The 72,089-nt window shown below is 34.3% G+C and overlaps 6 protein-coding genes, 1 long non-coding RNA gene and 1 pseudogene across 7 annotated transcripts; 3 read left to right on the plus strand and 5 right to left on the minus strand.

Moving 5' to 3' along the window:
* Window positions 1–12,508: 12,508 nt before the first annotated feature.
* Window positions 12,509–13,940, minus strand: LOC130954594 (uncharacterized). The gene is made up of 4 exons (XR_009076359.1): window positions 13,731–13,940; window positions 13,112–13,239; window positions 12,919–12,971; window positions 12,509–12,667 (listed from the first exon to the last, which is right to left on the minus strand). It is a non-coding gene; the product is annotated as an uncharacterized LOC130954594 (long non-coding RNA).
* A 141-nt stretch (window positions 13,941–14,081) lies between these two features.
* Window positions 14,082–14,595, minus strand: LOC130954592 (coatomer subunit beta'-2-like). Its single transcript, XM_057881351.1, has 2 exons — window positions 14,533–14,595; window positions 14,082–14,374 (listed from the first exon to the last, which is right to left on the minus strand). Exons 1-2 carry the CDS (start codon window positions 14,584–14,586, stop codon window positions 14,204–14,206), a joined length of 225 nt encoding a protein of 74 aa, XP_057737334.1. The 5' UTR covers window positions 14,587–14,595; the 3' UTR covers window positions 14,082–14,203.
* A 14-nt stretch (window positions 14,596–14,609) lies between these two features.
* Window positions 14,610–20,789, minus strand: LOC130957255 (TOM1-like protein 1; annotated as a pseudogene).
* Window positions 20,790–36,768: 15,979 nt separating this feature from the next.
* On the plus strand, window positions 36,769–39,367 carry LOC130954068 (protein NETWORKED 4B-like). The gene is made up of 2 exons (XM_057880805.1): window positions 36,769–36,994; window positions 37,599–39,367. The coding sequence occupies exon 2, from the start codon at window positions 37,633–37,635 to the stop codon at window positions 39,190–39,192; it is 1,560 nt and encodes a 519-aa protein (XP_057736788.1). The 5' UTR covers window positions 36,769–36,994; window positions 37,599–37,632; the 3' UTR covers window positions 39,193–39,367.
* A 4,952-nt stretch (window positions 39,368–44,319) lies between these two features.
* Window positions 44,320–46,052, plus strand: LOC130957256 (uncharacterized). Its single transcript, XM_057884124.1, has 4 exons — window positions 44,320–44,495; window positions 44,595–44,765; window positions 44,957–45,330; window positions 45,388–46,052. The coding sequence occupies exons 1-4, from the start codon at window positions 44,320–44,322 to the stop codon at window positions 46,050–46,052; spliced, it is 1,386 nt and encodes a 461-aa protein (XP_057740107.1).
* A 1,472-nt stretch (window positions 46,053–47,524) lies between these two features.
* On the minus strand, window positions 47,525–49,956 carry LOC130957257 (protein MAIN-LIKE 1-like). Its single transcript, XM_057884125.1, has 6 exons — window positions 49,869–49,956; window positions 48,566–48,573; window positions 48,152–48,450; window positions 47,858–48,043; window positions 47,693–47,783; window positions 47,525–47,605 (listed from the first exon to the last, which is right to left on the minus strand). The coding sequence occupies exons 1-6, from the start codon at window positions 49,954–49,956 to the stop codon at window positions 47,525–47,527; spliced, it is 753 nt and encodes a 250-aa protein (XP_057740108.1).
* A 549-nt stretch (window positions 49,957–50,505) lies between these two features.
* On the plus strand, window positions 50,506–51,061 carry LOC130956333 (uncharacterized). The gene has a single exon (XM_057883370.1). It carries the CDS (start codon window positions 50,593–50,595, stop codon window positions 51,040–51,042), a length of 450 nt encoding a protein of 149 aa, XP_057739353.1. The 5' UTR covers window positions 50,506–50,592; the 3' UTR covers window positions 51,043–51,061.
* Window positions 51,062–52,246: 1,185 nt separating this feature from the next.
* LOC130955639 (transcription elongation factor TFIIS) lies at window positions 52,247–55,022 on the minus strand. Its single transcript, XM_057882555.1, has 3 exons — window positions 54,812–55,022; window positions 54,482–54,689; window positions 52,247–53,467 (listed from the first exon to the last, which is right to left on the minus strand). Exons 2-3 carry the CDS (start codon window positions 54,638–54,640, stop codon window positions 52,553–52,555), a joined length of 1,074 nt encoding a protein of 357 aa, XP_057738538.1. The 5' UTR covers window positions 54,641–54,689; window positions 54,812–55,022; the 3' UTR covers window positions 52,247–52,552.
* Between the last annotated feature and the right edge of the window lie 17,067 nt (window positions 55,023–72,089).

Consider the following 72,089-nt stretch of genomic DNA (forward strand, 5'->3'; position numbering starts at 1 on the left):
ACCCCAAAAGGGTAGTGCTTTGGGCGTTAAACGCCAGAATGTGCACCATTCTGGGCGTTTAACGCCAGGATGGCACAAGAGGGAAGATTTTGTTTTCAATTCAAATTTTTTTCAAGTTTTCAAAATTTTTCAAAATCAAATCTTTTTCAAATCATATCTTTTCAATCAAATCTTTTTCAAAATCAATTTCTTTCCTTTTTCAAAAATACTTGCTATCAATTAATGATTTGATTCAACATTTCAAGTATGTTGCCTTTTCTGTTGAGAAAGGTTTAATGTTTGAATCATATCTTTCCTTATTAGCCAAGTCATTAATTTTTAAAATCAAATCTTTTTAAATTGTTTTTCAAATCATATCTTCTCAATCATATCTTTTTAAAACCATAACTTTTCAATCATATCTTCTTAATCATATCTTTTTCAAAATAGTTTTCAATCATATCTTTTTGATTTCTAATTTCAAAATCTTTTTCAAAAATCACTTGATTTTTTTTTCAATCTTAGTTTTCGAAAATCAATTACTATTTTTCAAAATGTTTTTAAAATCTTTTACTTAATTTTCGAAAATTTCTTCCCCTCTTCTCACATCCTTCTATTTATGGACTAACACTATTCCTCAAGGAACAATTCGAACTCCATCTCTTTTGATAAGTTTGAATTCTTCTACCTCTTCCTTCTATTTTTCTTTTCCTCTGACACTTCAAGGAATCTCTATACTGTGACATAGAGGATTCCATATTTTCTTGTTCTCTTCTCTTTCATATGAGCAGGAGCAAAGACAAAAGCATTCTTGTTGAGGCTGACCCTGAACCTGAAAGGACCTTGAAGCGAAAGCTAAGAGAAGCTAACGCACAACTCTCTGTAGAGGACCTAACAGAGATCTTCAAAGAAGAAGAACCCATGGCAGCCAAAAACAACAACAATGCTAACAATGCAAGGAAGGTGCTGGGTGACTTTACTGCACCTACTCCCGACTTCTATGGGAGAAGCATCTCTATCCCTGCCATTGGAGCAAACAACTTTAAGCTTAAACCTCAATTAGTTTCTCTAATGCAACATAATTGCAAGTTCCATGGACTTCCATTGGAAGATACTCATCAGTTTTTAGCTGAATTCTTGCAAATCTGTGACACTGTCAAGACTAATGGGGTTGACCCTGAGGTCTACAGACTTATGTTATTCCCTTTTGCTGTAAGAGACAGAGCTAGAATATGGTTGGACTCACAACCTAAAGAAAGCCTGAACTCTTGGGAAAAGCTAGTCAATGCCTTCTTGGCAAAGTTCTTTCCACCTCAAAAATTGAGTAAGCTTAGAGTGGAAGTCCAAACCTTCAGACAAAAGGAAGGAGAATCCCTCTATGAAGCTTGGGAAAGATACAAACAATTAATCAGAAAGTGTCCCTCTGATATGCTTTCTGAATGGAGTATCATAGGTATTTTCTATGATGGTCTGTCTGAACTGTCCAAGATGTCTTTGGATAGCTCTGCTGGAGGATCTCTTCATCTGAAGAAGACGCCTATAGAAGCTCAAGAACTCATTGAAATGGTTGCAAATAACCAATTCATGTACACTTCTGAAAGGAATCCTGTGAACAATGGGACAAATCAGAAGAAAGGAGTTCTTGAGATTGATACTCTGAATGCCATATTGGCTCAGAATAAAATATTGACTCAGCTAGTCAATTTGATTTCTCAAAGTCTGTCTGGAATGCAAGCTGCACCAGGCAGTACTAAGGATGCTTCATCTGAAGAAGAAGCTTATGATCCTGAGAACCCTTCAATGGAAGAGGTGAATTACATGGGAGAACCCTATGGAAACACCTATAATCCTTCATGGAGAAATCATCCAAATCTCTCATGGAAGGATCAACAGAAACCTCAACAAAGTTCCAATAACAATAATGGTGGAAGAAACAGGTTTGGCAATGGCAAGCCTTTTCCATCATCTTCTCAGCAACAGACAGAGAATTCTAAGCAAAGCCACTCTGACTTAGCAACCATGGTCTCTGATCTAATCAAAACCACTCAAAGTTTCATGACTAAAACAAGGTCCTCCATTAGAAACTTGGAGGCACAAGTGGGACAGCTGAGCAAGAAAATTACTGAACTCCCTCCTAGTACTCTTCCAAGCAATACAGAAGAAAATCCAAAAGGAGAGTGCAAGGCCATCAACATGGCCGAATTTGGAGAGGAGGGAGAGGCAGTGAACGCCACTGAGGAAGACCTCAATGGACGTCCACTGGCCTCCACTGAGTTCCCTAATGAGGAATTATGGGAATCTGAGGCTCAAAATGAGACCATAGAGATTCCATTGGACTTACTTCTGCCATTCATGAGCTCTGATGAGTATTCTTCCTCTGAAGAGGATGAATATGTCACTGAAGAGCAAGTTGCTAAATACCTTGGAGCAATCATGAAGTTAAATGACAAGTTATTTGGTAATGAGACTTGGGAGGATGAACCCCCTTTGCTCACCAAAGAACTAGATGACTTGTCTAGGCAGAAATTACCTCAAAAGAGACAAGATCCTGGGAAGTTCTCAATACCTTGCGCCATAGGCACCATGACCTTCAAGAAGGCCTTGTGTGACCTAGGGTCAAGCATAAACCTCATGCCTCTCTCTGTAATGGAGAAGCTAGGGATCTTTGAGGTACAAGCTGCAAGAATCTCACTAGAGATGGCGACAATTCAAGAAAATAAGCTTATGGACTTGTAGAGGATGTTTTGGTGAAGATTGAAGACCATTACATCCCTGCTGATTTCATAGTCCTAGAGACTGGGAAGTGCATGGATGAATCCATCATCCTTGGCAGACCCTTCCTAGCTACAGCAAAGGCTGTGATTGATGTGGACAGAGGAGAATTGATCATTCAAGTGAATGAAGAATCCTTTGTGTTTAAGGCTCAAGGATATCCCTCTGTCACCATGGAGAGGAAGCATGAAGAGCTTCTCTCAAAACAGAGCCAAACAGAGCCCCCACAGTCAAACTCTAAGTTTGGTGTTGGGAGGCCACAACCAACTTCTAAGTTTGGTGTTGAACCCCCACATTCAAACTCTAAGTTTGGTGTTGGGAGGTTCCAACATTGCTCTGAGTATCTGTGAGGCTCCATGAGAGCCCTCTGTCAAGCTACTGACATTAAAGAAGCGCTTGTTGGGAGGCAACCCAATGTTATATTTATCTATTTTCCTTTGTTATTTTATGTTTTCTGTAGGTTGATGATCATGGGAAGTCACAAAATCAATTGAAAAAGTAAAAACAAAATGAAAAACAGAAAGAAAAATAGCACACCCTGGAGGAGAACTTGCTGGCGTTTAAACGCCAGTAAAGCTAGCAAATGGGCGTTTAACGCCCAGTCTGGCACCATTCTGGGCGTTTAACGCCAGAAAGGGGCACCAGACTGGCGTTAAACGCCTGGAAAGGGCAAGAAGTTGGCGTTAAACGCCAAAAATGGGCACCAGCCCGGCGTTTAACGCCAGAATTGGCACATAGAGCAATTTAGCTCGCCACTTGGTGGAAGGATGACTTTTCCTTGACACCTCAGGATCTGTGGACCCCACAGGATCCCCACCACCCTCTCTCTTCTTCTTCACCCATTCACCAATCACCTCAACCACTCTTCCCCAAAAAACCCTTCACCTATCAAATCCCATCTTTCTCTTCACCACTCACATCCATCCTTCATAAAACACCACCTATCTCACCATTCAAATTCAAACCACTTTCCTCCCAAACCCACCCTTTCATAACCGAACCCTATCCCTCCCTCCACCCCTATATAAACCCATCTTCACTACTTCATTTTCACACAACCCAAACACTACTTCTCTCCCTTTGGCCGAACCACAAAGCCATCTCCATCTCCTCTATTTCTTCTTCTTCTACTCTCTTCTTTCTTCTTTTGCTCGAGGACGAGCAAACCTTTTAAGTTTGGTGTGGTAAAAGCATTGCTTTTTATTTTTCCATAACCATTTATGGCATCCAAGGCCGGAGAAATCTCTAGAAAGCGGAAAGGGAAGGCAAAAGCTTCCACCTCCGAGTCATGGGAGATGGAGAGATTCATCTCAAGGGTGCATCAAGACCACTTCTATGAAGTTGTGGCCTTGAAAAAGGTGATCCCCGAGGTCCCTTTCAAACTCAAAAAGAGTGAATATCCGGAGATCCGACATGAGATCCGAAGAAGAGGTTGGGAAGTTCTTACCAACCCCATTCAACAAGTCGGAATCTTAATGGTTCAAGAGTTCTATGCCAATGCATGGATCACCAAGAACCATGATCAAAGTGTGAACCCGGACCCAAAGAATTGGCTAACAATGGTTCGGGGGAAATACTTAGATTTTAGTCTGAAAAATGTAAGGTTGGCATTCAACTTGCCCATGATGCAAGGAGATGAACACCCTTACACTAGAAGGGTCAACTTTGATCAAAGGTTGGACCAAGTACTCATAGACATCTGTGAAGAGGGCGCCCAATGGAAGAGAGATTCAAGAGGGAAGCCGGTTCAATTGAGAAGGCATGACCTCAAGCCCGTGGCTAGGGGATGGTTGGAGTTTATCCAACGCTCAATTATTTCCACTAGCAACCGGTCCGAAGTTACTCTAGACCGGGCCATCATGATTCATAGCATCATGATTGGAGAAGAAGTAGAAGTTCATGAGGTTATAGCCCAAGAACTTTATAAGGTGGCGGACAAGTCCTCTACCTTGGCAAGGTTAGCCTTTCCTCATCTCATTTGTCACCTCTGTTATTCAGTTGGAATTGACATAAAGGAAGACATCCCCATTGATGAGGACAAGCCCATCACTAAGAAAAGGATGGAGCAAACAAGAGATCCCACTCATCATGAAATCCCTGAGATACCTCAAGGGATGCACTTTCCTCCACAAAACTATTGGGAGCAAATCAACACCTCCCTAGGAGAATTGAGTTCCAACATGGGACAACTAAGGGTGGAGCATCAAGAACATTCCATCCTCCTCCATGAAATTAGAAAAAATCAAAGAATCATGAGAGAGGAGCAACAAAGGCAAGGAAGAGACATTGAGGAGCTCAAGCACTCCATAAGACCTTCAAGAGGAAGAACAAGTCGCCATCACTAAGGTGGACCCGTTCTTTAATCTCCTTGTTCTTTGTTTTTCTGTTTTTTTTTTTTCGAAAAATCATGCTTATGTTTATCTATGTTTGTGTCTTGTGATCATTAGTGTCTTAGTGTCTATGCCTTAAAGTTATGAATGTCCTATGAATCCATCACCTTTCTTGAATAAAAAAATGTTCTTAATTGAAAAAGAGAAGAATTGCATGAATTTTAAATTTTATAACAGATTAATTATTTTGATGTGGTGGCAATACTTTTGTTTTCCGAATGTATGCTTAAACAGTGCATATGACTTTTGAATTTGTGGTTCATGAATGATTGGCTCTTGAAAGAATGATGAAATAGGAGACATGTTACTGAGGATCTGAAAAATCATAAAAATGATTCTTGAAGCAAGAAAAAGCAGTGAATACAAAAAAAAAGGAAAAAAAGAAAAAAAAGAGAGAAAAACAAAAAAAAAGAGAACAAGAAAGAAAAAGAAAGAAATAAAGTTGTGATCCAAGGCAAAAAGAGTGTGCTTAAGAACCCTGGACACCTCTAATTTGGGACTCTAGCAAAGCTGAGTCACAATCTGAAAAGGTTCACCCAATTATGTGTCTGTGGCATGTATGTATCCGGTGGTAATACTGGAAGACAAAGTGCTTTGGGCCACGGCCAAGACTCATAAAGTAGCTGTGTTCAAGAATCATCATACTTAACTAGGAGAATCAATAACACTATCTGGATTCTGAGTTCCTATAGAAGCCAATCATTCTGAATTTCAAAGGATAGAGTGAGATGCCAAAACTATTCAGAGGCAAAAAGCTAAAAGCCCCGCTCATCTAATTAATACTGATCTTCCTAGATATTTTTGAAATTCATTGCATATTCTTTTCTCTTTATCTTATTTGATTTTCAGTTGCTTGAGGACAAGCAACAATTTAAGTTTGGTGTTGTGATGAGCGGATAATTTATACGCTTTTGGCATTGTTTTTAGTATGTTTTTAGTATGGTTTAGTTAGTTTTTCTTATATTTTTATTAGTTTTTAGTTAAAATTCACTTTTCTGGACTTTACTATGAGTTTGTGTGTTTTTCTGTGATTTCAGGTATTTTCTGGCTGAAATTGAGGGACCTGAGCAAAAATCTGATTCAGAGACTGGAAAGGACTGCAGATGCTGTTGGATTCTGACCTCCCTGCACTCGAAGTGGATTTTCTGGAGCTACAGAAGCCCAATTGGCGCTCTCTCAACGGCGTTGGAAAATAGACATCATGGGCTTTCCAGCAATGTATAATAGTTCATACTTTGCCCGAGATTTGATGGCCTAAACTGGCGTTCCAAATCAGCTCAAGAATGCCCGGCGTTAAACGCCGGAACTGGCACAAGAATGGGAGTTAAACGCCCAAACTGGCACAAAAGCTGGCGTTTAACTCCAAGAAGAGTCTCTACACGAAAATGCTTCAATGCTCAGCCCAAGCACACACCAAGTGGGCCCGGAAGTGGATTTTTCTGTCATTTACTCATTTCTGTAAACCCTAGGCTACTAGTTCTTTATAAATAAGACCTTTTGCTATTGTATTTTCATCGGGGGATCTTAGATCATCTTTAGATCTTTGAGTCTTTTGATCATGTATTGGGAGGCTGGCCATTCAGCCATGCCTAGACCTTGTTCTTATGTATTTTCAACGGTGGAGTTTCTACACACCATAGATTAAGGTGTGGAGCTCTGCTGTACCTCGAGTATTAATGCAATTACTATTGTTCTTCTATTCAATTCAGCTTGTTCTTATTCCAAGATATTCATTCGCACTCAAGAACTTGATGAATGTGATGATTATGTGACGCTCATCATCATTCTCACTTATGAACGCGTGCCTGACAACCACTCCCGTTCTACAAGCAAACAAGGCTTGAATGTTTATCTCTTGGATTCTTTAATCGGAATCTTCGTGGTATAAGCTAGAATTGATGGCGGCATTCAAGAGAATCCGGAAGGTCTAAACCTTGTCTGTGGTATTCTGAGTAGGATTCAATGATTGAATGACTGTGACGAGCTTCAAACTCCTGAAGGCTGGGCATTAGTGACAGACGCAAAAGAATCAATGGATTCTACTCCAACCTGATTGAGAACCGACAGATGATTAGCCGTGCCGTGACAGGGTGCGTTGAACATTTTCACTGAGAGGACGGGATTGTAGCCACTGACAACGGTGATGCCCAACATACAGCTTGCCATGGAAAGGAGTAAGAAGGATTGGATGAAGACAGTAGGAAAGCAGAAAGACGGAAGGGACAAAGCATCTCCATTCGCTTATCTGAAATTCTCACCAATGAATTACATAAGTATCTCTATCTTTATGCTTTATTCATATATCATTCATAACCATTTGAGTCTGCCTGACTAAGATTTACAAGGTGACCATAGCTTGCTTCATACCAACAATCTCCGTGGGATCGACCCTTACTCGCGTAAGGTTTATTACTTGGACGACCCAGTGCACTTGCTGGTTAGTTGTGCGAAGTTGTGTTTATCCCATGGTATTGAGCACCAAGTTTTTGGATTCATTACCGGGGATTATTTGAGTTGTGAAAAGTAGTGATCACAATTTCGTGCACCAGCCATCAAACCACCCTCAGTGCACCAGAAACCTAGGCCTCCGTTTTCTTACTTTTCCAAATAATAGCAACTAAAATCCTTAAGTTAATTCCCATGTTCTCATACTCAAAATTTAGCCAAAAAGTCTTAAAATGGTGTTATAGAAGCTTACAATATTGTTGAGAAGGTGAAATAGTTGAAAATAAAGTGAAATTTAAGAAACAAGACGCGCACAAGGATGTGCATGCGCACGCCCTGGAGAAGTTTTACAACGTGTGCGTACGCACAGGTACTAAAGTTTACAATGTCTGTTTGCTCGCACAACCTATGCCAGCGCCCTCGACAGATTGACCTTCCCAACGTGTGCGTGAGCACAAGACTGTGCGTACGCACATGTTGCAAATCCTCATTGGTATGTGCGCGTACAAGCTGTGCTAGCACTGTAAACAGATTGCCTGCCTCTGCGTGTGTGTACGCACAGGTTCAAAATTTTGTAGAGGTGTGCGTGCGCACATACCAGAAATCACAAAATTATGCAACTTTGCAGAATTTCGATTTTTAACACCAACTTTGAATGATCATAACTTCCTCCACAAAACTCTAAATTTCACAATCTTTATATCGATTTAAAGGGTTTTCAATAAGCTTTAATTTCAAACAAATTTCAATCAATTTTGAAAACTGAGGCATAAGTTATGATCGGACAAAGTTCATCAAAAACCAACTTTTACCAAAAGTTACAATTTACCAAGTTTTCCAATTCCTCAAACCAAATCCAACTAAAACAATACCAAACTCTCATTTACAGCACATTCTACCCTATTGGGTCCAAATTCACCATTTATACAACCTTTTCATCCCATTTCACTATTCTCAACCATCAAAATCAAATGTGTAGAACTATAATCAATCCACATTCAACCTCTCCAACCACATTACCATATCATTAACATCAATATCATATATACCATACCACTTATCAATTTCACACAATCATTCATTATCATCATATCATAATCAATCATTATAATCATACTCAAATATCATCAATCCATCATAAATCATCATACATCATCATTCAACAACTCATCAACCATTATAATCCAAACCTATCCTATAGGTCACTAGCCTAAGTGTCCATGAATATTATATACTACATAGAGGAAACCGAAATCATACATTGGCCGATTCCCAATATGTCATTAACCCCAAATTGAGCACAAGCAAGCTCTCAACTATAATCCAAGCTTTTAATTCCACTTCAACAAGCACCAACAAGTTCCAATAGCTCCCAAACTCACAATAATCAAGCTATACACAATTAATTCATAAATCAATACTTAGGGTTCTATATATACATAAACCACAAGTGATTTGGGATTCCTTACATTGCCTGATGTGGATTGGGACAAAACCCACTAATTACCCGGTATTAGATTGTACCTAAATGATCAAAATCACAAGAACCACTCATTCACCATAGCCAAAAACCGAATCTGTTATAGAAGGAAGAACTGGGAAAGAAATTGGAAATTCCTTACCACTTTGTTTGGATGAAATCGAAGAGCTCGACAAGAGCTTCGCGTGGCAACTGACGGCACACGAATTGTAGCTCCGAAAAGTGAGATATAGCTCTAAGAAGAAGATGATGAATAGTGAATTTTTGGAACCCTACCTCTCTTCTCTCTTTTCACGTTGCTGCTGGTTGTGTGGTGTTAAAGTGGCTGAATTGGCCACTTAAAGGGACTTATATAATGTTGGGCTTGGGCCCAACTTGGGCTCGATCCAACCCGTTAGTATTTTTAGCCCATTTGGCACAACCTTGGGCCAAACCTTCAAAATTAACGCCCGGTTTTCGACTTTAAATATTTTCCTAAGGTTTTCTATTGTTTTTAATTTTTTTCATACAGCATCGGATAGACTTAAACCAGTTCGATCAGTTCAGCTGCTGGTTCACGGTTTTTCTCAATTTTTTTGCACAGCATCGGATAGACTTAAACCAGTTCGATCATATTTAAATCCTCAAATTCTCAATCTAAATTTTCGGATCCTATTTTGGGCAATATTAAGTAACTAATTAGACGGTTAATTAGTCGCGATTTTTACACAAACAGGGAAGGCAGAGCAGTAGTGTTAAACAAAAACATTGGTTTTCCTTACTCAAAACAGAAAAAGACAAAGAAACAAAATGGAAGCAGAGTAAGGATTAAAACTTACAAGTTCAAGAATAGGAGAATCAAAACCAGAAGAAGAAGGTTAGTGCTATTTTCGACTCTGATGGCAGTGCATAACTCACCGCGACCACGGCAGCAACGGCAAGGACGGTGGCTCCTCTGGCTCACACAGCTCTGTCTTCCTCTCTCCCTCTGTCGTTCTTTTCTCCACGGTGGAATCCAACAGGGACCGGCAGCAATGAAAACCCCTTCTCCGACGTCACTCTCGCTTGCTTTCCCCTTTTCTGGCGACGGTGATGACCTCCAACAACAGCAGCAGCAACAAATTGACGGCGATTGAGGCACCACGGTAACGGCTCAACCCTTCTCCGTGATAGTCTTGCCCTCCAACAGCAGTAATGGAAGCAAACTCCATTTCTCTTCCTGATCTCCCTCTTCGTGGCAACCTAGCGACGATGACCATGGAGGCTGGAAGATGAAGCAACTCGGCGATGACGGTGCTGGCGCGGACCAACTCGGCGACGACGGTGCTGGTGCGGACCCTCGACTGCAGCGGCTTGGTGGCGAGCTGATGCGGCCTCCCCCTGCAGCGGCTTGGTTCTTGCTTGCATCCTCCTCTCTCTTCGGTGCCACTCTCCCTCAGCCTCCTTCCTGCGGTGACATGGTGGCGCGACGGCAGTGACGCTCGCCGGCACCGTCTTCCCTCTTCCCTTCTCCTCTTCGCAACCTCTCTTTTCTCTCTTTACCATTTCTGTGTATGTGTGGGTTTTATTTTCTATGTGATTAAGGGAGAAAGGGTAAAAGAGGGTGAATGGCGGCTATGGTGAGTGGCAATAAGGTGTGTGTGAGTGAGGATGAAGGTAATAAAGTTAGGGTTAGGTTAGGATTTAGGGTTAATAGATTAGTGTAATTTTAATTAAATTAAGGATATAAAGTATTAATTAAAAACCTAATTTAATCTATAAAAATTATTTTGAAAATTTTATTTGATTATTAATTTACTAATTAACTTTTAATCGACTATTTTAATTTAAAATTAAAGATAATATAATTAATTTTCTTTGTTTATAAAATTAAAGTATTAAATTCTAGAATCTCTATTATTTAACTAAATTGTTTAACATTTTTATTCTTTTGCAACTGTTAAACTGTATAATTTAAATATAGAAAATTATTCAATAATTATAAAATTAAGTAAAATTTCTAATTTAATTGTCAAAACTTGATTTAATTACTTTTAATAAGATAATTTCCAAAAGTAAAGTCTTTAATGAATAAATAAATTAAAATTAACTCATAATAATATTTTTTTCAAAAATTATGGATCTTACACATACTTTTATCCTTTCTTTTATGTTTGATTTGTACATATACTTTTTAGCCTTTAGTTGTATTTGTCATTGGATAATGTGATGATTGCACCTAGTTTAGTTTTCTATACACATGATGATTTGGTTTGATTGAAATTAGAAAATGGACTTTAGGATTTTTTATTATTTTCATCCGATCATATATATATATATATATATATATATATATATATATATATATATATATATATAATAAGTGTAGTAAATTTGATAAAATTTTCAAGAAAACTTCTTTTTATAGGGCATTGACATCCCAATTGACTTGAGTTGATATTTTTTATTGAAACTTGCTTGAATTATATATTATGGAACATAATTTTTGAGCTAAGAACACACAACCGTGTGAGTTTGAGTCTTAATGTGTGGTTGTATCATTTTAACCACTATTTTCATTCTTCTGTGTTATTCTCTTTTTATGATTGCAATCTTTGGTTTGTTTAACTCTTTATGTCCATTATTTAGTGTATATATATGCATTTATGTGATTGAGTCCTTCATTTCAATTAGCTCACTTACCCCAAACAGTCTTACCATTTAATCTTCTTTTGTTTGTCCATTTTGAGCCTTGTTAATTTTTCTTTTGTTCTTAATTCACTACAAGAAAATAAGCTTTCTGCCACGCTTTTAAAGCGTGCCAAAAAGTGCAAAAAAGCGTGCCTATAGCTTTTTGTCACGCTTTTTTAGCTATTGGCACGCTTTTAAAAGGGTCACATCCGCAAGCGTGCCAGTTGCTCTATCGCCACACTTTTGTGGATCTATCGGCAAGCTTTTTTTTGGGCACGCTTTCATCTCTTGCCACGCTTAAAAAGCGTGGCCATAGGCATTAACCTATAGCTACGCTTGAGAAGCGTATCGAAAAGCGTGCATATCGCCACGCTTTTAGAAGCATGCCCAGTGGGGTAATTTTTGCTACACTTCAAAAGCGTGCCGATAGAGAAGATATGGCTACGCTTTTTAAGCATGCCGATAAGAATATGACTATAAGTTGGATCAAAATATGAGTACGCTTAAATAATGTACTAATAGCAAAAAATATGACTATAAGTTGGATCAAAATACTTAAAGCGATACTTGTTAATGAATCTTTCTAATTAAACATTGCAAAATTGTTATATAATTTTAAATCATAGTTTGAGTGACTAATTTAAATAATGGAAAAATTTTTATATAATTTTAATTTAACCAATCCAGCATACATAAACTTTCATCATATTTGTCAACAAAAAAATAAAATTTATTATTTGAAAAATACAACATACACATCTCAAAGCTGCAGGAAAAGAAAAAGTCAAAATTTGTGATTTAAAGAACAAGAAAATAGTTCTTGTGTGAAGACCAAAGCAACCTTGGCTCATTTACACCTTTCACAAGTTCTGATATGAGTGACTCCACACCTTCCTCATCAATGACCCAAAATCACTGTTTCAGCTGCCTCCTTAGCTAAAGCTTGAACCTCCTAGAATATAAAATAAATAAAATCATATTATCCATTGAATCAGTTGAAATATATCCACAATCAACAGAAACACTCAATTTTTGAAAAAGAGCATGTATAAAGGATATTCTTAATGCAAACTTCCCTGTAAGGATGTAAGAATCAGCTTTCTTTTAGTGCATAATAATACACAGAGCCTTCTTACTATGCTAATCAATATAATTCTTAGAAACTATTAAGTAATTTTGACATACATGTTGGGAGATAAATACCTTTGCAGAATTAGTCAACCTCCTTGTAATTCCATTGGCTTGTGGCGCCGTTCCTATAAAAAGGAATTTTAGTAAGACAACTACTTAATAAGTGCGGTTTTATGGAATTCAATTATATTCTAAGAACAATTACTAATCAATTCTCAAAGAAATATCTGCAAAACATGCTTGAAATTGCAGCTCCTAGTCATACCCTCATCTGAAGATGCACTGGACATCAACAAAGCATTTGCTTGAAATGAACTTTCAATCTGCAGGATTTCTTTTTCAAGGCTGATGAACCTCTCCAAAATTGCAGGTGTGCTAACGGATCGCACAAATCTAAAAAAATGCACAGCATGTCTTAATGGGATGAAAAGATTGGATTGATGTGAATTGGATGAAGGATATAGGTCATGAACGGAGCAAAAAATGGACAACATGTAGTCATCATTCAACTATTCTCCAAATCTATAAAACCAAGTAAACTAATTCCATGATTAATGTGATAGTCATCATTCAACTAGTTGAATTTCATTCATCAGTCCCTGCTTAATTAACTAATAATTAAGAACATTTAGAAATTCCTAAGTCAATATGCATTTGAAAAACCATTCCCAATCATATCTAAAGCACTTAAGCACTTTCAATGCAAAGGTAATCAACTCATTGATTCATTGATTCAGGGGATCTTCAAACTTAATTGGAAATAGAATAAGTACTCTATTGAAACCAAAGAACAAATGAAGAATCAATTACAAACACCGTGATTATCCACAAAAGAATAGAAGTGAAAAGAGGGAAAACCAGAAAAGCGGATAAGGAATAATCACCTTTCAAATGTGGCCTTGGAGAACCAGAATGCAGAATTTTTTGAAGGGAGACAATCATTTCAGAATCCACCTTTAGAGATCTCATCTTTCACAAAATGCAATCATTGAAATCAAATGTAAAAAATAAGTAGTTTATCAAACAAAATGGTGTAGCTGCATATGCAGAAAAAGTAATTTCAAATTGCTAGATATGATGTTTAATGCAGTACAATATCAAAATTTTATTCTAACCTCAGACAACATAGCTCAAAGTTCGATAGTTTGATCAATTATTCACGTATTGACAATGGACACCCTAATTATGGTGAAATATGATACACTAATAACTATAATTAGCTAGTATTGGTAGGACACAAGTGGTAGTAGTAGTTATAGTAAAAACAATTAGGTGAGGGAGATAGAAATGGCGCTTTAGAAACAATTAATCACCAAAGACAAAATTTCAATTTTCACACCACCCCAACCAATTGCTTTTAGGCTGACGGGCCTCCTTCATTATTCGTACCCCACTCCTCTTCAGCCTCATTACCATTAACGAGTACTGCACCATCTGTGGAATTGGCATCCACTACAACTGCCTCTTCCTGGCTTCTTTCCTCTCCATTATGCTCCTCTTGTGCCTCTGTATACTGCTCTTCTCCATTCTATTCAGTCAAAAGAAACAAAATGAATAAAATAAATAAAACAAAAATCTAAAACCACCACTAGGAATCTACTCAGGTATTTAATTGGCAGTACAAGGCATATATATGAGAAACTTTTGTAAGATTTTGTGAGGCGTTAGCCCTATATATTAATTTACCTCATGGTTAGAGTCTTCATTCTCTAGAGGCTCCTTGCCTTCTTCAATCTGCATGCTTCTAAAAGGTTCAACAAGGCTTATATATGTGATTTATCTGCATAGCTGATGTACTGCTCCGCAGGAGGGTAAACATTCCTTTAAAAAAAATAATAGCAAGTATTTGTTCACAGCCTAATCAGACCAACTACAAAGCTTCCAAAGACATGCAAATATATACACACACACACAAACACACATTCTCTATACTAACCTTGTTTCTGCAGCCTTAGATTCAACAGCAAGTGCAACTTGCCCGTCTTCAAATAAATTTGGATATTCCTCAGGCTCAGCCAATGATTCAGTAGCTTTTGGATAAACCTGCATAAAATATCAAATACATAAGAGAAATATACAATCGCTCAATCCAGAACTCACAAACCACAAGGAAATTGAATAAGGCCAGAAGTTCCTTCTCATGGGATCATAAACTTCCATCATGAGTAAATACTATATTACTATATATCTGAGTCATTAATCCATAGAATTAAGAGCTATATAGTTATATATACTACAAATAAGCCAATGACAATTGTTTCTCAATCAGATAAGAATTACTAAGATTAAATTTAATCACAAAACAGTAGTGTGAGTCACATATTGAGACAATTACAATTTGGTGTATGGTGCATGCTTTATAAGTGTATGCTTTTTGCCGATGATATCGTCCTTATGGGAGAGTCAAGGGAAGACCTAAATAAGAAGTTGGAGTTATGGAGAGAAGCTTTAGCAGTGTATGGTCTGCGCATAAGCCGTAGCAAGACGGAATATATGGAATGTAAGTTCAGTCTGAGAAGGGAAAACCCAAATATAGAGGTGAAGATTGGAGAAAACATCTTAGAAAAAGTTAAAAGTTTTAAGTATCTTGGGTGCATCATACAGGATAATGGAGAGATTGAACAGGATGTAAATCATAGGATCCAAGCAGGTTGGTCTAAATGGCGGAGTGCATCTGGTTTTATATGCGACAAAAAAATGCCTTTAAAACTTAAAGGTAAATTCTATCGCACCGCTATAAGACCGGCTATGCTGTATAGTACGGAGTGTTGGGCAGCTAAAGGGGAGCACGAACATAAGCTGAGTGTGGCAGAGATGAAGATGTTGAGATGGATGAGTGGTCATACACGATTGGATAAAATAAGGAATGAAGATATAAGGGAGAGAGTTGGAGTAGCACCCATTGTGGAAAAAATGGTTGAATCGCGTCTCAGGTGGTTTGGACATGTGAGAAGAAGACCGATAGAACATCCAGTCAGGAGGGTGGATGAGATGGAAGATGGACAAAGGGCAAAAGGTAGAGGAAGACCTAAGAAGACTATCCATGAGGTGGTCAAACGAGATCTACATGTAAACGGTCTCTCTGTAGACATGATACATGACAGAGCACAATGGCGTCGCTTGATTCATGTAGCCGACCCCACTTAGTGGGACAAGGCTTTGTTGTTGTTTTTTGTTGTAGTCTCTAATAAAGAATTCAATTACTATACATGAATCAAGAACAAACAGAGAAAGACACACCAAAAAAAAGAGAAAAAACCAGTTCCAATCAATAGTAAGAAAAAGCCACCAACAAAAAGAAGAACACAGACACAGACACTTACCAAAGACGAACACAGACACAACCTCACAAAACAGAAACTATGCAATCATGTAGGCACATTAAAAAGCCTCCATAGCATAAAAAAATCACATTTTGAACAAGGCACATGAATGAAAGCTGAGTTTGTTCACTCACCCAGGTACAAGAGACACCTAATTCCATAGTGGAACCTTTAATTAATTTGGACCCTGTTGTGTGCACATATGCCTCCACTATCACGCATATTTCTATATATACTAACAAATATTACACCAAACTAAATATAAAATCTACCTGCAAGACATCTTGTTGTATAGAAGACAACACAGAAGAAAGAAGCTCAATGCTGTTTCTAGCAACATCAAAAGCTTCCTTAGTTTGTTCAGGAGTAAAACTCTGCACAGGAATATCATCATGCTGAGTCTGGCATGGAAGATCAAGTTCAACCTCAAACACCGAATGCGGAGGAGTGAAAATAGGCGCCAAGCTCTCGTTGTGATGGCCAGGGAACCGAATACCCCTTGATTTCAGACTCTGAACCACAAAATGGAAACAAGCAATCAACAATAACACTAACAATAACCCACACTAGCAAATTCAACAGCTAGAGCTAGTAACTAACCCAATCAATTTAGCCTAGGATTTTGAGTTTCTAGTTTCTAGGCATGATATGATTATCAGAAATTGTCCCTTGACTTCAACTTAACAATGAAGCAGATATGCATGAAATAGGAAAAAAAGGTAGTAGTACCTTGGTGGACGAAATTGTGATTCAAATTCTTGTATCATTTGTGATCAATGTTCTAATTATGGCTCTGGTGGAATTCACAACTCCGTTCAACTAACCAGCAAGTGTACTGGGTCGTCCAAGTAATACCTTACGTGAGTAAGGGTCGAATCCACAGAGATTGTTGGTATGAAGCAAGCTATGGTCACCTTGTAAATCTCAGTTAGGCGGATTAAATATTGTTTATGGTTTTCGAAAAGATATAATAAAATAAGAAATAATAATAAAAGGGATAGAATACTTATGTAGATTCATTGAACAGTGCATAGGAATTTCAGTTAAGTATATGAAGATGCTGTATGGCTCAAGGACGCCTGCTCTCCTACTGCTTCAACTCAATCCTTCTTACTCCTTTCCATGGCAAGCTTTGTTTAGGGGTTCACCATCAACTGTGGCTACTTTCAATCCTCTCGGGGAAATATCCTATGTGGCTGTCACTCGCACAGCTAACCAGTCTGGAGGCATCACCCATGGCTGATGGCTACATCCCATCCTCGCAGTGAAAGCTAATGCTCACGCACTCTGTCACAGTACGGCCAATCACCGGTTGGTTCCCGCTCCTACTGGAATAGAATCCCTTGATTCTTTTGCGTCTGTCACTAACGCCCAGCAGGTTGCAAGTTTGAAGCACGTCACAGTCATTCATTACCGGAATCCTACTCGGAATACCACAGACAAGGTTAGACTTTCCGGATTCCCAGGATCCTACTTGGAACACCACAGACAAGGTTGGACTTTCCGGATCCTCATAAATGCCGCCATCTATCTAGCTTATACCACGAAGATTCTGTTGGGGAATCTAAGAGATACACATTCAAGCTCTGTTGCATGTAGAACGGAAGTGGTTGTCAATCACGCGCGTTCATGAGTGAGAATGATAATGAGGGTTATTTACTCATCACATTCATCATGTTCTTGGGTACGAATGAATATCTTAGAATAGGAATAAATGAAGTTTATAGGATTATAATAGTAATTGCATTGAAACTTGAGGTACAGCAGAGCTCCACACCCTTAATCTATGGTGTGCAGAAACTCCACTGTTGAAAAAATACATAAGTGAAAGAAGGTTCAGGCATGGCCGAATGGCCAGCCCTCTCCATGATCAAGTGACCGAATGATAAAAGACTTAAAGTGGTCAAAAGATGTCAAATACATTAGTTAAATGTTCTATTTATAATAAACTAGCTCCTAGGGTTTACATGAGTAAGTAATTGATGCATAAATCCACTTCCGGGGCCCACTTGGTGTATGTTTGGGCTGAGCTTGATCAATCCACGAGCTGAGGCTTCTCTTGGAGTTGAACTCCGAGTTATGACGTGTTTTGGGCGTTCAACTCCGGATCATGACGTTTTTCTGGCGTTTAACTCCAGACAGCAGCATGTACTTGGCGTTCAACGCCAAGTTACGTCGTCAATTTCCGAATAAAGTATGAACTATTATATATTGCTGGAAAGCCCTGGATATCTACTTTCCAACGCCGTTGAGAGCGCGCCAATTGGAGTTCTGTAGCTCCAGAAAATCCATTTCGAGTGCAGGGAGGTCAGATTCCAACAGCATCAGCAGTCCTTTTGTCAGCCTTTTACAGAGTTTTGCTCAAGTCCCTCAATTTCAGCCAGAATTTACCTGAAATCACAGAAAAACACACAAACTCCTAGTAAAGTCCAGAAATGTGAATTTAACATAAAAACTAATGAAAACATCCCTAAAAGTAGCTTGAACTTACTAAAAACTACCTAAAAACAATGCCAAAAAGCGTATAAATTATCCGCTCATCATACCTTGTAAGTTTCTTCATAAACAGGGAGATAGTGAAGCTCGATGGTGGATTCGCCTCAAGCCTCAATCATGATTAAAGCCTTATTGCGGTTATTAAAATGGTTTGAGGATCGTCAATTAACCTAACCATATCATCAAGAACCCTCTCAGCAGCGACTTCAGAGAAAGCCTTCTCGCAATTCTTCACGAAGGTTTCAAGCAAGACGAGGGGAATCAAACCTTTCAAGCAGCGACATCAGAGAAACCTGATAAACCATTATTTTATGATTTATATTGTGTTTAATTGAGTGGTTTTATCAAGTCTTTACCCACTTATCCATATGATTAGCATGATATTACAATTCCTTCCCAAAGTTGTTCTATAGTTGAAAAACTTGCTTCATAGAGATCTTTTTATTGTGTATTTTAATTTTCTTCTATACCATTCGATGTCGTGATCTGTGTGTTAAGTGTTTCAGGTTTCATAGGGTAGGAATAGCTTAGAGAATAGAAAGGAAGCTTGCAAAAATAGAAGGAACACAAGAAATCAAGGAGATGACCAGCGAACACCGACGCGGATGCATGGCTCACGCAACCGCGCAAAATGGAGAAAATTGTAGTGACGCGTTCGCATGCCTGACGTGAACGCGTGGATTGAAATCTGCACAGATGACGCAAATGCGTGGATGACACGTACGCGTGGCAAGGAAAAATGCCGGATGACGCGATCGTGCAGATGACGTGTACGCGTGACATGCGTGATCTACAGAATTTACATAACACATTGGGAGCGATTTTGGGCCGCGTTTTGACCCAGTTTTTGGCCCAGAAACACAGATTAAAGCCAGAAAACATGCAGAGACTCAGGGAGATTCTCATTAGGATAGTTTTTAGTTTTTAGATCTGATTTTACTCCTCCTCTAGGTTTTCACACTACACATTCATAATTCTTAGAATTTTTATTTGTTTTTGGATTTGGATATTGAGAAGAGTTGTTACCTCCGCCAAGACTTCGTCATTCTAGTTTATTTTCTTACTTTTCACTTACTCTTTCATATCCTTAATTTGTCTAGAGTTACAATTGGATTCTTTTTAGAGTTTATTAATACAAGAAATATTTTTATTTTTAATTGATCTTTTTGACTATAATTTATCATGTCTTTATTTATTTTTCCTTTTAATTTTATGAAGTCTACATTTATGATAATGGAGTAGTTTCCCAACTTGATTGGGAGTTGATTAAAAGGAGAACCTTGAGTTGGAATACTCAAGAGTCAAATTGTAATTGGGTTTATTATTGGTTGAATCTCTAGTCATTGACGCTAATACTTCCTAAGGGAGAGGATTAGAACTTGTGAATAGAAGTTGACTTCCAACTTACTTGACCTTCCTTTATTCAGTAAAGGATAATTAAGTGGAAACAACTACCAATTATCAATTGATCTTGAGAGAAATCCAACAAGGATAGAACTTCCAATTAATCTTCTCCCGGTCAAGATCTTTATTTAAATTATATAAATTCTCTTATTTATTTTCCTGTTTCTCAAACTCAAAATTTCTTGGAAAACCTATGACCAATAAGCTGCACTCTTTTGTCAAGTCGTTGGGAGACGACCTGGGATTTATACTCCCAGTATTTTATTCTAATTTTATGACAACCCTTTTAAATTGATAAGCGGATTTTCACTAGTTACGAACTGTACTTACAACGTATTTATTCCATTAAATTCTTAATCGGTCAATTTCCGCCTTCGTCAATTTTTGGCGCCGTTGCCGGGGAGTTGCAATAGTGTGCTAATTTATTGGTTAGAATTTATTTATTTGCATTTTATTTTATTTTGTTTTATCGCCATAAGCTGTATGTTTCTTTCGTTGAATGACGCGTTCACTACCTGATCTGAGCTTAGCCACTTTTGATCCTGAAATCGAAAGAACTCTTTCACGTATTAGGCAAGCTCGACGTCAGTTAGCCTCTGAGGGTGGTGAAGTGATTGTTATCGATTCACCAGCCTCATCTGAGGGCAAATCTGAACCGCCATTTGAGGAAGAAACAAGCTCATTTACCACTGATTCAGTTGATTCACGTGCAAGTAACATGGCAGAACCTAGGAGGATTACTCTCCAGGAAGCTGGAGCCCCAGATTTTACACTGCATCCGTATCAAGTGCATCACCCAACGGTAGCTGCAGATTTTAAACTGAAAACTGCACTAATCAACTTGCTGCCCAAGTTTCATGGCTTTCCTGCTCTAGAGCCTATTAAGCACCTTAGGGATTTCCAGACAGCCTGTTCTACTGTTAGGCGTCATGGTGTGGATGAAAATCATATTCTGTTAACTGCCTTCCCATTTTCTCTTGAGAGAAAGGCGAGGAAATGATACTACACCCAACCTGAAGTGACTGTTACTAACTGGGATACGCTTAGAAGAGAATTTTTGGAGAAATACTTTCCAGCTGAAGTTACTGATAGATTGAGGAAAGAAATTTCTATGATTATTCAAGGCAAATCCGAGACTCTCTACAAATATTGGGAGCACTTCAACAATCTCCTGGACGCATGCCCCTATCACATGATCAACAAGATGGTGTTGATCAGCTACTTCACACAAGGCATAAAGCCTCAGGATAAGACCACATTGGAAGGTGCTAGTAATTGTTCTATGAAAAAGTACAAGACCGAAGATGAAGCATGGCAATTGATCAGCGACTTAGCTGAGTCCACTAGGAATCACAAGCATAGGTACAGCCACTCAAAAGCTGTTGCTGAAGTTTCTTCTAGCAAAGAGACTTCTACTCTGACCCAGAGTATATATGAAATGACCAACCTACTGAAACAGATGCAGTTGAATCAACAATAGGCACAACAAGCTCAGCCTCCCCCGCCACAACAAAGCCAACAGTTGGTTCCACAAAGAGTATGCGGGATCTGTACTGATTATAGTCATGATACCGATGAATGTCCGCAGCTCCAACAGAAAGACAACACTGTGGCAGCCACTCACAACTTCTATGATCGCCCAAATCAAGGATACAATCATGGTGGCAACTACAACCAAGGTGGCAACTATAACCATGGATGGCAGGACAATTCCAACCAAAGTTGGAGAGACAATTCTAACCATGGTTGGAGGGACAACTATAATAGAAGAGGCAAAGATAACAATGGAAACCAAAGGTGGAATAACAATAACAACAACAGACAGTAGAATCAGAACCAACCTTACAGAGCCCCTCACCTAAGACAGTCTTAAAGACCCCAGCACAACCAACAACAAGTACCTCAGATCACTTATTCAAATTCCTCATCAAATGACGAGATGCTCCGTTCTCTCGCACAAGGACAACAAGACATGCACACACAGCTGAGTCTACTTTGAATGATCTAACTGCCACTTTACAAGCTCTTGTCTCCCGGTTAGATTCATCACCTAGTTCCACCAATCAACCTGCAAGCTCTAGTGGAATTCTTTCTCAACCTCTACCTAACCCCAAGGATGGCATCAATGCCATCACTTTGAGGTCCGGAACCACATGGCGGGAGAGGAACCAGGAGGAGCCAAGCTCAACAGTACACGTCCCAGCTGAGGATGTGGTGGAAGTGGAAGATGCTGAAGAGGAAGAGGACGTACAAAACATAGTTGAAGAAGAAGCAGCTCAACCACAGAATGAAACACCAAAGGATGCAGAAGCTGCAAACAATGCCCTCCCTATTCCCTTCCCATAACTTGCAAGTAAGCCCAGAAAGCAGATGGAACTTGATCCCAAAATGGTAGAAATATTAAAAAAGGTTGAGGTAACTGTTCTCTTTTTTGATGTTATTCAGCAGGTACCTAAATACGTAAAGTTTTTAAAAGATTTGTGCATACATAAAGATAAAATTAATAAATTTGAAACTATTCCTTTAGATAGTTCTATATCTGCTTTAATGGGAAATATACCTAAAAAATGTAGTGATCCAGGTCCATGTATGGTTAACTGTACCATTAGAGGTGTAATTTTTTCTGACTGCGTGTGTGATTTAGGAGCGTGCGTGAGTATTATGCCTTCGTCTATATATGATGCTTTGAGGCTCCCTCCCTTAAAAAGGTCGGCAGCTCGTTTTGTGTTAGCAGATAAGAGCATTATTACAGTGGCTGGAATTGCTGAAAATGTATTGGTGAGCATTAAGGGGCTCACATTTTCTATTGACTTCTATATCTTGGAGATGCCCCCAAAATGACTCAGGAAAGCCGTCATCCATCCTACTTGGAAGACCCTTCTTGAAGACTTCAAAGTTCAAGCTGGATGCCTTTTCAGGAACCTATTCCTTTGAGATATACGGCCGAGCAGTGAGCTTCAATCTGAATGAAGCTATGAAGCATCCTCCAGAAGATCATTCAGTATTCCAATGCGACATTATTGATGAGATTGTAGCTGCAGTTCACTAGGAGGAAATAGAAGAGAAGCACATGGAGCAAGGTCCAAGTGTGGGGACATCTTCTGAACAAAATGAGGATGCCTTACCATTATCATTAGCTCCAGAAGGTCCAGAGCCTAGCCATGAGCAGAAATTGGAATTAAAGCCCCTTCTTTCGCACCTCAAATATGCTTACCTTGAGGATAAGCAGAAGTTCCCAGTTATCATTGCAAGGGAGCTCACTTCCCAACAGGAAGAACAACTTCTAAGTGTGTTGAGGAAGCATAAAAAAGCAATTGGATGAAACTTGGCGGATATAGTAGGCATCAGCCCTCAAGTTTGTGAACACAGAATATTCTTAGAAGAAGGAGCAAAGCCTGTCCGTCAGCCTCAAAGAAGATTGAATCCCACCATCTTAGAAATTTTCAAGAAAGAAGTAACCAGACTACTTAAAGCAGATATCATTTACCCCATTTCAGATAGCGAATGGGTCAGTCCAGTACAAGTGGTGCCCAAGAAGTCTGGAGTCACAACAGTGAAGAATGAGCATGGAGAGCTTCTGACAACCAGAGTGCAGAATTCATGGAGAGTTTGCATTGACTATAAGCGTCTAAACCAAGCCACTCACAAGGATCACTACCCCTTACCTTTTATTGATCAGATGCTTGATCGCCTGTCAGGTAAATCTCATTATTGCTTTTTGGATGGTTATACAGGTTATTTTCAAATCCATATAGCTCCTGAAGATCAGGAAAAGACTACTTTTACATGTCCTTTTGGAACTTATGCTTATAATAGAATGCCCTTTGGCCTATGCAATGCACCAGCTACTTTCCAAAGGTGTATGATGAGTCTTTTATCTGATCTCATAGAGAACTGTATGGAAGTTTTTATGGATGACTTTAGCGTATATGGTAATTCATTTAGCCTTTGCTTGGATAGTTTATCTAGAGTTTTAGACAGGTATGTTAGTTCAAACCTTGTTTTAAATTTTGAAAAATGTCACTTTATGGTCAAACAGGGTATTGTTCTGGGACACATTGTTTCTAATACTGGTATCTCTGTAGATCCAGCAGAGGTAGATGTCATTTCCAGTTTACCTTATCCTTCCTCCGTGAGGGAAGTCCGTTCGTTCCTTGGCCACGCAGGTTTTTACAGGAGATTTATTAAGGACTTCAGTAAGGTAGCATTGCCATTATCCAGACTACTACAGAAAGATATTGAGTTTGAGTTCAGTGAGGATTGCATACAAGCGTTTGATAAGCTGAAGATTGCCCTGGCTCAAGCTCCGATTGTGAGAGGCCCAGACTGGAGCCAGCCATTTGAAATCATGTGTGATGCCTCCAATCACGTAGTAGGAGCAGCGCTGGCTCAACGCGAAGGTAAGGATCCTTTTGTAATTGCTTATGCATCTAAAACCATTATTTTATGATTTATATTGTGTTTAATTGAGTGGTTTTATCAAGTCTTTACCCACTTATCCATATGATTAGCATGATATTACAATTCATTCCCAAAGTTGTTCTATAGTTGAAAAACTTACTTCATAGATATCTTTTTATTGTGTATTTTAATTCTCTTTTATACCATTCGATGCCGTGATCCATGTGTTAAGTGTTTCAGGTTTCATAGGGCAGGAATGGCTTAGAGAATGGAAAGGAAGCTTGCAAAAATAGAAGGAACACAAGAAATCAAGGAGATGACCAGCGAACACCGACGCGGACGCATGGCTCACGCGACTGCGCGAAATGGAGAAAATTGCAGTAACGCGTTCGCATGCCTGACGTGAACGCGTGGATTGAAATCTGCACGGATGACACGAACGCGTGGCAAGAAAAAACGCCGGACGACGCGATCGTGCGGATGACGCATACGCGTGACATGCGCGATTTATAGAATTTACAGAACACGTTGGGAGCGATTTTGGACCGCATTTTGACCTAGTTTTTGGCCCAGAAACACATACTAAAGCCGAAAAACTTGCAGAGACTCAGGGAGATTCTCATTAGGATTGTTTTTAGTTTTTAGATCTAATTTTACTCCTCCTCTAGGTTTTCACACTACACATTCATAATTCTTAGAATTTTTATTTGCTTTTGGATTTGGATATTGAGAAGAGTTGTTACCTCCGCCAAGACTTCGTCATTCTAGTTTGTTTTCTTACTTTTCACTTACTCTTTCATATCCTTAATTTGTCCAGAGTTACAATTGAATTCTTTTTAGAGTTTATTAATACAAGAACTATTTTTATTTTTAATTGATCTTTTTTACTATTTTTTATCATGTCTTTATTTATTTTCCCTTTTAATTTTATGAAGTCTACATTTATGATAATGGAGTAGTTTTTCAACTTGATTGGGAGTTGATTAAAAGGAGAACCTTGAGTTGGAATACTTAAGAGTCAAATTGTAATTGGGTTTATTGTTGGTTGAATCTCTAGTCACTGACGCTAATCTTTCCCAAGGGAGAGGATTAGAACTTGTAAATAGAAATTGACTTCCAACTTACTTGACCTTCCTTTATTTAGTAAAGGATAACTAAGTGGAAACAACTACCAATTATCAATTGATTTTGAGAGAAATCCAACAAGGATAAAACTTCCAATTAATCTTCTCCCGGTCAAGATCTTTATTTAAATTATATAAATTCTCTTATTTATTTTCCTATTTCTCAAACTCAAAATTTCTTGAAAAACCTCTGACCAATAAGCTGCACTCTTTTGTCAACTCGTTGGGAGACAACCTGAGATTTATACTACCAGTATTTTTATTCTAATTTTGTGACAATCCTTTTAAATTGATAAGCGGATTTTCACTAGTTAAGAACTGTACTTGCAACGTATTTATTCTATTAAATTCTTAATCAGTCAATTTCCGCCTCCGTCAAAACCCTAAACCATGAATCGAATATTTACCGCTGACGCCAGCGATGCATCCGACGCCAAGCTCGACAGAGACGCCACCGATCGTTTCCTATAAACACCAGAGACGTCGGCACTAGCAGAATGATGGTTGGCACTGACAGGTTGTCGCTGACGAGTGGTGCTGATGAGTTGCGCTAACGAGTGGTGCTGATGGTTGGCGCCACGCGTGAGAGAGGGAGACGGCGGCATGGGGCATGAGCGACGAGGGACGGATGGATGTAGGTGCTACAACGGGCTGGAGGGAGGGGTTGTGACGGGTTGTGTGAGGGAGATAATAGCGTTGTTGGGAGAAGGAGTTAGAGTTGCAGAGATGAGAAGGGTGAGTGACGGCGTGATTTTCAAAACCAACACTTCTAGTCTACGGTTAAAACATAAAACTTGCAGAGACTAAACTTTGGAAGGAGGGAACTCTATCGGTACGCTTTTGTAAGGTGCCCAAATAAACATAAGATATGGACACGCTTTAAAAAGGTGACCATTGAAAAACTAACTAGCCACACTTTTTAAGCGTGCCGGTTTCTCTCTATGGCTACGCTTTTCAAGCGTGGCAAAAAAAGCGTGGCCAAATCACAAATCAGTAGCCACCCTCATAAAAGCGTGCCGATTTTCTTCTATGGCCACGCTTTTCAAACGTGACAAAAAAAGCGTGGCCAAATCCCAAATCAGTGGCCACCCTCGCAAAAGCGTGCCCATAGACCACTTTTGGGCACGCTTTAAAAGTGTGGCAAGAAAAAAGGGTGCCGACAGGCCTTTTTTTCTTGTAGTAATTATAGCAAACTACTAGCCTCAAGTGAAAAATCAATAAATATCCTTAATTTGGATCTTTGATTAGTTTAGGTTAGTGAGATTGTGTAATGCTAATCAATTGTCATTCTCATAAAAGCGTGATTATTGACCTTTTTGGCCATGCTTACTTTTGAAGTATAGCAAGAAAAAGTATAGCCAAAATTCTAACCAATCACCATTCTCATAAAAGCGTAGTCATTGACCCTTTTTTACCATACTTTTAAAGCGTAACAAGAAAAAAACATGGCAACAGGCCTTTTTTCTTATAGTGCATATAAGGTTAGTATGGGATGCTTATTTTTTGAGTTAGCACCATAGAAAATCTTTCTTTTTATATTAACTAGTGTATGTTCTCGTGCCCTTGGGATAATACATAAAATTAAATTATATAAAGTTTTTCTATTAAAAAATTAAACAAAAAAATATGGAGTAATTATTATAAATATTTTATAATTTAAAAATATTAAAAATAATTAGTATTTATTTTAATCAATTTGGATTGGTTGAATGGCCATCTCATTTGTTCGCTGAAGCAAGTATTTGGAGTTTAAATCTCACTTTGTGTGTGTAACAATTCATTAGTTAGCGACAAACCCTTAAGAATAAAGCATTAATACGTGGTGGATTAGTCCTCGCCTGCCGAGTTAGGAAATTCTAGAAAAAAATTATATCTGTCTTTAAAATAAATTAATTTTTCATTAATAGCAATACTTATGGACTTTCATCTTTGTTGAAATTTACCTGAGATAATTTTATTTGTTGGTATTGTATTCATTCTTGAAGTTAAAACAATATGATCAATATTGTTGCTTGTTAAAATTTCACATTTTATGACATAATTTTTAAATTTTTAAACATATAGATTTATGTCATTAAAAAGTTATTAGATTGATTAATATTTCTTAGTAACATGGTGTACCGAAATATCATCGTTAAGTATTAGTTAGTGTGAAGAGAAACCAATAATCATTTTTATTATTCAATATATAATTTAGAAAAGTTTTTAAACGTACCCGAAATACTGGTGTTTCAGTAACCCTAACAGTTGAGTTTAATAAATATATATTATATATTTTTATAATTAAGATAAACAGCTAAAATTATTAGAACACTGGTGTACTTGATACACTTAAAATTCTTTCTATAATTTATTCTATTAAAAATAAATTAGTATTTTATGAACTGATAAATATATTTCTTTTTAATTTTTTACACCATTTTTTTATAATATTTGTCATTAAAAAATAGAAAATGACCATGCTATCTATAATATGATGTATAAAATAATTTCTTATCTTAAAATTAATTTTGGTTAGTGAGATAATATTCAAAATATTTTTTATTTTTATTCAAATTTAAATTTAAATTTAGAATTGATTAATTCATCTTTTTTAAATTTTAATAACAAAAATAAAATTGATTAGGTGCAAAATATTGAGTGTTTAATAATTTCAATTATTTAAGTTTTAGTTACCAAAAATTGAGTTAAAAATTAATTATAAACTTAATAGTCGGTAATATATATTATATTAGTATGTAAATAATAATATCTAATATATTAATTATTTATTTTTTGACACGGCTAATGTATAATCTATAGAAAATTGATTTATTCTCAGAAAAAATTTTCATAAATTTTATAGTATGTGAAAATGGTGATCTCATATTTTATTATTATTTAAAAAATTATTCATAATTTTTTAATTATGTAATTAACTTAATTAATAACCTTTATTATACTTAAAAAATATCAATTTATACTATTTACATAATTTTTTACTACTAATAAATAAGTAGGTATTTGCACTATTATACTTATTGTCTTAGCTGGCGTGGCAGGTCCCTTTCCATCCCTCACTCCCGTTTTAAAAAAATGCCCTCATCCCTTCTTTGTCTTTGCAAGTCCTTGTTTAATTATCCTCTTAGAAAATGCAGATCTCATCGTATCTATGAATATTCTTTAAAAAAATTGACACAAAAAGGCATAATATAATAATTATATATTAATCAATTCAATATAATCCAACACAATTCATAACATATTTATTATAAAAAATAGCATTTTAAAAGAAAAAAACATAAAAACATATTCTAACATAATTTTTTGAGACGATACTGAACGACGTAGTGATAGACTTAAAAGGTAGAGAAAGTAAGTTAGAGAGAGAGAAAAAAAGAGAGAATCGAGGCTCAGAATGAGTTTAAAAGAAAAAGAAAGAATTCGAATTAGAAGCAAGAATTAGGGTTACTAAATTCAAGAAATGGATTTATGTATATATAAATTAGAATAAATTAATAATTTTATATTCGCGTGTATTTAATGGGTCATATGGGGTGGGTACTTATGCCCGTGTCCCCATCTATTTTTGCGTGGCGGGTTGTGGGGATTTTACCCCATCTAGCCCTAAAACGCAAATAATTCTCGCAAATACCTATTTCTACTATTTTTGTGATCATCCATAGTCCTAGCATTCATTGGTTTGTGACGTGAAGTTATTCCAGCTATTTAGTAAATTTTTAGATAATCAAAGTTTAGATTATATCGTTTTTTAAAGTTACATGTATTCTTGTTATAACAATATAACATTTATGTAGCAACTGAAATTTAATTGTCAATATAAAAATTATATATAATATCATATCGTAATCAAATAAGTGTTTAATTAAAGAATTTAATATTTATATAATATAATAAAATAAATTAAAATTTGAATTTAATCATAGTAAGTGCTAAAGTTTAAATTTTCATAAATCAAATTTTATTATTTTTTTTGTCAAAGTAAATTATGCAATAAAAAAAATTCATAAAAATATTATTGATGATCAAATAATAGAAATAAGATCATATTAATTATATTTATATAATAATCTAAAATTATAAAATTAAATATTCATCTCTCCCCCTCTCTCTCACACACATATATATATAAAAAATAATCTATTCATAAATAAAAAAACTAAAAAAATTATTTTTAAAATTTGAATATACAGATAAAAAAATAAATTATAATTTATAAAAATTATTTCTAAAATTTATTACATAAATAATAAAATTGTAAAAGTCATGTATCTATATACATGAAATTATATTAAATTATAAAATATCTAGATATTTAATTAACCTAATTAATTAGTTGTAATTAATTTAATTTAATAATTTAAAAAAAATTAAATAACACTTTTTAGAAATATGCCAATCCAAATAATCTAGATTGAAGATAAAAAAATATAATCAAATTATATAACACAACATAATATTTTTAGAATTTTTTTATAGTAAATCTAATGCCATATATTTATCATCATATGTGGTATAATAATTTAATTTCACAATTAGTTAAACTTTGTTTTTGTGAAAAAAAATCATAGTATTTATTTTAAAAAATATTTACTCACTATTATAATTTAAATAGGATATAAAATAGATATTAAACTAATTTCTTTTAATAATTATTCAATCACAAATATCCATTAGCGACATGAGATTTAAGAGTATACAAAATAAATATAACACCTACAATCTTTACATTAACAAGATAAAATGATCATCATAAACCTTTTAGCACAATTAAACAGAATAATACATAATAATAATAAAGAAACAATCAAATCCAAAAAAGTTATAAAACACCTATCATGCACTGCGAATGTTAGTATTGAAAAAGATTTAACTATTTATTCTTTTATTAGCCATCTTTTTATCTATTCTGCACTTCATCTACGAATATATCAAAGACTAAATCCATGCTTAAGTCTTTTAAAATCTCATATATTCTTGACAAACACAATATTATTATGCATCGTCCATACACACCAAAAAATTGAAAATAACAAAATTATCCATCTTTTCTTTATAGAAACTACTGAATGAAAGAATCGCTGGTAAAAAGATGAGGTTATCTTATAATATATATGACTTTTTATGATGATAAAATAAAAATAAAATGCATGAAATAATATTGTGTATATTAAATTAATTTTAATTTTTTTAATAACCAGATTTATCATAACATAACTGATAAACAATCACAGTTAATACGGATTAGATATGTTTTGGGTATAATATACGTTTTAATATTTTATATGAAACAATATTAGTTTTAATTTATATATTTATTATTGGGTATTAAAAATAAAAAGTATTTGTATTGTTAGCCATTTTTCTAATCAGTTTCCATCTGATAATACTATACATTGACATAATCATTGGAGAATTAATTTTAGGAAGTTAACATACAATACAGTATTTAGTTACCACAAAAGTATTTTTATACATATAATTATCAATCAATTATTTATGGCTTTTGATGAAAAAATATATTCAACATAGATATTATTTGTTATGTAAAAGATAACAAACTGACAAAAAAATTAATTAATTACAACAGGTATATTCATTTTTATAAATATTCTTCTATCCAATACTATAAAAAATACCATGAGCACTCTGAATTACTACAGGTTCAACTGCCATCGGCAGAGTATAATGCCTAAATTGAGATATTTTTGGACATAATATTCGTCAAACAAATAATTAATGAATTCTTATCCATGCCTTATCATTTTGAGTACATTTATACATAAAAGAAATTACATAAAGAAAAAAAAAAGAAAAAGAAAAAGAAAAGATGAATTGAAATAGCAAAATGATAAAAATGATTATTCTTATAATTTTATGTGACTATCTATATATAGAAGAATAGAAGACCATGATTATCTAACAAAATTAATTTGTATTTATTGTATTCAATTTCAATAAGTAAAAAAAAAAAAATCTTATTTTAGCTTAATCCTTAATTCACATGATTTGAACTTAACAGTATGATTTGATTTGATTTAATTATTAGTAAAAAATAACTCGATTGCCTATTTTATTCCTAAATTTATTATTTTAATAATTAATAAATTAATCAAATCAATTAATTAATATAGATAATTAGTATAATTAATTTAGTTTAATAAATTAAAAAATAAATTAAAAAATACTAACAGAATATTAAAAAAATAATTAAAAAAATACTACTAAATCAAATTGATATAAATCGTGTGATATTTAAATATTTAATCAAATTAATTAGTTGGTATGATTAGTTTATCGTAATAATTTATATTTAATGAGTTAAAAGAAATAAATTAGACAACATTCTTAAAAACATACTACGTCAGCTTTATTATTAAGTGTAGAAACTCAATTTTTATATAATAGAATAGATAAAATAGATATTTAAAAAGTAGAATAATCTTTTTTTTTTGATTAGTAGAATAATCCTTTTAATTAATTGTTTAAATTTCTTTTATTTTTTCCCTTAGAAAAGACAAACCCGAAGATGTACGATAAAATGGTTGGCTATATATGTGGATGTGCTTATGTAGCATAATATAATAAAATATTTTTGTATTTGACCATTTTAACCGGATAGAAAGAGCCACAATTTAAATATAAATTTATTTATATCTAAAATTATATTTATTATATTTTGTGGTACTATTGGGTCAATATTTTTTGTGGTCTTGACACCATGTAGGAATGTGAAGAGGAGGAACGAATTAAGGTTACGGCCGAAGAAGTGAAAACAACGAGTAGTGGGTCCATTGGGCCCGTGACATTTTCGAAGTTCTCTCTGTTTGTGTTCCCGCCATATAAATTCAATCACTTCGCGGGCATTGTATATCTAGGCCGGCCATGACCCACATTTCGTGTCCCATGTATTTAATTTCTTATCAACCAAACTTATTATGACCCCAAAAAAACACAGCTAATATATATTGGAACGACTCTGCTAAGTAGACAATAAAATTTTTGAATAATGCGAATAATGAATTGTACTCTTGATTCATAGAAAGATAAAAAAAAAAAAAAATAGTCCATCACAAATTACTCTCCTAAAAATTATATTTTCACATTTTACATTTTAACAATTCACTTTATAATTCTTTTACCATCCAATATCTTTCTTCAAACTTTCATTGCGCCGTCGATCTCTCCCTTACCAGCCAACCTCAGCGCCGTCAAATTGTTTCTCCGTCAAGAACGTCGATTTAGAATAAAAATAACCATTTACGTACATAGTAAAATAAATATCTAGCAAATTTTATTGTATCTATTTAAATCCAATCTAGATGTTTATTTTTCCTGCAAACAAAATTTTTATTTTTCATGCAAATGGCATGTTTGTTCTTAATGCTAATCATATTTGGAAAAAGGAGAAGAAGAAGAGGAAGAAGAGGAGGAGGAGAACCACGACGGTGGAAGGAGCATGGCGACAAGACAATGCGCCTCGCCGCCAAAGAATTGTGAGGCAGCAGCAGCGGCGCCCGTGGAACGCAAGATAACCGCAGTGGCGCATGGAGAACGCGTGCCGCGGCCGCGACAACTTGGATGACGACGATGAGTAGAGTTGGTGGTCGACACAGCGACAGCATCAAGAACTCAGTGGTGACGATGATGACCGTTGAGGGAGAGATCGACGTTGGTGAGAGGGCTGGTGGGGTGCAAAACGACAGTCCTGAGAGGGGTTGGAAGAGAAGCTGGTGCAGTGGGCTGGCGGTGTTCTTCTGCGTCTAAATGTCTATCTCCGGTGACGATGGTGAGATATGGTCGTGGACCTGAGAGGGACTAGCGCGAACGTTGGAATTGTGGTTATGGTGGGATTAGAAGTAACTGTACGTAGTGTGAATATGTTTAGGTGCTAATCCTAATTTTTCAAATTTTAAAATCTAATAATAATTATTTAATTAATTGAAATGCTAGATTTTAAAGTCAATTTTACCTTTTTTTAATCTTTGTTTACGTTGTTCACTATATACATTATTTTTCTATACTTTTTCATATTGGAACCCTAGCAAATGGCAAATTCTACATACATAGAGGATACTTGTCCTTAGGAGTGTTTTCGGATGGAATGAAATTCGCAAATCTGCGGTATTTATTTATATTCAATTTGTAATTTACGAATATGATCTGATTAGATTCAATTCGTACTCTAATTAGATCGGATATCGGATATCACATCTATATCTGCGAATCCGCACTAAATAATAAATAATATATATTATATTTATATTTTATTTCAATTAATAATTATTATTTATATATATTGTATAATTTTATCTTTATTATTTAAAAAAATTGGTTTAATAATATTTTAGGAATAAACATATTTAAAAGAATGAAAACATGAACTTTATTAGAGTAAAAAATTATTTTATTGACTTTTTATATAGAAACAACCTTTTTTTAATATTTTTTATTTTACGGATATAGATCCTATAGGATTGGATCCGAGCATAAAAAGTTTAAATAATTGAATCCAGACCAACAAATTTAGCGTAAATTAGATTGAAATTTTAGTCATACTCAATCAAATCACAAACACCACTATTTGTATTACTGAAATACCTTTGAAAAGTGAAAACACGCTCTGTTGAGAGTAAATATTAAATGTCTCTTTGAATTATTTAACCAAATTTGAATTTTTTAATTAAAAAATATTTAAAAAATTAAACTTATTTCAATACTCTTATCTATCTTCTATCTATTATCTATCTATTATATAAAAGAAAATATGAAGATAGTTTAATATCTACATTTTTTTAACATATTATTCATTATATTTAATTTATAAAATAAAATCTTTTGTTACATACTATCTTAACTAATTTTAAAAATTTTAAATTCATCATCATCATTTAACTTCGGTGCATTCTGGATTTAATTTTGATGCATTCTAATCTTAACTTGTTTTAAATTAAGTTTGTTTGTGTGTTATCATCATTAAAAATTTTTGGTATATTCTGTATTTAAACTGTTATACATATAAAAAAAGGACAATAATAAAGACAATAACGATTACGATGATAATAATAATAATGACGGAGGAAGAGGAGGAGAAAAAGAAAGCAGAAAATTGAAAACATTCAAATGAAAAAAGAAGGAGGAGAAGGGGATGGAGGTGGTGGTGTAGTGGTGGTGGTGGTGACGACGATGATAACGAAAGAAAAAAAATGAGAAAAAAAGAGGAGGAGGAGGAGAAAATGATGATAATGGAGAAGAAGAATGAGGAGGAGGAGTTTTGAGTTATCATTTAATAACTTCGGTGCATTCTAGATTTAATTTCGGTGCATTCTGGTCTGAACTTGTTTTGAACTAAATTTGTTTGTGTATCGTCATCATTAAGGAATTTCGGTGCATTCTTATACATATAAGAAGAAGACGACGATAATGACAATAACGATAACCATAATGATAATAGAGGAGGAGGAAAAGGAAGGAGGAGATTGAAGAAATTCAAATGAAAAAAGAAAGAAGAGGAAGATGAGGAAGAGGAGGAGGAAGAGATGGAGGTGATGGCATGGTGGTGACAACGACAATAATAAAAGAGAAAGATAAGAAAAAAGGAGGAGGAGAAGGAGAAGAAGTCCGAAGAGAAATAAAAAAAAGTCCACAAAAAAAGAAGCCGTAAAAAAGAAGTTACATATAATGGCGTGTTTAGTCAAAAGACAGTTAGAAATAGTGATGCGTGATGTCAATTAGGTATTTAGGTTATACTAAGTTAGTTGGACTTAGTTGGATAATTAACTTAGTTATAAAGTATTATTGTATTTATAATCATGAACAATATAACTTATAAACTGTATATTAGTTTTGATTATTATTTGAGTTGAAAATTTATTATTTTTGTTTTATAATAGACTGTATGAGTTCCCAAACATGTTTCTAACCTAATAAACCTACCAAAACAAATAAAAAGTAATAAATTATTATTTTTTATCGGATGAAACTATGAAAAAAAAAGCAGGGTCGAAAGAAATAGATATTTTTAATTTTTTTTTAAAGTGTAATTTTTATTATATATTTTTTAGTATAGTTATTAAAATCGGACCAGACTAGTAAGTTTAATCAGAAATTTGGTGAACCGGATCTAACACCAATCCGGTCCAAAATTTTAACGGCTTAAGGTAGAGAATCGAAACGAACCGGTGAAATTCATAGTGAATTGGTAAAAATCGGTCCGACCGAACCGTTCAGTTGCAGTTGAAGGCGAACATACGACGCACTAGCATTTTGCAAGTCCACCGTGCTCCATATGCTCCTGTGTTGCCGAGTGTCATGCTTGCGATTTTGAAAAAATCCAAAATGTGACATCTGGGTTCCAACCTCTTACCTGAAGAAAGTAACAAAGCTGATAGGACCACCAAACTGTAATGCTTCTTATTAATATCAATACAAATTATAATATATATATGTATATAAAAGATGTTTTATTTTATTTATATTCAATTTATTTTAATTTTAATGTCACTTATTTTTAAATCAATATATTTTATTTAATTATAATTTTATACTTATACAAATTAAAAAGATAAATAAAAAAATTTTATTAATCACAATTTATTTATTTTTTATGATTGTACGATATTTATTAATATTATTTTTTTAATAAATACTTGTAGTATATAATAATAGGTAAATACTCACATACATTTGTCTTCATATGAAGTTGATAGTTGAAAATTGTTAGTTAAAAATTGTTAGATGATAATTTAGTCAAACTTGTCAAATCATCTAACGGTTCTTAAATATAAATTTTCACATGAAAACAATTGTACGTGAGTAATGATTCAGTCATCCAGTAGCTTGACTAGTGACCGAGTTAACCGGTTTGACCAGTAACCTACCAATTGAACCTGTGATCCAGTAATCCGATAGTTTAACTGGTTCGATTACCGATTCGATTCTGATAACTATGTTTTGTAGTAAGACAAACAAAATGTAAAAAAAGAAATTAAATAATATAAAAAATTATACTTTACAAAAAAATTAGAAAAATTGAAATGATCTATTTCTGTCCGGAGAGAATTGAAATTTGAGGAGATGAAAGAGGCGGGATAACTGATTTGGTGATGGCCAGAAATTAGGGGGCCACGCGTCTTAAGTTGGTTGGCATTTTCCGTTTTGGCTCAGTGTGTGAGACTCTCTCTTCCTTCTCATTTCTAAACCCACTTGCTTTCTTATTTTTTCTCTGAACCCTTTTTCTTCCATTTTTCTTTCTTTGTGCCCATCACTTCCCTAACCCTAAGTCATTCACATTCACATTCACATTCACATTCACAATTTAGTAATCGGTAGCATCAGTTCCTTACTCTCGTTTGTTTCCCTCAAATCCCAGTCTTTTCCATCGCTTCAATTTCCGCACAGGTTAGTCATCGCAAAATCATACATTTCTTCGGAGTGTTATTGTTGTTGTTGTTATACGCTTGTACAATTCATTTTGCGACGGATGAATCGTGATTTTCTGCTCTTGATTGGTTATTTACCCTCTGATTGGAGGTTCTTGACTTAAAGCTAACCTTACCTTCATCTCCAAAATTTGGAATATGCTGTTGAACACACTGAGTCAGGACTGTACTGCAGTTTATGTTAATACTTCCATATTTAGCACACAATCTTTTCACAAAGATCATGGATTAATCAGGAAAACAATAAATTTGCATCTTTTTTCTTGGTTTTTTTTAATCTTGGTCAATGAGTTCTAGGCTTCTAGCTTTAGGCTCTGTAGTGACATGACATGAGAGGCGTGGAGATTCTAAATTTTCCAGATATGTTTCTCTTGCTATCTCTCTTTAGGGTGGACTTTATGCAAAGAGCTGGATTTGCAATCTGGGATTTTTATTTATTCATATTATTGATTTTTCTTTTAAAAAAAATGGTTTGAATCGCATAACATTTATCCTTGTTGATTCCTGATAATTGAATAAGAAATCTTAGTCCTTTGGGAAATTTGGTTTCCCTTCCCATGCAGGTTCCTGCCATAGATTTAGCCCCCAAAACTTTAGATGGAAGGTTCTGATAATTCTGATTTAGATTTTAACCAAAAGGGTGTGGAGGCGACACCGTATTATACACCACATCAGAAACCAAGTTTACCAGAGTCTGGCCCTGAACCTGTCAATATCGACTTCTCGTCTCCAGACTCAGGTATTGATAGCTTTGGGGCTTCTATGAAGGAGGAGCCTGGATCATCTTCCTCGACATCCTCAGATTCGGAGACAGAATCTTTTAGTCTATCTGGAACTGACATCCATGACACACCTGCGAATACTGATGAAAAAGGGCTGCCTAAAGGTATTAAGATGCAAGAATTTCCTGATACTGATGCAGAGCAACACAGTCATAAACTTGGGGAGGATAAAACAGATAGCATTCTGATGGGACAGAATAGAAATTATGAAGAGTTGCTCAGCAAATTCAATAAAACTGAGGAAGAGCTTAAAGTTTCCAACTTAAAACTTTCACTCTCAGAACAGGAGATTCTCCAGTTGAAAGATGAGCTTGACAGTGTGCGGAAAGAATTAAAAGTGAAAGTGAATGATCTTGAATGTGAAAATGGACAGGTACTGGAGTTGCAAAAGCAAACAGCCGAATTGGAAACTCATGTTCCAGATTGTTGCAACAAGATTGCAAATTTGGTGGAACAGCTGGAGGCAGCAAAAGAACAGCTTAAGACGTCAAATGATGAACTTGTAAGGTTAAGAGAGGAACTCCAGAGTAGGTCATCTGACACGCATGAGTTGCAGGCACAGCTTGAAGTGGCAAAGGAAAACACAGCCACATTAGAATGCCAGCTTGGTTCTAGGAGAAAGCAGATTCTGCAGCTTGAGGGCAGAATTTCATGTTACAAAGCTAACGAAACAAAGCATGCACGTGCGATGCAAAAATTGAAGGATGAAATGCTTACTTCCAAGGCACAAATCACTTGGGAGAGAGATCAGATGCAAGCTAATATTCACAGTTTGTCAGCGATTCAAAAAGAGATGGGATCTACACTCCGGGAGTGCGAAGCTAGAGGCGATCTTTTGCAAAAGCAGTTGATACAATTTGAAACCGAAAAATTGAAAGAAGAAGAGCAGCATGCTACCAAAAAGATGGCTTTGCAGGGTGAAATCAGTTGTTTGAAGGAAGAGCTTGGTCAGAGAAGGCATGATGTAGAAGCTGTTAATATGGAATTCGACAAGCATAAGCAAAAGTATGACATGCTCACAACTGAAAGAGATGAAGCCAATGCCAAGATCGACAAACTTATGGCTGAGCTAAGCTTCCGGGACAATCAAATTACAGAAGTGGACAGAGAGTTATCCCAGCTACGTGCACAAAACGCAGAGTTGATTTCAGTATCGGAAACAAGAAAGAACCTAATTGATGAGTTGAAAATGAATGTGGAAGAGCTTGAAAAAGAGGTGACTATGCAGAAGGTTGTGATCTCAGATAGAGATGAAGAGAAGAGGGAGGCAATCCGGCAGCTATGCATTTCACTTGAGCACTATAGGAATGGATACAAAGAGCTTCTTCAAGCCTTTATAGGGTTCAGGCGTCATCATGCTGTTATAGCTTCCTAAGTAAGATGTGTCTCGTCTATTTAGTTTGGTGTTGTAGATCTTTTGGTATTATCAATTTTGCGTTTCTCTGTTATCAACAAAATATGAACATTATATAGTACGGTCTTTCTTTTGTACTGCTGTTGAATTAGGATCGAACAGCTTAATTGGTAATTGATGCAGTCCTTTATGTTCATTTCTTCGTTGCTTGTGTGAAAAAAGGGCTATATTTTCATTGTCAATGCACATTAGTCAGATTGTTACTTGGCAGGCCAATCCATTTAATTTTCTGGTGAGTAAAATGGACAAAAATACACATAAAAAAGTTTGGGATGAATAAAAGTATACACAAAAATTGTACATATCAAAATACACATGAAAGATTATTTTCGATGAACAAAATATCATGTCGTTAGTAAATTTTTGTAAGACTTGGGACGTGTTTTTTTTGTCCTTCGAAATCAATCTTTTAAATGTACTTTTATATTTACTAACTTTGATATGTATTTTTATCTATATCTAATTTTTTTGTGTATTTTTGTCTATTTATTCTTCTCTAATTAACTAGAATAGTAGGTTGGATGAAATTTATCGAACTTTTTTTTAATATTGGGCCAAAGTTGGTGTTACCCACCAAAATGGCCTAACAGGCGAGATTAACGGCGCTATGGAAATCGTCAGTTGCCATGATGAAGACATCGATACCGTTAAGCGGGAAATGTTACGGACGTATTGAACAAACGTCACCGACGTTTTGCTATGCATGGCCAACACGTGACAACTCCCTCTCTCTTCCCACACGTTAACCAAAAAGTTAACCCTCTTCTTCCTTCATTCTTTCTTTTTCGGTCCAGAATCTCCATCCCCATCATCCCATTCTGTCTCAAGAACAAAGTTGAAAGTTGGATTTTACTTATCCACCACAAAAAAAGGGTAGCCAATCATATATAGAAATAGGTTAGTATTTTAAACGTTTTATTAGTAGTTAGTTAGGGTTAATCCTATTTTTTTTGAGTTAAAAGTTCTAGAAACAAAGAGTATATAATTTTTTTAAATTAATATTTTGTTAAGTAGATAAATAAATTAATTGTTAGTTGATTAGGAGTAGTTAAAAACTATATTTTCTTTGTTATAGTTATAATAGTAGTATTAGTTGTTAGTGTTGATAAATTTTTGTTAGTGTATAGTATTAATTGGATTTTAATATATATTTTTTAAATTTTAGTTTAGTTTAATTAATGTTTTTAAAAAACAGAAATTTTATTAATTTTAGTTTTATTTTATATAATTTATTTGAAAAACAACCCGTTTTAGCAATTTTAGTTTTGTTTTATTTTTTATTTTTGAAAATCAGACATTTTTAGTAATTTTAGTTATATTTTAAATAATTTATTAAAAAACATAATTATTTAGTAATTTTATTTTATTTAAAATAATTGATTTTAAAACAGAATTATTTATTTAATTAGGATATAATTTTTTAGTGATTTAGGTTTTTAGGTTAAAAGTTGACTAAAATATATTAGTCTTAATTATTATTTAACGAGTATGGGTTATTTTTAAAATATTTTTTTATAAAAAATGTTAGATGTTTCCATTTTTATTAGTTTAAATTTTTAGTTAATTTATATGTGTAGTGTGTTTAGTTTTTAATAATAAAACTAAATTATTATTAATTATATATATATATATATATATGTATATATATAAAGAGAGACGACCATTTCTCTAGGTTATACACTTCTTTAAATTGTTCTATTCGTGCTTGAAACACGATCTCGTTCTTCATCTTCAATCTGGCGGTCCCTCTCCTAGTACTCAAGGAGTTGCTTCTTTTTTGTTTTTTCTTGTGCTAAACCTCAAATTGGAAGTTGGGAGAAGGCATTAGTCGTCTAAGTCGGGCTGCTCATCAGTGCGTATTGTGCTCTCTTTTTCACTTTCGAACATCTAGTCAGGCCTAACATCGAAGTCGAGTGCTACCACTGAGCTTTGAATGGGTCTCCCCCTTTTGATGAGCAACAATCTGACATAAAACTACTACTTTACTTAACCTGATCGACATTCCTTGGATTCCTAGTGAAAACTACATCTTCATCTTGATCAAAGGTGGGATCCCAAATCCCAGTTTGGCATGATCTTGAGAGATGGTAGATCTGATGCACGTGTGACTACCCAACAATTGCAACTTGTTCCGTATTGTACGCATTTAGTATAGAATGTCGTCGGTTTTAATTCATACACCTTATAATTGACGCTCCTCTGAATGGTATACTCTTTAACTACTGTGATCACAATTTCTCTAGAGTTAAACTCCATTTCGACGATGAATTTACCGTCTGCGACAATAGCAGAAACTGCACGAATGATAAAAATAATAATAATAGTAATAATAATGCCCAACCTCTATGCAGGAATGGACCAAATAAGGGAGATTTTGACCCCCAACGAAAAAGGAATGGCATTTTCGGGGAATAACCCGCTTAAATAGACTAGATTGAACCTCCGTTGCATAACAAGAAATAATAATAATAATAATAAAAAAAATTATATGTATTGATATATTCAGAAAATTCTGGAACATGCATGACATCAAGATTCAAAGTATGCATAAACGATGGCTCTCTAGATAGATGTTTGATCTACTAGTGCATTAGGAACATCTGCTACATCTCTTTCAACTGATATATCATCTTCTTCCACATCTTTAATTAGACCAATAACTTGATAATTACCTTCAAACTTTTCATCACTTTCGGTATTATAACCAATCTAGTTCAATTTCTTCGAACTCAACGTATAACTCGATAAATGAGGCTCGTGTTCTAGTTTGATGGTAGGTCAAAATATTTCTTGTATACCAGCTTCATCAGCCACATGCATTATTTGAAATTAAACAAAACTGCCAAATACGAACACAGGTAGCCTGTACAAAATATTTGTCACTCTCTTCAGGCCTTAATGATCTACACTCTGACAAAGTACACTCTTAAGTCCTTCATATATTATTGAAAGAGGAACAACAATAACACATGGATTCTCATACAAAAAACTCACACCCTCATGTGTATCATGCAAAATCTGACCATTTAAATATATTCTTAAACTAACATAACTCTCCATTTTATACACTTATTACATTTACTTACAACTTATTTCACTCGACAAATGCATAACAACTTCAACTGCTAAAGAACTAAGAGTTCTAAGCTCTCTCAAAATTTAAAGACGAAGAACTTTGTATTGCTCATTTTCTACTCTACTCAAAGTGTTTCCAGTATAATACCAACGTACCTTTTATAGTTAATTTTATATTTTTTTTATTCACACTAGTACTAACATTTTTATTTTTCTACAAAATGTCAGTATCGTTTCGACAATTTTTAACGGTAAAATTCGTTTCAGCATAGAACGGCAAAATCGTTTTCTATTTTTTAAATTAAAAAATATTATCCCATCACAAAGCAGCAACGGCGTTTTCAAATACCTATCACTTTTTAATTATTTACTTTTACACAAAACGGCAGTGCCATTTTTGTTTTAACCATTAAAAAGTTTTAAGCACCGTTTTGTGTGTTCTGACAATTTTTTTTCATAATAGTATTAAACTCACAAAAAAAATATAAAAAAATCACACATCTTCTTACCCTATTTAAAAAACTCAACCGAAATTTGTCAAGTTTTAGTTATTTAACTCAGGTTTTTTCATCAACTCTGCACACTATTTTGTTTGCACAGGGAGCAGAACCCACAATAATAGGGCTCATTATTTTAGATATGGCAGCCATATGTGTGTTATGCGTTGATATAGAATATGGGGGTGCTATACATGAATGTGGGATAGCTTTTGTTGAAACTTGGTGGAAGAAATCGGACCATCCAATTTCTGTGTAAAAAATTTGGATAACCAAATCGGATGGTCCGAGTTGTGAGGGAGGAAAAATTTGAATTTCAGGAGTGGCTAATCGGACCGTCCGATTAGTTTTTTTTTTCTCGAAAATCAAACCGGACTGTCTGAATTTGATTAATAAATATTTTTTTTGAATACGTTAAAGGTAATCGCTGGGTCCAAGTTGACTATAATATATTTTTTTGACATTATATAAGTGTGGGTAGCTCATACTGAACTGATTATAGCAGTTCAATTCACCGTCTTCTTCCCTCAGCACCTCTATCTATCTTTCTCTGTTCTTTCGAATGAAGGAAAATAATTTGAGTGTGAAGTTTATTCATGTGAGTGAGAAAAATGGATGATAGAGTCTTACTTAAAGTATATTATTTCGGTCAGATTTTGTTATAAACAGTTGAAGGAGTGAAATTTATTTGTGAAAATCTGTTAGATATTGTTATTCCATTCACAATCTCATTCGAAGAACTAAAATGTGTGATTTGTGAGAAGATAGAATCTGGGTTATCTAGAAGAATATTATGTATTTTATACAGGTATCCCATACTGGTATTTGGTAGATTCGTTCAATTTCAAACAAAATATATAACTAATGAAGCGAGCATGCATAAGATGTTTTCAATGTACATTGAAAGTCGCGCTCAGATATCATTCATTGAGGTCTATGTTGAATTCGAACAGTCTATAGCCGACCGAAATATTGAACGGGAAGATTACAACAGTGACAGTAAGGAAGAATTTGAAAGCAATTACGAAGTTGTTGGTCCAGACGAAGACAAAGACCAAGGTGACGGCACTATGGCACCAAATTTGACTGATGTGGCAAATACACTCGCAAACAAACATTCGTTTGAGGAGCTATCTTTCATGCGAGTTTTGGACTTGGAAGCCATGCATGCTCCAGAATTTCCGGAGTATACAAATGCAGATACGTAATTGCCTATACGTATACACGAAGGGTTAGAATTTTATAATAATTTATATTGATCGATGTGATCAAATAGTTACGTGACATGTGATAATATACGTAGTTAGAATTTGTTTGTGTGTTTGTTTAGTTAATAATATTATTTGTAGTTAGTTATTGATTAAGTTAAATATTAATTAGTATTTATTAATTAGTATTTATTTATGTGCTCATGCTTTTAATTAGTGTTTATTAATTATATTAAGATTGATATAGTGAGTATTGATTTACTTTTAATTGCAACTTATTAAATATTTGTGTATTAAATATTTATGCTATGACTATTGTCGTGGCAGAAATTTCTGTTGTCACAGATGGTGAATTTGCCGTGGGAATGGAATTCAATTCCAGGGAAGCTGTTATTATGACAATGAAAGATTATACTATCCAAAGAGTTGTAGACTACCGGGTATATGAGTTGGAGCCGCTGACATTTTATGCCAAGTGTACACAGTATGGGTTAGGTTGTGATTGGCTTATCAGGGTTAGCATGCTCAGCAGAAAGTACTATTAGATTATAAGGAGGTATAATGGTAGTCACACTTGCACCAGAGCAACCATTTCTCAAGATCATTCGAAGTTGGATTCAAACACAATTGCAGAAGCAATAAAGCCGTTGGTTGAGGATGACCCCTCGATAAAGGTGAAATTAGTTATTGCGGAAGTGCAGTCGAAGTTCAATTACACCATCAACTATCGAAAAGCATGGTTGGCTAAGCAAAAGTCAGTGAAAAAATATTTGGAGGTTGGGAAGCATCGTACGAATCTTTGCCTATATGGTTTGAGGCCATGTGTTATAAGGAGTCATCAACAGTTGTCCATTTTGAGATTATGCCTGCATATCAAGGCGATGACTTGGTTACTGATATCCGGGTGTTGCATTGAGTGTTCTGGAGTTATTACCCCTGTATTAGAGCATTCAGACATTGTAAACCAGTTGTCCAAGTAGATGAGACTCACTTGTACGGAAAGTATAAGGGTTTTCTGTTGGTTGCAGTTTCACAGGATGGTAACAATAATATCGTCCCAATTGCATTTGCTATTGTGGAAGGAGAGACTTCTGATGCGTGGCACTTTTTTTTGAGTAACCTGCGACAACATGTAGTGACTTGGGATGGTGTAGGACTGATCTCTGACCGACATGATTCCATCAATGCAGCTGTGGCCCGCAGTAACGGAGCTTGGTCGCCTCCCAAAGCTTTCTACATGTTTTGCATCAGGCATATAGAGTCGAATTTTTTGAGAAAGTTCAAGGCACCGTACCTACAAAGACTTGTCATCAATATAGGTAACTTTGTGTAATTTGAAGTTCATTATTAACAGGGTACTGTTCAATTATTCTTAGTGGTATGCATCAACTCAGTCTTGAAGGGTGCACGCAATCTCTCCATCACTGCACTTGTCAAAGCAACTTTCTACAGACTCAACGAGTTGTTCACTCGAAAAAGAGTCAAGGCGGAGGCTCGGATTAATGCCGGCCATGTTTTTTCTGAGCTTGTGACCTCCAAATTACATGCGAATCAAATTGCATCAGGAAACATTCAGGTGAATTGCTTCGATAGGCAAAATGAGGTCTTTGAAGTGCGTGAGATGCCAAGTGGAATGGGGTATGCCATCGACTTCCGTCGACAACGATGTGACTGCGGTGAGTTTCAGGTGGACCAAATTCCTTGTCGACATAGGTTTGCATGTTGTGCAAATCAACGACTAGATTGGCTAGTGTATGTTCATGATATGTATAAGATGGACCAAGTTCGACGGATTTACCGAGTCAGGTTTAGGCCACTGGGAAATCCTACTACATGGCCTGCTTACAACGGGCCTCGATTCGTACCGAATCCGTACCTGAGACAAGTTACCATAGGTTGTCCATGGATGACACGCTTCTTGAATGAGATGGACATGAGAATGTTACGTCTTCCTAGGCGATGTAGGCAATGTGGGGCTGAGGGGCACAGTCATAATAGATGCCATCAGGCAAGTGGTGTAAGTGCCGGCAATAATGCTTAGTAGATTTATGTATTTTGCATTAAATCCAAGTAGTCTATGATATTTGCGAATCTATATAACTTATCCAAGGTATAAAGTATGTTATTTGAAACATTGTAACTGACATCAAACTACTATATGCCATCTGCGATAGAAAAGTACTCCATGATATGTATTGCAATAATACATAGAATATTTAAACGATACATAGAAAAGTACTGGATGACATACACAGTAATAATATTAACTACACAAAAGCTACTTTCTCCTTGCCCACTTTACATCATCCACAAGATCCTTGCATTTCTTGGAGATTCTTTTGAACACAGACGGAGTGTATCGATTAGCGCTACGACGTGGCGGATCAACCCTGAGATTGTAGCCTTTGCCTGTTTCAGCTGGATTTCATGCCTCACCTGTGTACAACTTAATTAGTTGACTGAATAAGTTTATAATATAATCAAATCAACACAAATACCATACATGAATATAATATAATCAATTGACCCAGCAAGTATATAATATAAACAAATCAACCATATATGAATATAATATAATCAATTAAAGGATAAAGCAATAATAGGACATGTACCATCATCAACACCAGAAGCATCATTACGAGATTCTTCATCTTCGTCCATGTCTTCATCTTCATCCTCCTCGTCATCCTCGTCATTTGGGGTATCAACTAGATACTCATTCGTCTCTAGCTCAGTTGTCTTAGCATTTTTTTCAATTAGACCCATTGAAATATGACGAGGGTTTTGACTATTAAGAATTTCTCGACCACCGTCACTCCTACTAGAGTCACTAGATACCAACTCTCCAGAAGTAACCAAGGAAGTGCGGCATGGATGCATCGCGTCCAAGGAATACCTACCAGCCATGATATCAGGCTGATGGCTGTAATGTGATTGACCTGCATCTATAGCCATGAACCCAAGTAACTGGCTAAAAGAAGCTCCATCTCCCGAGTCAAGCTGTGGAGTACCCCAATACTGCTAACGTATTGGATATGATGTGATAAACAGTGTTTGAGGTATATATGGGTTTGAGGATTGCGATTGTTCTTGTGTAGGTGGAGGTGGAAGTGGAGGTGGAGGTGGCCATAACTGTGGCTCCTGTTCTTCATTGTCATCAACCATAACTTGATTACCCTCATCATTCTCTTGACCCACACGATCTGACAAGTTCAAGTGGTTGCCATATCTTGCACGATACCAGTACATGTAAATATCCAAGGGATGCTGTGGAGGCACGAGAAGCTCAGTAAGAACGTGATTATACCTGTTTGTCCACTGCATCACCTAAAATGAATGAGTTGTGGCCGTGGCACAGTCAAGATTCTTAGGACCAATCAGGACAATTGCATGTGCCTTGTCTAGATTCCATTCCTGATGAGGAACTCCTTGAACGAAACCAAATTGTCGCCTAAACCTATCGGTTGCATGCCACTCAATGATTTCAAAAGACACTAACGGCACCGTAGCGCTTCACACAACTGAATGCATGTAGATGCCTGCAGAAATTATGTCCGGATCAAGGCGATCAACAACATAAGCAAGCCACACAAACTGCGAAAAATAAAGAAAACAGATGATGACAACCCAAATAACATCAACACTAAACCCGAATCAAATACTTCTTTAATGACGACACACCTGGCCTTCCTGGAGATCATCCAAGGCCTTCCTAAAGTGCTCAAGTGTAAAATACCTAAAGCGTCGGTCTCCACGCTCCCAGTTATGCCACCTAATATGACTTAATTCATTAACATAATTGGATTCTAAATATGAAGATAGGATGTAAGTGTAAGATAATGTTACCTGTTTGCAAGCAGAAAACAGCGAGGTTTCCGAGGAACCGACGCTAGATATGGGAGACGGATCCAAGCCCAAGTTAGCAGAAGTGTTAGCGGACCATCGATTTCCTTACAATCAAAACGAGATACCCTGCATAATGACCTGTATAGGAGTGCCAGGCATGCAGGTCCCCAACTGTACTGTCCGATACTGCCAAAATCACGAAGCAAAGGCAGAAATTTTTAGTGCACAGATGCCCCAGACTTGTCACCAAACAAGACTGTACCAAATAATAACATAATGTGGCACTTCACGTACCTCTGTATGCTGGTTTCGTCAACCAACTGTAATCGTGCTTTTAGATCTCGAAGCCATGTCAGTTTTATGCAGCTTACTCTACAGTCCGACTTTCTTGGTGCAACTCCAAATTGCTGCAAACACTCCGCCTCTAAAGCTTCAAAACTATTCATAGTCATCCCTGTGATTGGAAGACCGTCTGTTGGAAGACCAAGAATAACAGCAACATCTTTTAGTGTCACAGCACATTTACTAACAGGAAGGTGAAATGTGTGTGTGTCTGGATGCCACCTTTCGACTAGAGCATTTACCAATGCTTTCTGACATTGAACTACTCCAATTTAAAAAACATGCAAGAAATCGGTAAACCGTAAATGTTCCTCAACCCTATCATTGTACTGATCCGGAGGGAGTGGGTAATCATATGTCAAATACCGTGAACTCTACAAAAACATATCAGATTATGAGTCAAATCATTAACAATTTCTAATTTACTACTAAAAGCTGATAATTATCTAACTAGGACAACTAATTTATTAAACTCATGCTAAACTTTTTATTAATTAGCTAATTTAGTAATTACCATGTATAACTAACCTAACTTACTAATTAATTAACTATCATTATTAAATAATTTCCACAATTAACTAAATAAGACATAATAATTAAAATCACAAGTTATGATACATAATTTTACTAAATCCAATTCAAACAAATGATTTTACTTAATCCAATTTACTAAAGTCCCGAGTAATTAATTTAACTGCTAAATTTAATTAACAACCCTATAAATTATTTCGAAAGCTTTTTAAAATATAAAAAATTACGATATTATTATCATACACATTTTACTCATTTTGTTCCCAACTGAACATTGAATTACATAATTATTTATTTATTTAGTCAATAACAATAAACTATCATACTACTAATAATAACTAATAAATAAATCCAATTCTTATTTAACCAATAAAATTTCACTTCATTAAACCCTCAATTACACTAACATATTTATATTAATTAAAAATCTAACAACAAACAAAAAATTACTACTGAAGCCAAAATGTATTATATCTTACAATCTTACCTAATTTACTCAAAATTTTCCAAACCATTTCTAAAAATTATACAATTAATTATAATTTCTAAAATTATTACAAAAAAATTCTAAACATATATTTTTACTAATCTATCACATTACATTAATTTAAATATTACCATTAATTAAAAAATTCACTAATCAACTATATATATACTTTCAACTATAAATTCATAAGTTCTAACGATAATCACAATTTCTTAATTTATATGTTCCTAAATTTATTTTCTAACAATAATAATAATAATTCTATAACATATAATATTTACTTCATTTAAATATATATTCCTAAATTTCTAACAATAATAATAAATTTAAAATATAAAAAATTTTAAAAATTAAACTTACCTAATTAGAGTGGCTGAGATAATGTATAATATAAAGTTTAGAATGATCCATATTTTTATATTTTTGTTTTTTTGACATTGTAAATTTTTCCTTTAAATTTACATAAAGAAGAAGGGGTTCTGGAGACTGAAGAAGAAGAAGAGAGAAAAAAAATTGCTAACGAAGTTCACTATGAAAAAGACTCGAAGGGAGTGAGTTGAGGTTCCAAAAAACAAATTAGTATAAAGAAATACCGCTCTAGAAAATAAGTACGTAATTGAGACCGCAAAAATCGAACGGTCCGAATTATACCATCTAATTGGACTGTCCAAATTCCTTTCTCTAAATCTCTTCGTCCAATTTCTTTATCCCTGACATCATATGCAGGTAAAACGTCCATATTCTTCCTAATACGGTATCACTCCAATCTCCTCTCTATATTAAAATAAAAAAGTGCAATAACAGATTAACAGCTCCATTGGCACGTGTTATTGACAAAACAAAGATAAGATAAAGTTTAGACCGATACCTCTTTTAAAATTTATTAAATAAATAACCCAAAGGTCCTCACAAATTTCTCCTACTCGATTTCGTATACAAGTTGTTTGTGCTTTGTGGTATGTAGTCATGGCCCAAAATTTTACTTCCTTTGGTAATTGTCCGTTCAAAGTTGAGCCCGTTCAAAGCTGAGCAGATGAAGACAAAACTTTGAAAAGCGTACCTTTGTGATTCTAATTTCCAAACACGTGTGGGTGCTCATCCCCTTTCCCACCTCTCGTGTTGGTCAATAGCCATGTTGGGCGAGTATTATAATGTATATCAACCAATAATCTCGAATCTTCTGTCACATCCCAGAAAGATGACGTGTCTATCGTACGTGTCGTTTGGTTCTCAGCCCCCTCCCATATATATCCCACACACTGCAACTTTGAACATTCCAACCCTCAAGTACAAAAACGCAAGCAACTAGGGAACATAACCCAAAGCCTTCAAACTTCAAAGCTTGAAACTCTTTACAATTGTATAGCCATAAACCATGAAGGGGTATTCTTCTTGTGTTGCTAATACACAAAACCACGTGTTTCTTCCTTCGAGCAACGCAAACAGCCCTCGTCAGCAGGTGAAGGTGGGAAACTTGTGGTTGATGCAAAGAAGTCGTGGTTGGTCATCTTTGGTGCATCATGGAAAGGGCAATGAGAATGGGTTTGTGGTGGTTGGCTGTGCAAGTTGGAATTTGAAGAGTGAGTTGGAGAGAGATCTTGAAGATAAAGAACATAAGGGAATGGCACGGTTCAGGTACAAGTGTGGGGAAAGGAAGGGTGTGGTTGAGTTGTTGGAGTGCTTGGAAAAGGAAGCAGTAATGGGTGAAGATGTCGGGAAAGACCCTATGGATTACAACCGTAGGGCTCAGATATTTGATAGAAGCTCTAGAGTTTTCCAAGCTCTTAAGGAAGCAAATACTACTGATGTTGTTTCTCAACCATAGTAACTTCGATTTGATCTGATTGTATTCTAGTTGAAGTACAATTATATTACATAGTTATGTCCCGGAATTTCCTAAGTTAAGACTATTGCGCTATAAATTGTTATTGATATCATAGATTTTTTAGTTTGCATTTCTGTTGACTGCTGTACATTATTGCATCATTAAATTCAATAATGTTCCACCTTCTAAGGGTCTCCATGTGTTGTACGTTTATTCCTCGGCAATTTGCCAAAACAATCTCCCTTCCATGCATCTATAATCTATTACAATTTTCCCTATACTCCTTTTAAGTCTGAAAAGGTGTCAAACATGCATAGATTATTTTAAATTTGATATGTTGCAACTTTGATTCAACTATGCATATTAACCTTGTCTCACTCTCACACGGGTAAATCATTCCAGTAAATTTGACACGCATCAGCTTGCTAAAATGCATGTTATAGTTTTCAGAATTTGATCCCGAATTTTGGATTAACTCCTAATTTGATTTATAACGTTTTGTTTTGGTTTCAAAATGTTTCAAAAGTCAAATTTTGGTTCTAAAAAATTTTAAACGGGTTTAATGTTATTTTGTTATTAAATTTAATATGAATAATTATTATATTAAAAAATTAATAATGTTTGATTTTAGTATTTTTTATTTAAAAATATTAATGGTTAATTATTAGGATTTTTAAAAAATTTTTTACAAGGAGATAAAAAAAGAAGTGTTACAAAAAATACTTTGGTTATATCTTTTTAACCTACAAAAAAGTATGACTTAATAATTATGTTTACATTTGCGTTATTTATTTTGTTAATTATTCATTTTAAATTTAATAACCAAATAATATTCAATTTATTTAAAAATTTTTTAAAATAAAAATAAAATGCTTAAGATGTTAGTGACTAATTCAAAATTTGACTCATATAGCACAAAAATAATACTTCATCTTTCTTTTATTAATAAGGAAAAAAAATTAATTTAAATTAGTCGAATAATTAATTCTCTTGTTTGTTTAAATGCTAACGACACTCTTAAACAAAACTCAAAACTACAAATTATTTTTAGATATGTGAAGAATTAGTTTTTGATATACCGGGTTAGAAAATATTGTGGGATAAAAAAAACAAAAATAAGAAAAACAAATCAATAGACCTTTGTTTCTGAATAAAAAAAGAATCTAATTCCCTATAGAGATTAAAATGAAAAAAACAAAATAAAATTGCTTTATGAAGAAAGCAAAATTTCTCACCTGGTAAAGTCATTAGTTCGATATCACAAGATAGCAACTTATGTTTAAACTTACAACAAATTACAAATAAATTGAAACGTGAAAAGAATAAAAAGTACATTTCTGCCTAAAAGAAGGGGTGAAAAATCTACTCGTAACACTTCTGAAAAGAAAATCATGGCATGGCTGCGGTGCGGAACCATAGTGACACTCAGCAGGTTCATGCCATCACCATTAGGGCATTAGGAACAAATGAGAACCTCACCCTGGAGATACTCATTGGTCAGCACTACACATTAACAGAACTTCCAACGGTTGCTGCAGACAGTACAAGTGACATAAGTTGTCATAGGTTCATCAGCACTACGAGTCTGCATTTGGTAATAGGTGCATTTCCTTTGACCACATCTCCCACACTTGAATTGATCTGTCGTAGCTTTTGGTGGACCTCCACGTTCACATTCAAACAATGCCTTCTCATAGATCTTCTCGTTCTCTTTCTTCCTCTGCTCACTAGCCATGTCAGCCGTGCTCATATTGATTAACCGTTCTGGCTCAATATAGCCGAGTAGAACTTTTCTCCGAAAATCTGGGTTGTTTTGATCCTTCAAGTTAAACATCAGGGACCTATACTTGACCTTTTGCGCACCATTTGAAGGGCCCCACTTTTCAAAGAGCACAGACTCGACTTTCACAGCAACACGAATAGGATCACAGGCATTTACTTCATCCACCATATCCTCCTCAGCCTCTCCTGAAACCTTGGATAAAGCCTCATGGAGAAGATCCCGTATTTTGTCTCTCATCGCATCATTAGATTTAATCATAGTCTTCAGCTTTGGGGTAACAGGTGAGCTTGTTGACATTTTCTTTGTTCCAGAAACTTGCATCTCTTCCTTGACTATCTTTTCCACCTTGACATTTGCAGCACCATTATTTTTTTCAATTTTGCCATCCACATGGTGTACCTTTGCTGAGATTGGCCTTGATGTACCATTTTCAACCTTCTCAACCTTCACAGAAGAACTCTTCTGCATTTTTCCAGATTTAGCTCTATCACCATTTGCCGAGTCTTTGTTATCAGATCCCCCATTCTTTATTCTGCCTGTTTCGGTTAATATTATGTCTTTCCATATCTCAATTAGGTCATGAGCAAATGCCCGAATTTTCTGCCTTGGATGCTTTGTGATATGTTTAAGATGTTTGCCAACCTGAAAATTGGTGCACAAAAAAAAAAGAAAAAAAATGAAGTCAAACCTCAACTTTAAGTTATACAGCAAAAGCCAAGGAAGCAATTCAAATTTGAGGTTGCACCTAAAAAGCCAAAAGAGAATAAGGATAAAAGGGGTAGAGACACAAGGGTAGTCACTCGTCACTCAAGAAATGAGCTTTATATGAAAAACATGTTTAAGCCCATCATTAATTTTATTCTCTCTCAATTGAATGAGATACCAAACTGAACCCTGAAGTCATCATTATGCCATCACATGTCAAGTTTACACCACAACTTGGAAACAGATAAGCCTGCAATGTAAGCTTCAGCTTCACACTCAGAACTAAACTCTAAAATAACAATATCTTTTGTTATGTTTTCCTCACTTTCTGGTCGTTTCTACTGCATTTTGGATCACCTGTATTCTAGAAACAGTGAGACAAAACAGGAGTGTTCCTCATACTGCCAGACCTACACCCCTTAAAAGGCCATACTATCAGAAAAATGTCATTGTCACCTCCAAATAGACCAATACCCACACTTATTTGATCTTTGAAAAAAAAAAAAAACACCCCGCTAACATCAACAAGGCGCTTTTGTTGAACAATTGGCATAAGAATAATGTACCTACTTACTAGCCAAAGATACAGTGCAAATCAGAAAGCTACCTAGGCTTAGAGAGGAAACTAATGGATCCTGAGTTAACCTAGTCACTGGGTGAATCAGATAGCACAATAAACAAAAAGTGAAAGGGAATACTCGAGAACCAAGTCACTCAAAAATCTTGTTTTTCAATCGCAGTACCCTCCTGAAACCACAATTTCGCTATAGCAAAACAGATATCAAACAACTTTAGTCTGCCATTCACCCTCTACCCCTTAAAACTTAACAATTCGAATTCAGTTCCAAAATCACGAGGGGGGAAAAATGGATCAGCCTCAATCCATCGAAATAATGAAAACAATGATGTGGCATGACAACAAAATGCATAGAAAGACAAAACTTTGGGGACCTGGGTGCTGACGAGAATCTTGTAATTGACGGGGAATTTCTTGAGCTGATTGAGGGCATCGATACATCGGGACTCTTCGTGAGGGCCAGCGTCTTCGCAGCTGGCGGCATCGGCGGCCTTCTTGGCTGCATCGTAGAGCTCGATTAGCTCCTTCTCCATAACACCTAATTCAATCCAAATTAGGGTTCCTCCCTCAACCCCCGTAAACCTATCGGATCAAAACAGCCCCCGTAGAGGAATTAACAAAATTAATATTTATGAAAAAAATTGTTGGAAACCTAGAGATACATTAAGAGTGAGAGACATTAGCTGAGAAAAAGAACTACTCACGAGAAGAAGAACGGTTGTGTTGGTGGCGCGGCTGCTGCTGCTGTTATAATATTTTGGCAGTTGAAAGGAGGAAAAGAACGAAACACTCGGCCAAGGGTCACATATATAATGATACAAACTAGCTGCTGTGATCATTCACTCATCCAAATCCAACGGTTCAGGATCAGTCTGAAGCGTATATCAGTGGAACATTCTGGATCCGGTTTTTTTGTGATGAAGTTTTTAGTTTTTACCCTTACTTCTCAAAAGATATATAAATAAAATTTACAAGGCAAATTAGATTCGTTTTATATTTATTTTTAAGATAAAATCAGTTGTTACAAAAAGTATTTTCGGTATGGATTGACTTAATTAAATTTGATCGGATTAGATGATATTATAAAATTTGGTTTGGAAAATATTTTATTTTTAAAAGTAGTTTATAAAATTTAATTTTTAAAAGATAATTTTTTTTAAATTGTAATATCTATATTTAATAAATTAAATTAAAAATAAATTTTAACAAGTACAAATGATAATGTGTATTTGATAAAATATCTTTTAAAATTTAAAAATATTATAATAGATATTAATATAAATGGTATACTTTAAATGTCAATAAAATCTTTTATTCTTAAATAATTAAATATAAAATATATAAATACAAAAAATATGAATATTCTTTATTCATTAAGATTAATTATTATACAAAATTTTTTTATAATATTAAAAAATTATATTAAAATGATATTTTAAACTATAACATAAAAATATAAAATAATTAAAATTATTTTATATTACTTGACAAATAATTAGATTATTATATTCAAAATTTATTAACTAAATACTTTTGTTAAAAATATTTTATATAATATAAGTTTTCATTAAAATATTTTAAAATTATAATTTATTTAAAATATTATATATTATAGAAATATTAACTTTTTTATTTTTTTTAATTTTTTTAGAAAACAAAATAAATAATATGATCCTAAATACATGCCTATCACATTATATATTTACTTATATTAGTAAGACCTAAACTAATCAAACTTATGCAATAAAAATATTAAAAATGTATATAAAATCAGACTATTATAAAAATATAATAGCATAAATACACTGTTTTCTTTTATACCTTTTCCAAAATAATATATATACTATATACTATATGAATTAAAATGCAAACCAGTTATTATATGTAATTATACTTATATATATGAATTTGTCAAAAAAATGAAAAAAAATAAATTATATTATTTATTTAATTTTTCCAAAAAATGTGAAAAAATTAATATTTTTATTTATTATATATAATTTTTTAAATAAATTTTATTTTTACAAATATTTTGATAAAAAATTATATTATATAATAATATATTTAACAAAGTAATTAGTTAATAAATTTTAAATATAGTAATATAATTATTTATCAAATAATAATAAAATAAACTTTAATTATTTTGTATTTTTATTTTATAGTTTAAAATATCCATTTTAATATATTTTTTTAATATTATAAAAATTTTCTTTCATAATAATTTATCCTAATGAATAAAAAATATTTATATTTTTTGTATTTATCTATTTTATATTTTTTTAGAACAAAAAGCTTCCACCTTTATATAATAAAATATAAAATAATCTTTTTAATATATATATATATATATATATATATATATATATATATACTATCTATTAATTTATTTTCATATCTTAAATAATTATAATAATATAATAATATAATAACATTAAAATCAGATAACGAATTAAATTTGTTACTTTAAAATAAAAAATTATATATTTTACTCTTAGATTTAATAAAATATATTTTTAATAAATTATATATGATAAAAAATATTTTGCAAAAGATATTTGTACACTAATTTCTCATATATATATATATATATATATATATATAAATATAAAAGTATGGTCGAGTTAGAGGATAAAAAATGTAACTAGAAAAATAAAAAGATATTTGAAATAATAAAAAATAAAAATTGATCTGATTATAAATATATAATTATAAATATTATATATATAAAGCTATAAATGTTAAATTTAAAAAAATAATTTTAAATTATTTTCTACTTAATATTATCACAAAATAAATATGAATAAAAAAGACTAGAAAAGAGAGTTATGAGGTGGCATATATATTAGAGAGTTTAAAAAATAAAAGAATATATACCAATCCTGTATCAATCACTATTACATACACATATGATATATATATGTAGTTGATATATATTATTTGTTCAGTTTTTCTAAAAAAATAAAAAAATATTTTTATATATTATATATAATATTTTAAATAAACTATCTTTTGAAAAATATTTGTTAAAAAATTATATTATACAATAATATTTTTAGCAAAAGTAATTAGTTAATAAGTATTGAATATAATAATTAAATTATTTATCAAGTAATATAAAATAAAATATAATTATTTTATATTTTTATGTTACAGTTTAAAATATTATTTTAATATTATTTTTTAATATTATAAAATTTTTTTGCATAATAACTAATTTTAATGAATAAAAAATATTTATATTTTTGTATTTATATATTTCATATTTTTAATTACGTAAGTTTGATTAGTTTAGTTCTTACTAATATAAGTTAATATATAATGCGATAGACATATTTTTAAAATTATATTATTTGTTCAATTTTTTTAAAAAATTGAAAAAATAAAAACGTTAATATTTTCATGTATTATATATAATATTTTAAATAAATTATATTTTTAAAATATTATGATATAAAATTATATTATATAATATTATTTTTAACAAAAAGTAGTTAGTTAATAAATTTTGAATATAATAATTTAATTATTTTTTAAGTAATATAAAATAAATTTTTTGTTATTTTATATTTTTATTGTATAGTTTAAAATATTATTTTACTATAATTCTTTAATATTATAAAATTTTTTGCATAATAATTAATTTTTATTATTTTACTATAAAAAATATTCATATATTTTGTATTTATATATTTATATTTAGTTATTTAAGAATAAAAGATTCTGTTGTCATTTAAAGTATTTAGAGTAAAGTATTATTTTTGTCCCAAACCTTTAGAGTAAAATTATAAAAAAATAAAATTAATGTGATTAAGTGTAATTTACTTAGATGTGATTAAAAAATAATTGAATAACTATGTACCGTAAAAAATTGATATTATTGACAGATAAAATTAAAGTTTATTTTTATGTATCGTTTTTGTCCTCAACGTGTTCGTCCTATTTAAGTCCCTAACGTTTCAAAATCGTCTCAATTTTGTCCCGCTGTCAATTCCGTTAACAGATTCCCAACGGCAGGACAACATTGAGCTAATTTTGAAACGCTAGTGACTTAAATAGGATAATTCAAACGTTAGGGACAACTTTGAGACTAACTCCAAACGTTGAGGACAAAAACAATACTTTACTCAAGTATTTATTTATGTATTACGATATTCTGTACTCATTAGAGTCCATTAATACTCTTCTTTTATATTAGCCTTTGCTTTTTATCAAATAAAATCTAATAGTTTATATAAATGTGACACATTCAATAAACACGTAATTGTTGTGCTCATTTTAGACATACATTACTATAAGAATTAAATTTAAATTTTATTTAATAAATGATCTTTATTAGATTTTTAATTTTGATAAATACAATTTATTAAATTAACTTTGAAAAACTTTTTTTAGGTTCTTTAAAAATACCTCTTACTTTTAAAAATTATAAGTATAAATATGTAAACTTTTTAATTTATCAAATACAAAAAAAATACAAACATCTTTTTAAAATTTTTTATCAAACTAAACCTAAGGCTCAATCTCAACTATTAAGGTGGCTTGGAATAAATAAATAGGATATTAGGAGGAAAAAAATTCTTAGCATCCACTTGGAAAAAAAAATATAAAATAACAGTATTGACAAATTAAAAAGAATATTATTTTTTATAAATAATAAATGATTTTTATATTGTTAAATAGCTTATATTTTTGTTCTAAAATATTATAGGAATATTTGTATAATTATTTAAAAAGTATATATAAAAAATCGAACCAAAATTCAATTTTTTAAATTTTTTTTATCTTTTTTAACAACATTGATAAAAAATAATAAAAAATACTTAAGATAAAATCACTAAATTGTTAGTATAAGAATGCCTCAATTTTTCTAATTATGATTGTATTAAAATTTAATATCTAAAGTACTTTTGGAGAATATATATTTAAACATTGAGTATTTTTTCATATTTTAAAATATTTTAAGAACATCTTTATTATTAATAAAAATAGAAAATATTTTTGCAAAAATGAGATGTTTGATGGCCCAACTTGATTAACCCGTAAATTTAACGGATTGACTCATTTAATCCGTTTAAACACTTTTCATTATTTTTCCCTTTTTAAAAATAATTTTAACAACTTTTTAATAATTTAATTCAAATATTTTAAATTCTAATCAAAATATCATATATATATATATATATATATATATTAAAAAGGTAAAAAAATGTCCAAATTAACCTTTTAATCTAAAAATGAAATTTTTTTAATTAGACCAATTGTTCCAGTTTAGTCTAATGAACCTTTTTTAAACGGGTTGAGTTTTTATTTTGAAAATTTTATATATTTGATTTTTTTTGGATGGAACCAGGCCAAGAAATTCACCCGAACCAAAATTCAACTCGATACCAAAATAACAATTTTTATCTCTATCCACTCTGACTACTCTAAAACGTGTTTCTTCTTTTGTAATGTCTTTTTTAATTTAAAATCCATTAACACTGTACATGGACACTTGAAGATTTGATGGAGATTTAATCTAATGGAAGATTCCTTGGAAGGAGTTCTTCGCAGTAGTCAGACACGATTATGAAAGGAACTGCTACTACACCGGACTGAATAACACTGCAAGATTAAAGACAGAAACTTTCCTTCTTGGTGACGGCAGATCGAATGAAGAGAAAGATGCATATAGAGCTGTCGCCGGCAAAGGTTACAATGTCGGTTGTCATCAGAACCACGGTCATTATTTCTGGAGATGGAGAGGTATATCCAATTTTTTTTCTGATTATTTATGCAATCTGGATGGGTGGGCATATTGGCCAATGCTATACAAGTTGATTTTTAACTTCAGGATGGCGAGATTGTGAGCCATCTCATTCTCCTCTTGAGAAATCCAGAGAAATTCACATTTCGAGAGTCTCTTTTGGATTATTCTTATGTCTTGAATAATTGGATCCACTTCCCACAAGTTCTTTTTTTAATTGAGAATTTGAACAAATTAGCGACAATCTGATTCAATTACTACATTTTTAATGTTGAGATTTTCTGCTATAATGATTGCTTCTCTAATTGCAATTGCTTTTGTAGTGAGACTAGAATTTATATGAATCACAGCTATAGTTCCTCCCCTAAATGATTCATTACAATCCCTGATGATAGTTGCTACTGCTCTAGAATTTGATCTGTTAAGAAAGGTTACATCAGTATTTAATTTGAGCCAGTTGGAAGAGGTGCTCTCCCTATGATAGGTATTGTGCTTTTTTTTTTATTTGTTCTTTGATTTAATTTTTGCTCTCTTTTGCTAAATTGAGATAGCCTAATTTAAGTACTCTAACATAGTTGATGATTGACTCTGGATTAGGTTCTGAGTTTTCATAGACTTTTTCGTTCCTCGCTTTTCAAATTGCCCACAATATGATACCGATTTTACTCCAATTCTGGATTGCTTCTGATTTGTTTCCTTGATTGTATTTTTTGAACATCTCTTGTAACCATAATTCTATCAATTTGACGTGCTCTTTATTTGGTGTGCACTGTATTTGTGAGGTAAACCATACAACTCTTATCCAGTTGCATAGTAGTAGTGCATGCTTAATTGTCTCTTTCTCCTATAAACAAATAGGACAAAGATTACAATTAGTTATCTTCTTTTTTATTAAGTTGGTTTTAACCAAAAATATATTGTGAGTAACTCTTCACATAAACCTCTTAATCTTTTGAGAAGTTTTCATATTCCATATTCCTATCCAAATATCTTCTAATGCGGAGCTTGTTGAGGGGTTGTCCGTTACGCCTTTTTCTCTTCTTCTTTCTTTGCGATGTGATGCCTGGTCTTGATTGTGTAGTTTTCATCTTGTATATACAGTCAAATTAGGTTGTCCTGCTTCACTATTTTGCTGATTGGTGTTCGGATGATCTTTTCAGCGATGACTGGGAAAAAAACTTTTTCAATCTTTGGTTTGTCCCACTCTCTTGATAGTAGGATTAGCTCTTTCACTCTTTGGTCTTCATTCCTATCCTTATTTAGTGGATGGTTGATGCTATATATCTAGTTGTCCTTCTATATTCTGATGTTCCTTCCTTGACCTATGATCCATTTTGCTTTGTTCTTCGAAAGCTCCCTCCCTTGTAATATACTATTCCAAATCCAAGATTCTCCTCGATTTTTTTTAGCATCTCAAAAGTCACAATCTGAAAAATATAGAGCTTTAAGTATCTGTAAATAGTATTCGGATGTTTGATGATCCCCCAAGTTTACTTTGCTAGATGGGTAGTGTTTTGATGATGAAACTCCTTAAATTCTGGTTCTCCTTCTTTTTTGCTTATGCAGAATGACGAAGACTCAGCGTTGGTTTAGAATTTAAAAAAAAAAAAGATGTTGCAAATATAATTCCAAACCAATGAATGACCCTAATCAAAGTTTAAATAATTAAGATTGGCACAAATCAAAATAAATAATTGGGAGTTTTAAATCTCGGGTCGTTCTCCCACGAAAATGAAGTGAGGTGTGCACATCATTGGCTATAGAAATCGGGGGTTGATAACAATAAACAAGAATTTAAAAGACAAGATAGTAAAGTAAAGAAAATTAAACTCAAAGCAATTAATCAAAGAAAAGGAAATTCAAATGGCAAAAAGGGCCTTGTCAAGGGTTGAGATTCAAGGTTCCCTATCTTAGTCATTGACCACAAACATGGTAATTATGAAGAGTTAATCCCACTCAGTCAACCTCTACACTTTGAGAAAAGTCAAGTGGACATAATTGATCTCAATCTACAAATCCTAGCCAACTCACTAATTATCTTAGTGAAAGACTAGCATTAATAAAAACCAAATCAACCAACAACCCTAAATCACCAATCAATATTGGATATCAATGACTCAAGGTCACCTAAGTCCTCAATCCCAAGCCAAGAGTGCAAAATTCTATTCTATGACTAAAAAAGACATTTTATCAAGCACTTGAAAGTCATAATAGGAAAACATGATAATTTGCAATAATTAATAAAACTATAGCTAACCAAGACAAAAAATCAATAATAACAAACTAAACAAGCATATATAAAACTCAAAACATAAATTTTATTAATGAAAATTCAAAATTCAAAGATTTAGTAACTAGTAAAACAAAACAAAGTAACTACCACTAAATTCTAAGAGAATTAGGGTGCAAGAATATAAAATTAAGTATCAAAACTATAGTTAAACAAAGTTAAAATCTAAAACTATTGAAAAAATTTAGTAAAACCTAAGGCATTCTAGAGAGATGTTGGAGCTTCTCTCTCTGGAATCCTCCTAAAATATAAGAAAAAAAAATGTAAAAATGGTGTATGTCTATGCGTGTGTGTTCCCCCTAATAATGAGCTTCCATATGGCTTCAACGCTTTAGACATGGGCCAAAAAAGACTTCTAATTTGCGAATCACGTGACATTTTAAATGAAACACGTGCCCAGACTTGTGCGTACGCACATTAGTCATTTTTTTTCACTTGTGCGTACGCACAGGCTTGTGGATACGCATGAAGAATCTCTCTCCCTTGGTTTCTTCATGAGTTCTTCTATTTTGTATGTTTTTCTTTCACTTCAAGCCATCATTGCTTATTGGTCCTAAAATCACTCATAAACATATTAAGAAATCGAATGGAATAAAAGCATAATCAATTTGATAATTTAGAGCACAAAAAGCATGTTTTCAACAATTAGGTACAATTGAGAGAAAATTCACAAAGCATGCTATTTAGGTGAATAAATACAAATTTATGTAATAAAATCCACTCATTTGAAATAAAAAATTATCATAAAATGTGGATTTATCAATTTTTTCACACTTAAAATAATAATATGTTCTCATGCTAATTATTTTAGAGAAGGATCAAAGTTAAAACACACTTACTAAATGGAACTACCTATATGTATGTAACTATTCTATTTGATGCTATCTACTTCTATCTATTCTATAAACTTCTATTAACTTGGCCAAAACAAACAAATTTTCATGTAAGCAAATAGATATAGAGGGTTAAAACAACGTAGCAATTCAACAAAATCCCATAAATCAATTCGAGTTTTCAAAAAAATGTAATAACTTGCAAGATAATAGATCATGATAGATGAAAACATCGAATTGAGCAATCAAATCTCTCACTGAATATGTATACTCCCTAATCGCTCAAGTGTACTATAGGATTGATTCACTCAATTCTCCTCAAATCATGCTTTCTCGGATTCGTTCTTCATCTAACAATCAACAAGTATTCAATGTATGCTTGCAAGTATCATGAGGGCTTTCTCAAGGTTGTAATGAGGTTAAGGTAAAGGTGAGGATGCATATGGTCAAGTGGACTAAGAATTTGAATCTTTGATTAGGTTAAACATTCACTTAACCTACACCAACCTATTCAGTATTCACTATAATGCAACCTAACTACCTATTATTCACTTTTTCATACACTCATGCATTCTTTTCAGTTCACATCATATATGCATTTATTTTTTCATGCTTTTCTTTTGTGATCACCTTTGTCCTTTTTTATTGTTTTCTCATTTCTTTTTCTTTTTCTATTTATGTTTCTTTTCTTTTTTTTTTTCTTTTGAAACATAATATATTTACAATTTTTTTCAAAAGATAAATGCATATGGCTTAAGCATTTAATGCATGAATATGTATCCAATTTCTAAAATTTTTATTAAACACCTAAAATACACTTTTATCTTCTATCAATGTTCTAAACTCTCCCACACTTAAATGACACGTACTCACCAACCTAAACTAATCAAAGATGCAAATCAAGGACATTTGTGGTTTTCTGCTTAAGGTTATGATGTGCTAATATTAAGAACAAGAAGGGTTGATAAGGCTCAAAATTGGTTAACGAGGGTAGATCAAAGGGTGAGGCTATATGGGTAAGTAAGCTTTAATTGCAATAATGGCTTCAATCATTTTAAATGCATTCATGCACACAATAATGGATATAAAAAATCAAACAAGTCAGAGATAATAATCATAGAAAGAAAATAACACACAAGAATAAAGACAATGGTTAGAATGATACAACCACACATTAAAGCTCAACAACTCACAAGGTTGTGTGTTCTAGCTCTCATCTATGTTTCACAATATAGTTTAAGCAAGTTCAATAAGAAATTTCAACTCAAATCAATGGGATGTCTAAAAGAAAAGGATTTTTTTTTGTTTTCATTAAGTTTATTATCTATGTATGTATGATGTGGTTGGATGAGATTCAAAATTTCTAGGTTCTTTTTCTATTTTCTACCATCCTAAATCATCATGCACATTTAGGAAAAAATAAACTAGGCCATATTGCCCACATCATCCAATCACAACTAAAGGCTAAGGATATATATATACAAACCACATAAAAGAAAGGCAAAAAGGAAAACAATTAGAATAGATCTCTAAATTACATACAAACCAAAATAAAAATGCAATAACTAGAAGTGAAACTAAAAAGGTACTAAGATATATATAGACCAAAATAAGAAAGTGCAAGTGCAATAACTAAAAATATTAACAGATATCCACAAAAGCCATAATAAAAGAAAAACAAAAAAGAATGCAAGTGTTTAAAAAAGAATTTTTACACCCAAAATTGAGAATTCTCCCCACGCTTGATTTATGCATGGTCCACCGTGCATTCATGATGATCCGGGAGGGGAGAAGCTCTAAGTGCTTCCACTGGCAGCTGGTGGATGCTGGGGCTCAGTCTGCTAATAAACCACCATGTCAAGTGTTGGCTCAGCATTTTCATCTTTTGTAGGGTCTTCCTCCACAGGCTCACGCGAATCTGCAGGGGTAGATTTAGGATTTTCTTCCTTTAGTTTCGTCGTTATCCATTGGAACCGTTGCGAATTGCTGTGTTCGTTCCGGCGAACCTCCTAAAGAAGATCATGGACCAACCTATATAGGCACTGGTTAGGAAGTGTTGGCGCTGATGATGGTGGTGCTGCTGAGGATGATGCTGGCTCTGACTTCCTCCTCTTTAATTCCTGCTTTTCCAGCTCGTCCTACTCGCCATACAGGAGAAATTGTTGCCTGCTTGGCATCTGAAAAATGACATCATCTAGCCTTCTTTCCACTCCAGCTTTGTTGGCCAACCTCATGATGAAGGATGGAAAGGAAATATTGAAATTCTGCTGTTGGTTCACCTTCCACATGGATTCCTTCATGAATGACAGGACAACCACTTTCTTTCCCTCAAGAATTGCCCAAACCAAGATAGCGACATGCATTTAGTTGTGGGTCGTGCAGGTACTAGACAACAGATAATCGGATACTATCTACTGCCACATCCTTGCCTCAGGAGTCAAATCCGAGCATGCTATGCTTATTGGTACAGATTGATCCACGAACTGTATTCCCACTGAGCATCAGGACGACCGATCTTCCTCAAGACCGGATCCAATGGGAGCTCACCTTTCACATAGTCTACTCTTATCATCTTATAAGCGTTGTGGTTCGGCATTATGTGTGGAATATGTAAGAATTCCTCTAGTGCCTGAGTTAAAATATCCACTTGCTTGCCTCAGAGGAATACCATTTTAACAACTCGCCTGAGGAGGTTCCCATAGAATTATTTAACAATGGACTCATTGATCTCTACTAAATCAAGCTCCAAAAACCCCCCATTGAGAGAAGGCGATGCGGTCATGGATAGCGCTACCAACTTCTCAAGTATATTTAACTTCCGCTCCTAATGGATTGCTCTTGCAGCAAGGCGCTTATATTGATCTTTGGCTTTGTCATTGACAAAAGTATCCGGTCTACTGCTCCGGCGAGTGTAAGAACCAGAGTCAAGGGCTACAAGTGCAGATGATGGTGCAGCTGGCGAACCAGAGTCAAGGGCTACAAGTGCAGATGATGGTGCGGCTGGCTCCTTCCCTTTGCAGCGCATCTTGAAAAAGGGTAAAGGGCAGAATTCAAAGACATAATAAAAGCAATGCAAAGAAGGTATAAGAGGAGGACAATAAATAATGTGGACATAGATGTAAGAGAAATCAAGCAAACACTAAATTGAGAGAGAACTTACAGTAATGTGACATGAGAAAAAATAATATGTGTATTCTAAGTGTGCACGTAGTTGGAACACACACATTGGCAGGTTAAAATGGCATGCCAAACGGCCAATAATTAAGTGCACATGTTTTCAATCTAGCCTACAATGCGTGTCATAGTATAAGCCAAAACCAAAGCAACAAGAAAGCTTAGGCAAAAACTGAACACAAGTGAAGTAGAATTGAGGGAATGGATATTGAGTAGTTGTACAAGTGAATAGTGTGAGGTGATATTGAATTAACACAACAAATAATACACAATCTAAAAGTGTCAGAATCACTTATTCATCCTAAAAGAGTAGAATTAGAATGGTCACAAAGACGAAGTACTTGTTGAGAGAAAAAATATGCTTGATGAGAATCAAGTCAAGTTAAGTTATTCAAATCCAACACTTAAAAAAAAAACAAGTACTTGGTATGCGACCATCATTTTCAAAAGCTTGATGAATAAGAAATGTACATTGCTTCACTAAATCAAAGGCATTTACTGAAGAATTCACCCAAAATGCAACAAAATATGAGCATGCAAACCAATTAGGTGTTAATAAATTAAAACAATAAGAAAGTACTTTGATGAATCACGAATTAAACTAGCATCAATATAAGCTAAAAGTGCATCATTCATGAACAATTTGTCAAACAAAAGGTAGTTTAATGCATACGGTAGCTACAACATATGAACCAAACTTAAAGCATACACATGCATTTACTCAAATAGGTGGTATGCAATGCAAAGTTTCAGCATACTCAAATAATTTCTAGCAACATTTAACCAAAACAGCAGCATCAAACACTTGCAAACTAACCAAGAGTCTAATATCTAATCCTAGCCTAACTTAACTACTAAAATATACTAACAAAATGCAAATTCTAATTAGCTAACCAAGAAAATAGAAAATAGGAGAAAGGAAAGAACCTGGATGAAAAGTTAAAAATGGTGCAAAGAATGAAAGAAGGAGTGTAGTGGCACTATGTTGTTGCCACTGTCGGAGGTGCAGTAGCAATGAAGGTCACCGAAAGGTGAGAGCTAGTTGATCCTATGATTGACGCAGGAAAGAAGAGTTACTCGAAGATAATAGTTGGAGAAGAGAAGAAGAGGAAGAGAAATAGGGTTGTGGCAATGATGGAGGACACCAGAGGTAAGGAGAAGGGGTGAGGTTCGTGCGCAAGAAGAAAGAAAGAAAGAATAGGGTGGCGTGCGTGGCTAGGGTTTTCTTTAAAATCCACGCACACAAGGATAGTCGTGCGTACGCACAAATAGTTGTGCGTATGCACATAAGGCAAAAAAGGGAGAGATGCATATGCACAACACCGTGTGTACGCACAACCGGGTGCGTACACACAAAAGGGAGAATTTTTTTTAAGATACCTCCAAAATTTGAGCTTCCTTCCACCATGCACCTTGATTCTAGTTGCCAACTAATATCCAACTCTTTCTTACTCTTCAATCTACAAAGAGCTCTAATTTGACCATCCGTTTTCAACAAGGCATATTGATATGGGCCAAGCAAGTTAAATGATGAGATGAATACCCACTCAACTTGTAATATGGATGGTGACTTAGCAAGGAAAATTTTCAATGGGTGTGCTATGGTTGTTCCTTCTCCCATTGATTCTTCTTTAACAATATCTACCTCTTGGAAAGCTTCTTCGAATTCCATTTTTTGTTCACCAACTTCTTCCAAATCATCTTCATTGTTCAAAACATGTTTTGGAGGTCGTGCACGGTCCTCTTCAACATCATTTCCATATTCAATGGAAGAAGGTTCAACAAGCTCAACTCGTCCAAAAACCTTAACTACACCTTCCAATCAATGCTCTTACCCTCCACTTGTAGCAACTTGTGCCTCAATTCTTCTCCTTTTGCTTGAGGTTCTAAGCTCCTTTCCACTCTGCATTCCTCGGTTGAAGTTGATTCTTCATATTCGTCCACTGAAGCTCTTTGATTGTTGCAAGAGTGTAGTGAGACTACCCGTGTTAAAGTTTCGACTAAGGTAGCCATGATAGTGTCTTGCCTCTTTTGGGACTCTTCTTACTCTCAGACAAATACTTGTATTGCTTCTTCTGTGGATTAGTCACCATATGAAAATGGGGCCTGGATTGATGAAGGTTGAAAAGGAGAATCATGAGGGTAAGGGTCTTGGCTTTGTATATAGAGAGGTGGTGGCTCAAGAGAATTTGAAAGTGATGGGGTTGGAATGGTTGTGATTTTAAGGGTAACTGGTATGTATGGCTCATAGGGTTGGTGATATGGTGGATAAGCATTGGGATTCTATGGAGGTTGTTGGTGGTAATGGAGCGTGGGTTGAAAGCATTGTGCTTGAGGGCAATATTGAGAATGGCGGTCATATAAACATGGTGGTTGAGGTTCATAAGCATTGTAAGGACCACCATATCCATACACTATAGGATAAATTAAGATCTTAGTAGCACGAAGGAGGGGGTTGACAAGAGAATTTTCCTTGAGTGTAAGCCTCCTCCATCCATTGATAGTTCCTTACTTGGTGCAAACCGTCATTGAAATTGTTATTACCTATAATATTTTCACAACCATACCCAAAACCATAAGGATGAGAATTCATATAAAAACGAGCAAATAAAAACAAAGAATATTAAGAACCAAAACAAACAAAATCCTAACTACTAACAAAAATCAAGAAATAACCAAAAATAACTATTCACAATATTCACATATTCACAATAGCAAAAAACAAGCACACATTGCTATTCTCCGGTAATGGCGCCAAAAATATGATGAAGGCCAAGCGTCGGTTTAAAATTTTTCAAAAAGAATTGCGTTGCAAGTATAGTTTCAAACCAACAAATGACTCTAATCAAAGTTTAAATGATTAAAATTGTCACAAATCAAATAAATAACTGAGAGTTTTAAATCCTGGGTCGTTCTTTCATGAAAATACAGTGAGGTGTGCACATCATTGGCTATGAAAAATGGGGATTGATAACAATAAACAAGAATTTAAAAGACAAGAAAGTAAAGAAAAGGCAATTAAACTCAAAGCAATTAATCAAAGGAAAGAAAATTCAAATGGAAAAAAGGGTCTTAGCAAGGGTTGAGATTCAAGGTTTCCTATCCTAGTCATTGACTACAAACATGGTAATTATGAAGAGTTAATCTCACTTAGTCAACCTCTACATATTGAAGAAAGTCAAGTGGGCGTAATTGATCTCAATCCACAAATCCTAGACAACTCACTAATTAGCTTAATGAAAGACTAGCGTTAGTGGAAACTGTAAACCCCGGTTAAATTAGTAGATAATTAGTTAATAAATTAGTTTTTAATAAGGAGGATTAGTGATGAGCGGATAATTTGTATACTTTTTGGCATTGTTTTTAGTAAGTTTTTGATATGATCTAGTTAGTTTTTAGTATATTTTTATTAGTTTTTAGTTAAAATTCACTTTTCTGGACTTTACTATGAGTTTGTGTGTTTTTCTGTGATTTCAGGTATTTTCTGGCTGAAATTGAGGGACCTGAGCAAAAATCTGATCCAGAGACTCAAAAGGACTGCAGATGCTGTTGGATTCTGACCTCCCTGCACTCGAAGCGGATTTTCTGGAGCTACAGAAGCCCAATTGGCGCGCTCTCAACGGCGTTGGAAAGTAGACATCCTGGGCTTTCCAGCAATATATGATAGTCCATACTTTGCCCAAGATTTGATGGCCCAAACCGGCGTTCAAAGTCACCTACAGAAATTCCAGCGTTAAACGCCGGAACTGGCACCTAAATGGGAGTTAAACGCCCAAACTGGCATAAAAGCTGGCGTTTAACTCCAAGGAGAGTCTCTACACGAAATTTCTTCATTGCTCAGTCCAAGCACACACCAAGTGGGCCCGGAAGTGGATTTTTTATGTCATTTACTCATCTATGTACTAGTTTTCTATAAGTAGGACCTTTTACTATTGTATTACACAGATCTTGGTAGCTATCTTTGAGTTTTATGCTATCTTAGATCATTGGGAGGCTGGCCATTCGGCCATGCCTAGACCTTATGCTTATGTATTTTCAACGGTGGAGTTTCTACACACCATAGATTAAGGTGTGGAGCTCTGCTGTACCTCGAGTATTAATGCAATTACTATTGTTCTTCCATTCAATTCCGCTTGTTCTTTTACCAAGATATCACTTGTTCTTCAACCTGATGAAGGTGATGATTGACGCCCATCACCATTCTCACCCATGAACAAGGTGACTGACAACCATTCTTGTTCTACAAGCATCTGAGGCTTAGTGAGTATCTCTTGGATTCTTCGGAATCTTCGTGGTATAGGCAGGACCTGATGGCGGCATTCAAGAGAATCCGGAAGGTCTAACCTTGTCTGTGGTATTCTGAGTAGGATTCAATGATTGAATGACTGTGACGTGCTTCAAACCTGTAACCTACTGGGCGTTAGTGACAGACGCAAAAGAGTTATTCTATTCCGGTAGGGGAGGGAACCAAACCGGTGACTGGCAGCACTGTGACAGAGTGTGTGCATTAGCTTTCACTGCGCGGATGGGAGGTAGCTGCTGACAACAGTGAAACCTTACACGAGCTTGCCATGGAAAGGAGTAAGAAGGATTGGATGAAGGCATTAGGAAAGCAGAGAGACGGAAGGGAAGGCATCTTCATACACTTGTCTGAAGCTCTTACACCAATGATATACATAAGTATCTCTATCCTTGTCTTCTATGTTATTTTCGTTCATCACCATATACATCTGAGTTTGCCTGACTAAGATTTACAAGATGACCATAGCTTGCTTCAATACTAACAATCTCCGTGGGATCGACCCTTACTCACGTAAGGTTTATTACTTGGACGACCCAGTGCACTTGCTGGTTAGTTGTGCGAAGTTGTGTAATGCCATGGTATTGAGCCACCAAGTTCTTGGAGCCATTACCGGGGATTATTTGAGTTGTGAAAAAGTATTGTTCACAATTTCGCGCACCAAGTTTTTGGCGCCGTTGCCGGGGATTGTTCAAGTTTTGAGCAAGCTTTTGGTAACATCAGTGCCAAGATCCGGCAACAACATCGAGTTTTTGGTGTTATTGCCCGGGATTGTTTAGGCTGGACAACTGACGGTTCATCTTGTTACTTAGATTAGGTATTATTTTTTTCGAAATTCTTGAAGATGAATTCTAGAGTTTCATGATGATTTGTTGAAATCTGGCTGGTTGAGAAGCCATGTCTAATCTCATTGGACCGAGGTTTCAACTTATCACCACAAGAGCTTGTTGATTCTCATCAATTTTGCTCTTGGAGCAGTGATCTGCTAAGAATTGGCTGACCTCTGGTCATGTCTAGTGTTTTGGACCGAAGCTTTCCTTGAAGGCTTGGCTGGCTGTGAAGCCATGTCTAATTCCTGGACCGGATTCTTAGACTAGCACTACACTGATTCCTGGAATTCTCATTAAGAATTTTGATACCTTTTTCTCATTTAATTTTCGAAAAACACAAAAAAATTAGAAAATCATAAAAACCAAAAATATTTCTTGCTTGAGTCTAGTGTCTCATTTTAAGTTTGGTGTCAATTGCATGCATTCATTCATGTGTTTTAAGGATCTTCAAGTAATTCTTGATGACTTCTTACTCTGATCTTTGAATTCTCTTGACTTGAGTGTTTATGTGTCTCATATAGTGTCAATAGTATACAAACTGCTAAGTTTGGTGTCTTGCATGCATTGTTATTTGATTATTGTTGCATTTTGATTATTAAAAAAAATCCAAAAATATTTTTAATTTGTGTCTTTTCAAGTCAATGATACAAAGAATTGAAGATTCAGAACATACTGCAGAGGAATTACACAGAAAAAGCTGAGCATTCAAAAATGCCCAGTGAAGAAGGCAGACTGGCGTTTAAACGCCAGCCAGGGTACCTGGTTGGGCGTTTAACGCCCAAAGAGGTAGCATTTTGGGCGTTAAA

This window comes from Arachis stenosperma, chromosome 10 (genome assembly GCF_014773155.1).
Source record: "Arachis stenosperma cultivar V10309 chromosome 10, arast.V10309.gnm1.PFL2, whole genome shotgun sequence".
In the NCBI taxonomy this organism is placed as follows: Eukaryota; Viridiplantae; Streptophyta; class Magnoliopsida; order Fabales; family Fabaceae; genus Arachis; species Arachis stenosperma.

What these genes read in the sequence shown, in the direction of transcription:
- LOC130954592 (XM_057881351.1), bottom strand. Translation starts at nt 14,586, where the DNA reads ATGCAGATTGAAGAAGGCAAGGAGCCTCTAGAGAATGAAGACTCTAAC. An exon ending in ATGAAGACTCTAACCATGAG is followed by an intron (nt 14,375 to 14,532) that starts GTAAATTAATAT and finishes TTGACTGAATAG; the next exon opens with AATGGAGAAGAGCAGTATAC.
- LOC130954068 (XM_057880805.1), top strand. Translation starts at nt 37,633, where the DNA reads ATGGAAGGTTCTGATAATTCTGATTTAGATTTTAACCAAAAGGGTGTG.
- LOC130957256 (XM_057884124.1), top strand. Translation starts at nt 44,320, where the DNA reads ATGACTATTGTCGTGGCAGAAATTTCTGTTGTCACAGATGGTGAATTT. An exon ending in TTTTATGCCAAGTGTACACA is followed by an intron (nt 44,496 to 44,594) that starts GTATGGGTTAGG and finishes CACTTGCACCAG; the next exon opens with AGCAACCATTTCTCAAGATC. An exon ending in AAGACTTGTCATCAATATAG is followed by an intron (nt 45,331 to 45,387) that starts GTAACTTTGTGT and finishes AATTATTCTTAG; the next exon opens with TGGTATGCATCAACTCAGTC.
- LOC130957257 (XM_057884125.1), bottom strand. Translation starts at nt 49,956, where the DNA reads ATGGACGTTTTACCTGCATATGATGTCAGGGATAAAGAAATTGGACGA. An exon ending in GACGAAACCAGCATACAGAG is followed by an intron (nt 48,044 to 48,151) that starts GTACGTGAAGTG and finishes TGATTTTGGCAG; the next exon opens with TATCGGACAGTACAGTTGGG. An exon ending in TGTTTTCTGCTTGCAAACAG is followed by an intron (nt 47,784 to 47,857) that starts GTAACATTATCT and finishes AAGTCATATTAG; the next exon opens with GTGGCATAACTGGGAGCGTG.
- LOC130956333 (XM_057883370.1), top strand. Translation starts at nt 50,593, where the DNA reads ATGAAGGGGTATTCTTCTTGTGTTGCTAATACACAAAACCACGTGTTT.
- LOC130955639 (XM_057882555.1), bottom strand. Translation starts at nt 54,640, where the DNA reads ATGGAGAAGGAGCTAATCGAGCTCTACGATGCAGCCAAGAAGGCCGCC. An exon ending in AGATTCTCGTCAGCACCCAG is followed by an intron (nt 53,468 to 54,481) that starts GTCCCCAAAGTT and finishes ACCAATTTTCAG; the next exon opens with GTTGGCAAACATCTTAAACA.